This window comes from Abrus precatorius, unplaced genomic scaffold (genome assembly GCF_003935025.1).
Source record: "Abrus precatorius isolate BTA unplaced genomic scaffold, Abrus_2018 Scaffold4, whole genome shotgun sequence".
Classification (NCBI taxonomy): Eukaryota; Viridiplantae; Streptophyta; class Magnoliopsida; order Fabales; family Fabaceae; genus Abrus; species Abrus precatorius.
Window position 1 is genome coordinate 12,947,735 of NW_020874384.1, and position 72,089 is coordinate 13,019,823.

The window sequence follows — 72,089 nt, forward strand, 5'->3', positions numbered from 1 at the left end:
TCTCATTTTCTGTCATATCTTCTTCACTATCATCGTCATATATTTTAGGCTATTCAACATAAAAAAGAAAAAGAAGATTAGAAAAGATAAAATAATATTTAATTTCTAATTGTTAGCACAAAATTAAATAAAAAAATATTAATACAACTTCTAAATTAATAAGATATTTGATGTGGAGTCAAATACCCGGCTCTAGTCTAACTACCTCTTCACCACCACCTTATCCAAATATGTTGTGAAGAGAACATCTGTCAAACTTACCATTGACCCCAGTCATAAACTTTGTCGGTCACAAACCATCTATCCATCCTAGATAAGACACCGCCCATGCTCATCTTGGATTCAGTTGCAACCCTTTGTGTCAATCATGGCACTAACACTCTTTCATTACTTGATAACTATGACATTCTTGACACATTGTCAACTTTATTGGACGCATCATGTATCATATAGGTGCTAAGCGTATTTCTATACCTAAATGATTGTAGTTCTAAGTGTAGATGACAACAAATCCACCTCAAGTAATGACACTCATGTATGGTATCTTACTATCTCATACCCTAACTTAGAATAAAATTTTATTGATTTTGACATCAGAGTGTTTTTTACACCGTCCTTCAAAGAACACAAAAGTACCTGTATAAATCATACTCAACCTTCAACTTCTAGTATTAGGAGCTCAAGCCATTACTGATAATTAGGTGCTTACAAATATCAATTATTTAGTGAGTAATAACAATATATGTGAATTTGACCAACCTGATTAAGATTACATGAAATGTATGAATAAAAAAAATAATAAATAGAGTTTGAAGGCTAATAAAGAAATATTTTCTTTGTATAAAATGGTTGAGGAAGAATGAAAGCTTGCACAAATTAACTAATTTGGACTAAGCAATTTGAACTATAAACAAAACATGGTTACAAAGAATGAAAATTTAAGGCAAAGATAAAAAGAAAAAATTAAACATAAATAAATGATATCAATGCTCCTAAAACTTTTAGAAAACCCTATTTATTTACCTATCGAAACATATTTCAAACAATGAAATATTATAAATAACCTAATTTTAAAATTTCAAATGAAATTAAAAATAAAAGTACATGCATAAACTTATATTTTACAAAAGAAGGAAAGAGTCACCTTGTGGTCAATGATTTCAGGTATTCGAGGTGCAAAAGGCGGCATTGGTTGACGACGACGAAAATACGTAAGACTGAAAATTATTTAAATTAAGTTAAGACAAGGAAAGATAAAGTATTAGTAAAAAAAAAAACACATACAAAGAAGTACCGAAAAAGGTTTGCGTCTCTCTCTCGATAAGCGGCCATTGCTAACCTTAACAAAAGGGGAAAGAAAGAGTAAAGGTGAAATTTGGGTTGTGGTCCAAGGAATATCTTTACTTTGGGTATAGATATAAAATGGTTTATATTAAATTGTTTTTAAGACAACATTAATTGCCAAAAGAAAATATAGTAAATATATTTTAAAAAATTTGTATTTCCATTTAATAATAAATTTATTGCAAATTTTGTAAGCCATATTTTATAAAAATTTATCATTTTATTGTTGCATTAATTATGTTTTTGTTCCCAATAAAAGTAACACTCTTTGAAATGAGTCCTTAAAAAAAATTGTTAAAATTTATTCCCAACATTTTCAAAATGTTTGGAATTAGTCTCTACAATCAACTAGGGATGAGAATGGACTAGGCCGAACTAGGCCTAAGGCTAAATGGGCTTGACCTACTATACAAAACTAGAGCCTGAGTTTAGGTCTATAACCTGACATAGGCTAAATTTTTAGTCTTGACCTGTAATTTTTAGAAGTCTAGCTTGGCCCAATAACCTATTTAACATTAAGGCATTCAAATAACACTACATTTAAATTTAATCGGCGAGTAAGCCAATGAGCAAGTAGCCAACGGCCAAGCAAGGTAAAAGGCCTATTACTAGTAAAATGGAAAACATATGTTAAGTAATTATATTTAAATACTATATTTAGCAAAAATAAAATAAAATACATAAATAGCTTCACAGATATCATATCTTAACGTAACCATATTCAATAACTCCACAAAATTTCATATCTTAAATAATAAAAAAATTAACATATCTACATTATATAATCTCAAATACTAAGCTAATAATTAGGATGTTTATTACAAAAAGAAAATCAAAAGTGAGACTAAAACGTAGAATCCAACAAACAATTGTTAAAGGCAATTTTTGTTTTCGGTTTATGCAGTCATGACTTTAAAGAATTATATTAGGGTTAAGAAGTTGAGAATTATTTGAATTTAAAAAATTAGAATAAAAATTAGGAAAAAATGAATTTTAATAATGGATTGAGATATTTTACTAATCAGACAAACTTTAATTGATAATTTTTTTATTGTAAGTTTTAATTAATACTCTAAGAGCATAATTATAATTATTATATTAATAAAGTATAAATATTATATTATGTTATACATTACATATTATATATATATATATATATATATATATATATATATTCTGAACAATTATATTTATATTAAATTGTTACAAATAAATAAAATTTATAAAATAATATAATTATTTAATTAGGTCGGCCCAATAAATCTTAAAGGTTTTTTTTTTAATGTTTAAGCTTGACTTCTTTATTTAAATATCTCTTTTCAAAAGTTTAAGCATCACATTTTTAATAAACAAGCTGAGTCAAGTTAGGCCTTAAATAGGCTATACCATAAACCCGAGATACACCTGATCTATTCCCATCCCTACCATCAATTATCTTTAAGTTAAGTGACGAGTTAGATAATGGAAGTCTAACTGATTATTGTCACACTAGAATTATTTTTAATATTTTTATTTAAATATTAATATTTGTAAAAAAAATTCTTAATTCTCTCTCTTCCAACTTTCCTTTGTTGTTTGCATTAGACTTCATCAATCTCTCTCATAGATGAAGCTCTCTCTTTCGGCCCAAATTCCTTCAGTTGATTTTCTTAGTCTTGGATATTCCATCATGGAATTGAATATTATTTTTTTTATGAACGAATTGGGAACATAATGATCTAACAAGCTCACAAAATCATTCAATCTTCGAAACATAAGCATTTTGTTTCTGTCCTATATTCCACTAGACATGCTTTACTAATCCTTTATATTGCATAATAAATTATTTTGACAAGATAGTTCAAATAATGTGAACCCCTAAATCAAGAAAAATAAATTAGTATTTTGTCAGTGTACTACTTTTATCCTTTTATAAACACCCTTTACCAATTTTCTCTTACAAAGTTCCAATCTTTCAATCCATTTTTAATTTAGGATTTGTTTCTGGGTTAGGTTTCCCTTATTTATTTCAAATCATGTGTCAATTACTATTGACCAAGTGCTCTTGCTCTTCTGGGTACTCTGTATGAGCAAACACTAAAATAATTTCTTCTTACAATCCCTTTATAATATTTCTCATTCATTCCGTTCCTATTAGTAAGTTAGGGTGATCCATGAGGAAGGAGGGAGCGAAAAAAAATTTTTGAACCTTTTTTTTTTTTTTTGGTAAAAATAAATTTTAAAATAATAAAATATTAAAAATAATGATAATGTGATAACGATGAGCTGAATTTTCATTATCCAACTTATGATTTAACAAAGTTTAATTAACAAGAAGGATTATTTTTTTTATCATATTAAAAATGTCAAGGATTAAATTTTAATAATTTTTTTAACGATTAGTTTCAAAAAGAAACTACTTTTATAGAGACCAAAAATATAGATAAGGCTTTATTATTTACCTGTACAATTATTGACAAGTTAATATATGTTTCAAACACAAAATATTCCATGAATATAATAAATGTAAAGTAATAATTTTTTTTTAACAAAATTTATAACAATTTCTTTGATATATTTAAGCAAACGAGATATTCACAACTGCTTTATATATTAATCTCAAAGTTGTGTTTTTTATAATGTTATTAACAAAATAATATTAAATAAAAAGCTCGAATACCATAATTAAATCTCATATCTCATAAATTTATTATTGATTAAAAATCTCATACTTTTTAGGTGATAGTAAAAATAAAATTAAGTTAAGTAGATACTTCAAAACTTATGCTTAAGCCCAAATTAAGCATAACATAAGCTCATTTATTAAATAAGATATTTCAGGATTTTCTAAAAATATATCTAAAAAGAATGACTAAAACTTAGATGTTCTAAAAATTTTGTAAACTTGAATTTCATACCTATTTAAGTTAATAACAACAATACAATCAAATTTTTATTCACAACGTGAGTTTAGATTCACAAATCAAGTAACGATACATGGAATATTTAGTAGACAAAATATCAACTTATAAATTATTCTAATGGTTTTACTTATACTTTTTCGTGGTATCTTCCTTAATCTGATGCAATTACACTATGCTTCATCTACGTATACTTTATGTATTGATTTTCCATATGTTTCTCTATGTTTTCGATATTTTGAGGTGATATGAATCATTTTGTGAATTTGAAATGCTACACAAAGCAAGAAGAAAAGAAAAAAAAAACCAAGAGAATGAGAGAAAGAAATAAAAAAGTATTTTTAAACTTAGATAATTAAGAGAAGGAAGAGTGTGAATATGTGATGAATTCATATTTTGTAAATATTTTATTTATCTTTTCCATAGATTTTTAATAGAAAAATGAAGTTAGAGATTGTAAGTACCATAGAAAATTTTAATTATGCCAATTATTATAGCTTTCTTGTTTTTGGTTCAATTTACATTAATTTTGTAATTATCTTTTGCAATTTTAGTCACTAAAATAATCGTGTAGGAATTTTTGGACAAAATTTGTGAAAATTAAGCTCTTGAGAACAAAATGTGGTGAAAATAACTACTACTAGTACTCAAAGTAGTCACTACAACAAGCTATTTTCTAGAGTCAATTGATAGTAACTACTTCCAGTAGTGAGAGTGGTCACTACAGAGCCATATATGAGAGACGTAGTTGCACGTGTTCACTATCACTAATGATAATGAACACTATAGAGAGCATTTCTTGCAAGGAGGTTGCGCGTGTTTACTTTCGTTGCTCATAGTAAACATGCACATGCATTTCATCCTAGGAATACCACAGAGAGGAGAAGTTGCAATGAGCTGCGTCTAAACACTATCAACAGCCAAAGTGATCACTCCAAGAAGCGTTATTTTTACTATAAATAGGATTTTCACTTTTAGGATAGAGATCTTTTTGCCATTTTTTATACTTTTTATTTTAGATACATTTGAAGAAGCTTAGGTCAGACCTTGGGTGGCTACCAAGGGTTCCAAATTAGGGTTAATTCTTACTTCATCTTACTCTTTCTTTCATATCTACTTTAATTTCCTTGAGTTTATTGGATTTTATCTCTTGTAATGATGAACCCCATTCTTATAGAGGGCTAAATTTTGTTATTAATCCCTAGTAAAGTTCATAGAGATTCTTGAAATCCTGGGTTTAATGCCAATATGAATTCCTTTTTATGAATTCCATCTTCCTTAATCTCTTGAAAACTGGGTTAAAGATAAATGAAAGTTGTTGCTTAATCAATCTTAATTTCATTTTTAATAAGGGTTCAAATTTCAGTTTGCTTAATTTTGAGTTTGGTCTAAGTTTGCTTAATTCTAAGAACTAGGGATTGGAACTCATGTAATTTACTTAATCTTACATGAGAAATTAGGGTTGATTGACGCTTGTTCTAATTAACCTAACTTCAGAAAATGATAATGTATTGATTCTTAAAAAGATTCATAATGTAATCGATATGGATGAACTAAGGGTGAATATATTTTGTTAATTGAATTTTCCAACTTAATTTCTTGCTTGAATGCCTTTAAATAAGAAAACAACAAACCCCCTTGTTTATTTTCTGAACTTAGTGCTCATAACATGTTTGATGTATAATCTCATACCCAATGTTTATAAGAGGATGACCTAGGTTACTTAGCCTAGCACTACATTAACTCTATTTAAACTTTGATAGGGGTAGCGACAAATCTCTCCATTAATATGTTAGTAAGTCTTAGATACATAAGAAGATTAATTACAAGTGACTTTGTTACACATTAAATAGAGAAAGCTAACTAAGTTTAGTTTTTTTTAATCTAACAATTCCTTAAGGTCTTATTATGATAATTAAAATAACTATGACTAAAAGATATCAAGGGGAATTTGAGCTTAAAATTCTTAAAGTGAATTATTTTATAGATATTTAAAAGAAATATCAACAATAAAAAACTTATTTAACATAACTTGTATGATGTGGTAATAATTATGAATGATGATTATTGTAACCTAAAATGCTATAGGGATTAGATTATGATGGATTGATGTCTTTGAGGTCCTTGTATTGTAAGTTGGTGCTTGTGATACCTTTTGATAGAGTAAGACCCAATTGCTCATTGCACCACCATTTATTACAGCCAAACATTAGTGTTGTTTAAAGATGGGCCTTTAGCAAAAGGTTATTCAAAATCTAATTAATCTCAATAGCTTTTAAATAAAAATTGTAAAATAAGATAAGAAAGATTAGTAATTTTAGAGAAATTAGAGTTTCAAAGACAACTAACAGGTCCTTCTCTTTGGTTATGATATCTGTATCATCTTCTACTAAATATTCAATAAACTTCTTCTTTGCTATCAATTGGTGCTTTCATTGAATCCTCTCACTCATCAATGGCGGAAGGCACAAGTCAACTCGTTTAGAAGAATCTATTAGCAATTTAGACAGCATAATGCATAATTTAGATAAGAAAATTCAAAAAATAATATATAGTTGAGAAACCAAATTCACCAATATCAATGCAACTTTACAACACATCCAAGTATTACATAAAAAATATGTACTTCAAGATGAAGATAATGAATCACATGGCAATGGAAACAGGGATAAAGAAAATCGGGACAATCAAGAAATAAATTGAATATTGACAGATGTATGAATGTGTCAAAATTCGACGAGTCTACTGCAGAAGATTAGATCTTTAAACTTGATGAACTCTTCTCGGTGTACAAGATCCCTTCAAATTAGAAAATTTCATTGGCCTCAATGGCTATGATCGGAGCAACTTACACATGATACAAATGGATGAAGAAAAACAAACTGATTTTAGACTAGAAAGCATTCCCATAAGCTATGGTATTGCACTTTGGCTCAAACATTTATGACAATTAACGCGTAGCCTTGAAAGAACTGCGCCAAACAGAATCCGTGGCCTAAACCAACAGGAATCTAAAGTCATATCTGTTAAGGTAATTGGTTTGTTCGAATCTTGGTTAACAAGTTTCTCTATCGTCGGGCACTAAGATTACCTTAAAATGGAGCTTCTATTAGCATGAGGTACATACCATTGAATTTGGCAAAATTGCATGAACAGAAACACACAATTAAATGCTTTATACCAAAAACCAAAAAAAAAAACCCCATATATTCACCCAACGAACTGTTCCTGTGGTTCCAACCTCATCTCTACAATAAACCACCACATTATCATCCAACTCCAATACCCAAAACTTACACTCAACCCATACACAAAATTCAAGAAACAACTACAAAAAAATGATACGTGTAGAATTAAAGGAAAAAGGAGATAAAGATTTGTATTATTATTGTGACAAGCGTTAGACTCTGCTCATTGATTCAAGTCCCAATGTTCGCTTTCATAGCAAATGATAATTGGAACAAATACCAATAATTGATCAAGGGATTCATGATATTGTTACATGGGATCTTCCAAAAATTTTAGTACATGATTTTGAAGGACATCCACGCCCTTCAACCTTGCAAATGCAAGCTACAATTTAAAAAAAAATTGAGTGTATTGGTTGATAGCAGAAGTACACATAATTTCATCAAACTAGGTGTTATGTCAGTTCTACAAATTGAACCAGCAACAGTATCGAAGTTTCATGTTTAGGTTAGGAGCAGAGCCCATTTGAATTGGCACCAAATATGTAAGGGAGTCCCAATAACCATTCATGGTACTCAATGTGCAATGGGTGCAAAAGCTTGTCCTAATCACAACGGACTTCCAGGCATTGACAATAAATTTTGCACTTAACGCTTGTCTCGTATCCTTGCAATATGTTAACAGTAATCAACTACACAAATTAGTTTCTATGGAAAATGTTTTTTGTTGTTTTTAATTGCAGGTTTTAGAAAATTTTGACACATAAAATGTGAAGACACTTGAAGCAGTAACGTCAGTGCTAAGCCACTTTGTCAATCTGTTCATAGATCCAAAAGAGTTGCATCCAAAATGTACAATTGATCACTCTATCGATTTGTTGCCAAGATCATTGCTAGTTAATATCAAGCCATATTAGTGCCCTTATTACCAAAAAAAAAAGAAATTGGAAGACATGTTATGTACTGGAATAATTTGCCCAAGTCAAAGTTTGTTTTTGTCCCTAGTCTTACTTGTAAAAAAGAAAGATAGGTCATAGAGATTCTGTACAGATTTTTGAGCACTGAATACACTGACTATTGAAGATAAGTTTATGATGCCAATAATGGATAAGTTGCTAGACGAATTACATGGTAGTTGTATGTCACATAGCTAAGAGAACACTAACTAGCAAGTGTACTATGTAGTTATAGCAAGTAATAAAATTTGGAATTCAGTTTGAGTCCTAAGTATCATCCTCAGAGATTAGTTCTATCAATTACCACTTCACAAATCAATAACTGGTTGAGCCAAACAAATATTGGAGATGTTTTGAGTCATATGAGAACAAAAGCAATAAAGAGTAGAAATAAGAAAATAATAGCAAAATAAAGTGACGAATTTAGAAAAGAAATGATGTGTGAATGGAGTTAGGATTGGTCTCACCTCTTTATCAATTGCAAAATTGAAGTAGATCTGAACTCTAAGTTCCTTAATTGATTGATCATCAATTTCACTTATTTAATCAAATGACAATCCCTTGCCTCAATGATCCTAATATTCAATTAACTACCCTAATTCTTTAGGAGTAAATCAATCAAACATTGCATTAAGTATGAGAAATTAAGAGATTACAAGATCATAAATTCTTATCCCTAAGATATCCATAACCTTGACATTCAATTCAGATATGAGAAATTAACTCAACTTCCATTGATGAAAATCCTTTAAGTTCAATTTAATTGAATAGTTAATTCAAGAATTGCATTAAGGAAAGAATTAAACGTCTAATACAATCAAGATCTTAAAATCCAGATCCACAATCAATTTACAATATCAAAATCGGATCCATCAATCCATAAGAAAAAGAAATCAGAACATGTTCCTAAAAAAAAGAAAAGAGAAAGAGTAAAAGAAGAGAAGTTACAAAATTTCTTCATAAATTCAATCCCCAGCCTGATTCTTCCAAGTCTAGAGCTTGGAAATCGCCCACAATCTCCCTCTCTAACTCTCCTAAGGTGTGGAAATGAAAAAATGAGAAAAGATACAAGTTTCTGGGCTAATCTCTTATTTATATAATTTCTCGCCTTTCTGGCGTGATCACTATTTGTCATAAAAGTAGCAACGCAGATGTTTATGGTCTACGCATGTTCACTTTCGTGAACAATAGGAGTCATGCGTAATTTGAACGATCACTTTTGTAAGGAAAAGTAATCATGCGCAGCTTGAACGATTACTTTTGTCAGCAATAGTGATCACGCGCATCTTGCTTTGCTAGAGACTTCTCTGGAACGATCACTTTTGTTCACAAAAGTGATCATGCGCACTTTGCTATGCAAGGGAACTCCCTGGAACACTCACTCTTGTAAATAAAAGTGACTACACGTGCTTTGCTTTACTGGGGAACTCTCTAGACCGATCACTTTTATGAACAAAAGTGATAAATCACAGGTCTTTCTTCAATATTAAGCTTTTGGAACAATCACTTTTGTGAACAAAAGTGATAACACCCAACTCTTGCTTCACCAGACCTTGTTCCTTGATTCTAATTTTTGCTACTTTCTTCTATTTTCTCTCTTGATCCTCCAACCTTATGATCTCAGCTCAGAGTTTCCTGCAAAACAAATGAAATTACATCAAAATTCTATCAAATTCACACAATTTGAATTATTAAAGACAACAATTTACTTTATTGAATATTTATATATATTTTTGTGCAGTTTTCGCTTTCTAAATTACTTTTTCTATCAAAAATAACCTAGAAAACTACATAAAAACCTAGTAAAATCTGCATTTATCATTGTATATTCTCAAAAATTGATCTCCATTCCAGGTTCCATCAAATCAGGATGTCAAAATTGACATTCCAAAGATTGAATTAAAAACTCATAACTGTCAATATAAGTACACTGTGATGCCCTAAAGACTTTCAAATGCACCTGCGACATTCCAAGCAATAATAAATGAGTGCATGCACTTGTTTCTTTATAAGTTTCTGGTAATTTTTTTTAACAATATTTTGATATACAGCTCAAATATCTAGCAGCACATCAGTCATTTAGAAGCCGTATTAAACATACTATAAGAGCATAAATTACTCATATGACAAAAGAAGTGTTTATTCGCACAATCTCATACGAAGTATCTCAGGCACATGGTCTCCGAAAAATAAGTTCAGGCAGATCTATCTAAAATATAAAAATTGTTGCAATAGCCTACTCCAAAGACAGTTACTGAACTTCATGACTTTTTAGGATTGATGGGATATTACCGAAGGTTCATTAAGTATTATGCTTAAGTTGTTACCCCTTTGATAGCACTATTACGAGCAAATGCCTTTATGTGGAATGATCAAGCACAAGCAACATTCGAGAAGCTGAAGAAGTGTATGACAAAAACGCCTGTACTCACACTACTTAATTTCAACCAAGACTTTGTTATCGAGATAGATGCTTCAAACAATGACATTGGTGCATTACTTTCACAGGAAGGTCACTCGATAACATTCTTTAACAAAGAATTAAACCGTAAAATGGCAGGAACCTTTGTCTATGTGAGAGAGTTGTATGCAATAACACAGGAAGTATCTAAATGGTGACATTACCTCCTCAGGCATCGATTCAAAATCAAAACAGATCACCAGAGCCTCAAAGACCTTATGAACTAGGTAATTCAAACCCCTGAACAACATCATTACCTATGCAAGTTATTAGGCTTTGACTACTATATTGTATACAAACCAGGTAAACAAAACAAAGCTGTAGATGTTATTTCCTGCTTACCTGTAACAGCCACAGAAGTTAACTCTTTTCACACAGTTAGCTACTCAATTCTTCCTATGTTACATGAGGCTACTACAAAGGATGACTCCCTTTAAGGCCTGATCAGTCTACTTCAAAACTAGCAACGCACAAATTTAATATTACAAAATAATGTAGTCCTGTATTAGAATAGACTTATGGTTGCCAATGATAACAACATCTAAAAAATACTTATCCAAGAATGTCACAACACGCTAGTAGGCTGACATGTAGGGGTTTAAAGAACTTACACCAGGCTACAAGAAAATTTTGAATGGATCTTCATGCACAAGGATGTGAAAGACTTCATTTGCAATACCAAATTTGTCAACAAATAAAAATTTTGATAAAGAAAAAGGATGGCTTACTGCAACTATTGCCTTGCCCACATAACATTTTGGAAGACATTTTTATGGACTTTATAACATCACTACTAAGGTCCTCAAGGCACACAATAATATTAGTTGTAGTTGATCATTTTTTTAAGATGACATATTTTGGAGCCTTACAATTAGGATATACAGTAGTTATAGCGATTGACATTTTCACATATATCATTGTCAAGTTGCATGACTTCCCACATTCCATAGTATCTGATATAGACCTTTATTTGTCAATCACATTTGGCGTCATCTAATGCGTTTGTAAGGAACAAAGCTAAAGTTCTTGACCTTTTACCACACTCAAATGGACGAATAATCAAAAGTTTTGAATAGATGCCTCAAATAGTACCTCCATGCCTTTTTACTTGACCAACCCACCTTGTGGTTTTGATTTCTCCCTTGGGCAAAATACTATTACAATACATCCTTTCATTCATCAATAAAGATGACATCGTATCAGATCATTTATGGAAGACCACCAACATCATGGCCAATACCATTTAGAACTGAGCACCATTCAAGCTGTTATGAAGAACTAGTTATTCAAGAAGGTTTGCATCTTAATCTCTGAAATAATCTACAAGCTGTAGCAAATAGGATGAGAAATCAAATAGACAAATTCATAAAAGATATCAGTTTCAAAATTAAAGAGTTTGTGCGGTTAAAAACTCAATATCACAAATAAACTTCAATTGGTCACAAAGAGTATCATAAGCTTAGGAGAAAGTTTCAAGGCCCTTACTAGATCACGAAGAAGATTGGATCAGTAGCATGTCACCTCAAATTGCCACCAAATTCGCGCATACATGATGTATTCCACATTTTATTCTTGTGCCCTTTTTGTAAAGATCAAACTCCCAATACACCTCAGTGGAAACTACAAGCAGTGCCGCCCCATGAAGCCATACCTCCATCATTAGCAATTCTAGCCAAGCGCAATTCAGAGAGCAACAATGAAACCCTTATTAAAGTCCTCATGGAGTGGACAAGAGCACCACGCAAATACGCATTGTTTGGAGGGCAAGTGTACCCATCGAGAAGTAATAAAGGGTTCTTAAATTAAGTTCCTGAAATATTATCCCACAAGGATTGTTTTCAATTACTAAAAATTTCCTAATTCAATTGTTTAATCTTCAAAGATATGGGAATAATAAAAAGAAAAATTTATAAAATTCATTCTAAAATTAAGAGCAAGGAATACAATGCACGTCTTGGTTAAACTTATTAGAGAGGAACCTAGGGCATATGGGTTTTCTCATTCAATCCTTTGTGTTATTCTTCTGTTTAACTCTAAATTCGATTTTTTTGTGATTACCAATCATTCATATGAATACTATTAATACCCAATGGTCATGCAATATTAATATTCTTTTCTTTAAATCAACATCTCCAATGGTCATGCAAGACATTAATTTAAGAGAGCTTAAGGAGCCTACGAACTTGTTAATTTAATAAAGATTAGGAGAGAAAGATTGGTTTGGTTCACCTAATTCTTTGTCTCATTTTACCCTATAGATCTATTAATTAACCGAGGTACAGTTGCATGACGATATAATTAATTAGGATTAAGAAAGAAGCGCAATAGGATAAAATCTAATCATAAAACAAAAATCAAATTTAGATTCAAACATCAAAATTCCATAAATTCATGAACAATAGTTCCCATAGCTCTATCTATGGACTTAGTTACTCATGCTAAAGAAAAGAACTAAAACAATCATAAATAAAGTCATAATCAAAAGAAATAACAAACTAGATTATGTGATGTGTTTCCGGTCTTCAAGTACGATCGCTTACAGTTCCAAGTCTCGCCAAGCATGTGCAAGAGAGACGAGATGAGAAGTGTATCCGAAAGCCAAAGATTAGATGTAAAAACGTTTCTTTACGATGCCTAAGATGTCCTTTTAATAAGGTTTGAAAACCCTAAAGACTCTTGATAATTGTTCTTCTCATAGATGAGCACGGACCCTATATTAACCTCAGGGACAAGGTTATTGTTGAAGGGATGAGTATTTGATAGAGCTGGACCCAATTGCTCACTGCACCACTCTCTATTACAGCCAATCATTAGTGTTGTTTAGCGATGAGTCTTTAGTGAAGGGTTATTCAAAATCTAATTAATCCTAATAGCTTATAAACAACAATTCTAAAACAAGAGAAGAAAGATTAGTAATTTTGGAAAAATTAGAGTTTCAAAGGCAAGTGACAGGTCATTGTCTTTGGTTACGATATCTGTATAATCTTCCACCGAATATTCAATAAACTTCTTCCTTGCCATCACCCTTTGTACTATATATTGAAATCAAATAAAGACAACTAAATAATAAAATTTGAACATGCATCATATACATTGACTTTCATCATCTTAGCTAGAGCTTGCATTTAATTTTCTAACAAATTGATACTTTCAACATGATAGATCAAAGTAGTATCCTTATTTTTATCCATGTAGTGGTTAGATGTTTGCCATTGGAAACTACTAGTTATCATCTCATATATTAGTCTATATGCCTTATTTGGCTCCTTTATGATGGTTCCTCCACAACCTACATCAACCATGGACTTATTAGAGAATGATATCCTATTGTAAAATAGTTATAGTTGTCATCAAACAGGAAAACCATGGTGTGGACACTTCCTTATAAGTTCTCTAAACCGCTCCTAGTCTTCTTATAGAGATTCAGACTCATATTGCTTGTAACTTGATATTTCTGCAATTAGCTTAGAAAAATAAGATGGGGGAATGTATTTTCCCATAAATTGGTGAGTCAGATCATCCTATGTCATGATGAAATTGGTTGGTAGGATCAAGAACTACGCATTCACCTTTTCTATGACAAATAAAAAAAAGGCAAAGTTTAATAATATATAAGGTGACCCTATCGTACTTTATAGTATTTGTAAGTTAAAGAAACTTCTTCTGATGGAGGTTAGGGTCTTCATTGTATGAATCTTTAAACTCTATAGAGTTCTAAATCATACTTATTAGAACTAGTTTCAACTCGAAGTTATTGACCTCCATATTAGAGGTCATAATACTTTTAGCAACCCTCAGTAGAGGGTGCAAGATAATCTTGTAGATAACTTTATCTCTCTGTCATTCTTTGTTCTCTAAACTCTTTTATTCATCTATGTGTAATCTTTCAATTTTGAGATCAAATATTAAATCTGCAAGAGACTTGGAACGAACAACCATATAATAAAAGAGATCAAATAAAAACCAATACAACAAAACACAAATTTAAAAGTTAAAATTAAATAATGAAAAAAATAAAATAAAATAAGTTGTTCAAATCAATTAAGTGCTATATTTTTTTAGTATTGCAAAAGAATCCCAGACAAAAATGTCAAAAACTTGTTAATGGGCAAGCATATCCGTCAAAATAGGGTTCTCAAATTAAGTTCTCAGAATATCGTCCTACAAAAATTATTTTCAATTATTAAGACTATTGTAATTTAATTGTTTGAATTTAAATAATGTGTAATGAAAATAAAGAGAAAATAATCAAAAGATAAAGAAAACAGCGCAACTTCTAACAAGAAATTATTTGGGAGGAACCTAAGACTTGCAGCTTCACCTTTATACTTCTTTTTGTTTATTTTTAGTTTAATTCAAACATTGATTTCCACAAGTCATCAAAAGGTGGCTAACCAAAAGTCTCTAGGTAAAAAAGTGTCTTATTCAAATTTGTGAGACTCTTTTAAGTAGAGTGTGAAATTTGAGAAAAGATAATGATTTGACCTCTAAAAAATATGCTTTATCTTTAATACGACCGTGCATGGTCATGAAGCACCCTTATATTGGCTGTAAAGTAAGGTCATGTTTCATGTTGAGTGTGTACCTACTTTCTATTAATTTAAATCAATCGCAACCAAAAAGCATCAATATCATATTGGTAACCTCTTTATGATAAATTATAACAAATAATAAGTATATCAGTGCAAAATCCTTATCGAGTAAAGGCCAAGCATATAAAAAATAAGTCATAAAAATACTCTAAAATATAGACTTATCAATGAGGTACACAGAGAGTGACTTGTGGCTACCGAGTGGGAAAAAAAACTAATCAAAAAATGGTTGGACCTAAGAAAGATGAAATAAATGACAAGGAACTTGTAGAGAAAAATAAAAAAGAAAGACAATTTTGAAGGAAAAAAATGTGATCTTTATATCATTGGTCGTGGAAAAGAGGGGACGAAAGGACAACAAGTAGTACACCCTTAGCAAGCCAAATTTCTAGACCCACATTTCAAAAGTGTGACAAGGTCACATGCAACATAAGGGCATTTGTACGTCTAATAGGTGCTGATCATAAGTAAAAAAGTCTTCAATAGAAGTACTTTTTGCAATTAATTATATGTATTTAATCCCTAATTCTCTTAATTGTTAGTAATTATAGCCATATACATATGTTAATAGTTGAACATGGATTTAATAAGAATTGATTTGAAAAATCTTATTTAGTAAGTGAATTGAAATGAAAAGAATAATATGGTAGGAAGTAAGGAATGCTAAAAACTATTAGGCAATCACAATTCCTCGCTTGAGCTAACTTCCTCTCGTTTGAGCAAGTAAGTCAATTAGAAGAAGAGATTTGTTGCTGTCAAATCTTGCTTGAGCGGGCCTCTCCTGCTTGAATGAGAGACTCACTACGAGCAGAAGACTTCTACCACCATGTGTCCCTTGAGTGAGGCATGGCTCACTTGAGTGAGAATGTTGACAGAGGATAGATTAACTGCTTCCATATCCCTGCTTGAGCGAGGAGTGCCTCACTTGAGCGAGGACCTTTCTTCTAAATGAAGTTTTCTCCTTATCTGAGCGAGAATTGGCGCCCAAGTGAGAATCCACTTGCCTTGAAGCATATTTAAAGCGACCTAAAACAAAAGCAAAGGATGCTTCAAAGATTTTTTGAGGAAAAACCACAAATAAGTCAAAGGAGAAAATTAGAGACACTGAGATCATTTATAATTCACCTTGTATTGATCATAGAACTAGCTGAAATCTTATAATGATTGTCATGAACAACTAATCTTCTTCTTAGAATTAAATGTAATCATCAACCTGTGATGTATTCTGACCGATTTACCTACATATATATATATATATATATTTGATATTTAATGTTACAAATCTTGGTTTTATTATTCTACTCTTAATGCTTGAATCTATCTAATCAATATATTCTTGATGTTAAAATTTGAGTTATAACTAGAAAGTATTTCTCTGTATTTGAGGAATTAATACAAATGAAAATTATGTGTAGCAACAACATTTGTGAATTGGATTGTTATATATCAATGAACCAGCAGAATACAACAGAGGGAGATTGATGAAGTTCAATCCTAGCCTATTAATTCTAAATTAAATCTTATTTAGCAATTTTCATTTCTACTTCTTTTTCCTAACTACAAGATTTTCTGAAGAAAACTTACGTCAAAACCAACCTTACTGTAAATTACTTAAAAAGCTAAATACTTGAGAGAATTTAATTTTGCTATCCTTATGAATACAATATTCACTCACCACTTTATTATAAGCTGGTTCTGGTATTTACACAAGAAATTCAACAATATCCATGCAAAAATGCCTAACCCCAACTCACTAAGTCAATTCAGTAACAGTATAACACTTGATGGAGGTCAAGCCATGAAACTAGAACTTGGCCAGTAAAATCATTTCAAATTTTTAGAGACATAATTGGTAAACACTATAGTTCCAAGATCGACAACAAGAAATGAAAAGGAGCTTATGGTGGAAGTGGTGGGGGATACATCCCCCAATGCTTAAATCTCAACCCTCACAGCTCACCTTGTGATGTTATAATTTAAAGAACTTTTAATCCTTTCCTAAACTATTAGAGGAGTTGGTAACATGAAGGGACAAATACATGTCAAGGATCTTATTAGTAGATACCAGCCTATAATGCTTTTTCCTTGTGAGACATTGAATTCACTAAAACGTCTCAATTTTGGAGGGAAGTAGGTTATTTACCAGTCTTAGTAGTTGAAGCCCAATGAAACTTAGGTAGTTTATGGGTTCTTGCTCAAGAAAATAATTAGTTCATCTTTATGGTGATTCATATTGACCCTTATTTTATCACCATTAAAATAAGGGTAATAGATAAAGAATAAAACTATACTTGTATTTATGTTGCTCTGTGGCCACCAGAAGAGAAAAGACGTGGATAATCTTAAAGGGTGTTCATATCAATTTTTCTACTCCATGGATGTTGATTGGAAACTTCAATGAGGTGTAATTCTTTTCTAAGCAAAAAATTGAGATTTATTCATACTATAAGGATCTAGCATTCAATATTAGGCTTAATAACTATGACTTAACCAATATTTCTTCATCGGTTATGTATTCACTTGGCATAGGAATCATAATGATCAATGCACTCTTTTGAAGAAAGTAGACCGAGATGTGATAAATCTACCTTAGTTAAAAAGTTTTCTAGAAGCCTTTGTGGAAACACTTACTCTTCTCCACTTTGATCATAGTCCCCTTTTGTTAAGGATTGGAGATCTTCCACTTCTACGTGAGCCTCAGCCTTTTCACTTCCAAGCAGCTTGGATAGTTCACAAAGACTGATTCATTTGTTTTTATGACATGGAAGGAAGGTAAGAGGAATCCCTTCTTATCATTTTAGAAGGTCAGAGATGATTATATCATTTTCAACAATGAGACATTTGGTAATATTATTCACAAGAAGAGAAACATTAAAGCCAAAATTAAGGGAATTCAAAGTCAATTAAAGATGATTGACTCAACTTATCTCACTCCTCTCGAAAAGGTTACAATATGAGTATAAAAAAGTTCTTTTTTAGGAGGAACTCTATGGTACCAAAAGTTTAGAAAGAATTAGATAAACCTTGAGGACTATGACACCTCATTTTTTTCATGCCCAAACTATGATTGCAAGGAAAAGGAATAAAATTTATAGTCTCACTTTTTCTAATGGCATATGGTGTTTTGATGATTTTATTTTATAGGAAAAAGCTCATAAGTTCTTCGTAAATCTTTTTTGTAGTCAGTCTCATGCCACATATGCAATATTTCATTTAATTAATATCCCAACAATCTCATGTGATGACACTTTCAAAAGAAGAGGTCTCACTAGCTTTCCATGTTATGCACCCTTATAAGATTCCTAGGCCTGATGGGTTTCAAGCAATCTTCTACAAATAATATTGGCATGACGTGGATAGGGATATAAATAAACTAGTTAGTGATACTTTTAAAAAAGACACTTTTGATAGCAAGTTTTTAGAGACTCTTATCTCTCTCATCCCAAGAGTAGATCATCCTAGCAATTTCAAGGTATTCCTACCTATTAGCCTTTGCAATGTTCTTTACAAAATTGTTAAAAATGTGCTTGTTAATAGGTTTAGACCTATTCTTAATGACTTCATTAGGCCTCTCAAAAGTAGTTTTCTCTCAGGCTGTGGTACTACGGATAATGCAATTATTTTACAAGAAATCATTATATGATGCACAAATCAAAGAATAGAAAGGAGAATATTGCCTTTAAATTAGACCAAGAAAAGACTTATGATTACATTGATTGGGGATTCTTAAGGTGTACCTTTTTAAACTTTGGGTTTCCATAAGCAGTTTATGGAATGAGAATAAGCTTCATTCATTTCTCCAAATCATAGCCTCTGCCAAGGTGATCCAATTTCTTCATATCTTTTCCTTTTATGTATGGAGATGTTGGCTTTTCCTATAGAAAATTATGTGAGGAATAATTAGCGGCAACCAATTAAGGTTAGCAAAAATGACCCATCTATATCCCATTTGCTTTTTGTTGATGATGTGCTTTTATTTGTCAAAACCAAAAGCTCTCAAATCAAAATCATAAAGAAAATTCTCGATTGGTTACTGTTGTGTTTGGTCTAAAGGTTAACTTAATAAAATCTTAGGCTTATGTTTTAGTTGGTATCAATGGTCAGAAACAAGCCAAGTTTATCTCTATCTCAGGTATTCATTTTACTTCCTCTCTTAATAAGTATCTTGGCTTTCTAATTATCTCAAGTAAAGTAAACAAAAAAAAGAAAGACACTTTGACTTCATTGTGGAGAAAATTCAACATAGACTTGCTAATTGAAAGTCTATTTTCCTTAGTAAAGTGGGGTGTTTAACACTAGCTAAGTCCGTAGCGATCCTAACATGTTATCTACAACTATATTGGTTGCCTTAATCTATTTGTCACTCAATTGATAAGTTTGTGTGATTTCTTTTTTAAAAATAATGATGAAAAGATAATTAACCTAATCAACTAAGACACAATTACTCGTAGAACTCAAGATGGTGGACTTGGTCTGAGAATAAATAAGGAAGCTAATGTGGCTTTATTGGGTAAAATAGTTTGAGATATGATGAACAAAAAAGACAGACACTAGGTCCAATTGTTTGTAGAAAAATATGTGAAGAAAGATATTTTGTTAGATCATAATTAAGATGAAGGGTCTCACTCTTGGCAAGCAATAAAAAAGGCTAAAAATATTATAAGGGATATGTTCACTTTTTGACTTGGTAATGAGCAAATTTCCTTGTTGTATCATGACTCGTCAGGATTAGGCAAATTATGTTATCACACTCTCTATGTCAACATTCAAGATATAAAGCTACATGTTAAGGATGTTAAGATCCAATAGGGTGAAAATTTTTCTCCAATTGTCACTTTGATACCAATATCAATTACTTCAACCATTCATCAATCTAACTCGTCAATTAATATTCATGTTGAGGACAAGTTTAATTGGTCAAGCAGTTTGTAGGGAAGTTATACAACTATATATGGTTTTCAACTGGCTCATTCGTAATAGAACTTTGTTCTAGTACATTAGTTGGAGGTGGATTTTGTGTCTTCCTTGTGCAAAAAAGATTAAATTCTTAGTTTAAACTATTTGTTATGATACCCTTCCCACAAATTACGTAAGGCGTTATAAGAACTTGACTTTTTCACCAATTTGCTCAAGATATCACACTTACAATGAGGACATTCTCCATTGTGTCAAAGACTGTCTGACAGCTAAGAAAATCTGGGATCATACAAGTCTATAAAAAGAAGAATTTGTAACTTTCTTTGATGTCAACAACTGGACTATGACTCAACATAAAAGTAATTCTCCCTTATTTTTAGCTACACTATGGTGGATATGAAGGGTAGGAATGTTAATTGCATTGTTAGAAAAAAAAATCTCAATTAATAAAATTATGTTTGATATTATGAACCTTACTGATTAGCTTCATTTATGTGAATAAGTGCAACAATTTCAGGCCCGCTTGGAGTGCTAGGTTCATTAGGAGATTGATCAAAATTTTAAATTTATCCTTAATGCTGATGGAAGTTCTTAGAGAGCCTAGAAAGAGCTAGTTTCAATGCTCTTGTTAGGAATAAATAGAAATTGACTTAGAAAAGCTTCTAGGTTTTGGCATTTCTAACAATACCCATGTTGAACTTATAGCTTGAGTTGAAAATGGTTTGAATTCTAAATATCAAACATATCTTATGTTACTCTGACACGATGTAAGTCATAAATCTTGTCATAAAATTGTTTTACATTTTCACAAGTAAGTTAATCTCATTTGAGATATAAATAAGTGACTAATAAAAGACTTAACCAAATCACCATTAAGCACACCTTACATAAAAGTTACACATGCAAAAAAAAATTTAACTAAACTGAAAATTTTTTTATATTATAATTTTAAATATTAGATCTTACTTTCTACAAACTTAAAATTACTTCTTTAATCTTATTGCATATTCGAGATAATAATTTTTTCCCCTTTCCTATGCTACATATACTAGATATACTAGGAGTGAACATTCAAGAATCAAACCATCAAGACCGAAGTTACAATTGAATTCAAACCAGATAAAGATGGATTCAATTATATTATTATTAGATTTTTTTATATTATACAAGTATTATTAAATATTTTGTAAAAAAAAAACTTCAAAATATACTTAATAATTATTTTGAAATTTTATAAATTTTGAAAAATATAAATATTGTAATTATTCAGAATACATATTTTATCACATTAAATAAACTTATAAAAAAATTAAAATTAAAATCAATATTAAATTAAAAATACACAAAATTAAAAAAGTACTTAACATCATGAGAAAATAATAAATCTTTAAAATTCTCTTGAGAATACTTCTAAAAATATTCTAGTTAAAAAATCAGTACTCACAAAACTATACATTGAGATTTTATTATTATTAAGTACGACAAATAGTCTGTAGCTAAAATCGTAATGCAGAATGTGATCTTTTGTACATTCAAAATTGTGTAAAGTCCGTTTATTCGTTAAGCAAACTAGTCCAAAGTATGTTGTTATAAATGGTTGCATTTTTGTATTGAAATTAATGAAATAATACTTCTCTTTTAAGACTTGATGATCCAACCAGCAATAAATGGCTATATCTATCTATATAGTACTATAATATTTATCTGTCTATCTATATATGTTGAAAAATTAATGCTGATTTTTATATTTATTATGTACTAAAGCTTTTATATTCCCTAGTTAATAAAAATATATTTTTTATTTTTATTTATAGACAAATAAAAACATATTAATATAAAAAAATTAAAATAAATATAAAAAACATAAACATAATATCAACTTTTAATATTAAAATTAAATATTATAAATTATAATATCATTTATGTAAAGTACAAAAAAATATAATGATAAAAAAGATTGAAATATAAGTTTAGGATAGAAAAATAAAATAATGATAAAATGGTGTTATTTAAAATAATACTCTATTGAGCTAACAGTTAAGTTATGTAATGTTATCTTGATCATTATACGCATTGAATTTTAAAAGAAAAAGTATTTGAGTTGTTAGGTTAAAAGGCCTAACAATAATCAATAAATGATTGTTCCACTAACATTTCATTTAAATGCTTATTTTAAATGATAACGATAGTATCAATACCAATTTTTGAAAGAAATACTTTTTAAGATGTTTTTTCAAACGAAAATTCTTTTAAAAGCTAATTTTGTTTGTAATGTTAAGTGAACTTTTTTTAAATTAAATATTTTTAATTCAATATCAATTTAAATTATGAATTTTTACAATTTAGTATTTATTTAATTTTATTTATTTATAATTAATAATGAACAACTAAAATATTTATTTTTAAAAATTTATGAAATTATTATATATAATTTTTTAGTAATAATTCTTGAATAAAGTTTTTTTTAAAATTTTATAATACAATAGCTCTTTGAAAAATTACTTTTTTTTTTCATTCTAAATATTTTTTTATATGCTAAGCATGTATATGTACAATATTGTATATAATCATATTATAAATTAACATAAGATGTTAAATTAAAATCTAAGTCAGTATATAATATAATCATATTATATGTTTTGTACAATAAAAAATTATTAGTAAAAGGACGATTGATAAAAATTCATGAATATAGGTGTTAGAAACTTTTTCTTGATCTCATATTTAGTTAAAAGTATATTTTAATTTAAAAAAAAGTAAGAAAATAAAATAAAACTGATTTAAACTTGTTTTTATCACCGATTTTATTGATTTTCACCGATTTTAAGTGAGTTCAATATGTTTTTGGACAATTTTTATCAATTTTGAGTAATTATTTTTCTAGATTAAACACCTTGATTAAAAAAATACTCAGCATGTTTCAAATAAATTGTTTTTGGGCAAACGGCACAGAGTAAAGGCCTTTTTCTTCTGTGACGAACGCTTCAGGGGAATGGCAGTAACAATCCAAGATAATTGCAATAGATTCGGTTGAAGCAGATGATTATAATTTAAAATTGGAAAGTGTTCATTTCCTTGTCATTTGCTTTCTAGTTTGATTGCCATTCAAACCAACAAAGGAATGATGCTTTTATATATACATTACCTACTCGTTTGACAGTTTATATTGTTGTATTAAAAAAAATTAATATATGCAAAAATGACCAAACCTGACAAGTGTTATGAGTATAATAGAATGAGTACATATTCCTAGAGGACTGAAAATATTCTCCACTACCTTGGTAAAATTGTAGAGACTGTTACATCATTAATGGAAAGATTCTTGGAACTTTTTGAAGTAGATGCTTCCTTTGGGGTCATTCTTCCCACTGAAAATGCAGGGTGATTGGGTTTTGGAAGGGCCATTGTGTCACTTGCAAGCATTACAACAACAGTGGACATGGTTGGTCTATCTGCTGCATCTTGTTGAACACACAACAAACCAATGTGCATGCACTTCACAACTTCACTAGCTATGCAGGATTTTTCCAGCACTGAATCCATCAATTCCAAACAATTTCCTGCACACCATATGTTCCAAGCCTGCAAGTAATTGTGATTTGTTAATGTTGTTAAGCTCTAGTTAATACTGTTGAATAATGTTTTGATCAGACATTAGTGGAAAAACTCACATATAAAAGAAGACTTTGACCATGTTCTGATAGATAGAATCCACTATTTTTTTTTCCACTGATGATTTCTAGAACAAGAACTCCAAAACTGAAAACATCAGTTTTCACTGAAAATAATCCTTCCATTGCATACTCTGGAGCCATGTATCCACTAATAGAAATCAATAGAATTATGTTATTTCTCTTGCATTAAATAATATATAACAGAAAGTTTCATTCTACGGCTAATTAAGTACTTAAAACTACATTCACAAATCTCAGGAGTGTCTATTCCTACTCCAAAATATCTATTGTCACTTCTTATTTAAGATTTTTTTATTAAAATATTATTATCATTAATTTAATCAACTAATAGAAAAAAAAAAAATTTATAAAAGAGTTGTTTAAAGAGGAGCAACAACAGACATTTTGGAATGGCAATAGACTCACTACAAATCCTATTGCTTAAAGAAATATTTGGTGTAAGTAGAACTCACTAAGTGCCCATTATTCGTTTTGTGTTTGCTTGGTTCTGGTCCCTTTCAAATGCCCTTGCCAACCCAAAATCTGATATTTTGGGATTCATCTCGTGATCTAATAGAACATTGCTAGCTTTGAGATCTCTATGAATTACTTTGAGTCGAGAGTCCTCATGAAGGTATAAAATACCTCTTGCTATTCCATGGATAATGTTTAATCTTAGTTTCCAATCAAGTTGCTTTTTCTTTTCATAATCTGGAATCATACAGACAGAGAAGAGATCTCAACAAATAAAACAGCATCAAAAATAAAAAAAAATAAAAAAAGCTTAAGGAAACAAGCTAATATCAGATTGTAAATATTGACCATAGTATGAAAGGATGAAAAAACAGAAGAATTGTTTATTCAGTCACTTTTCTAGATGTAGCGTTTTTCCCTTAAAGATTTCATATGATTATATTGATTACTAAGATAACTTGAATTCAGTTTCACACTATGAATAGGTAAAGAAACGCACCATAACTTCTCAAGTATAATGATCATGAGCCATCATTGCTTCTATTCTTAAAAATAATAGATTAATTTAGAACCCACAAAATGTTAAAGAAAAAATTGCAGTAAAATGGCTATTCAGAGAAGCTATCTGAAAAGGAAGCATACCAAATAGATGAGAGTCGAGGCTTGCATTGGACAAATACTCATATACAAGTATCTTTTCATGTTCCTCCAAGCAGCATGCCAAAAGTCTTACAAGGTTGCGATGTTGTAATTTAGCTATGAACATTACTTCATTCTTGAACTCCTCTGAGCCCTGACCAGAAGCTTTTGATAGCCTTTTGACTGCAATTTGTCTTCCATCTGGTAGAGTTCCCTGGACAAAAGATTTCAATAAATGAAAGAACTTGGAAATTTGATATAATAATAAAGAACATATCTCCAAAATTTCATGAATATTATACCTTGTAAACAGGACCAAATCCACCTTCTCCTAATTTACATGCTTCTGAATAGTTATTAGTACTCTGTAGAATTGTGGTCAATGGGATTATTGGCAGGTCTGCATTAAGTGTTTCCTCAGTTTGAACATCGTGATATGAAGATAGAGGAATGGTATCAGGTATCAGCTCATCTACAAAGGAAATTTACTGAGTTCATATTTGAACAAAATGGCCAAATTTGAGTATGTGAAAATAAGCTATCATACAAATCGTAGCATGTGTTATTGTAGAAATTACCTTTTCTAACTTTTTTTCTGTACCAGAAGCAGTAGAAGCTGAAACATAGTAGAGCTACAAACCCCAGAACACTTAAGCCAATGATCAATTTTCTTGACGTGTTACTACCTTCTTCGGCTGTAACAGTACAAAAGATGAACAATTATTATTATTATTATTATTATTTTTATGAAATAATCATATTCATATTATGTAATTAAATAAACAGATATATGTACTCCCAAGGGAAATCCTACGCCACAAGAAAGTGATTACTACTACTATTATTATTATTATTATAAAAGAAAAGTAATTATGCCACATGTTTGCAGATTAGGCATAGAAACTATGCTTGATTGTGAGTGAACAAATTTTTAAAAAGTGATAAATTTACGTGGCTAGTATTTTGATTTTTTTTTTCTTTTTAAAAATGTCATTAGCATGTCTCTTTCTATAAATGTTTCTTTTAATACCATACAAATATTTTGACTTTCTAATTCCTTGTGCAAGACACCAACGTGTTTTTGGAGATTGTAAATTTAACAAGATTTAAGATTTTAGTATATCTAGCAAGTTCAATATATATAGAGTCAAATTTTTTAATAGTAAGCGTTAAATATAGACGTTTAAATTATTTAATAATTTTTTTAATGAAACATGAAATTGACCAAATTATTAGTTAGTTTTATTAAATAGATCAATTTTATATAAAAATAAAATTAATAAGTATTTCATTACATTAGTTTATTTTAACAGATATTATATTTTTAAAATATAAGTAAATATTAAATTTTAGATATTATATTTATAAATGTCTAAATTGTATAAAATTTAATATAAATAATTATGAAAATAATATAAAATTATTTAATAATTAAATTTGTCAATATTAAATTTTATAAAAATATTAAAAATAATAATATTGGTTTTTCATTTCTCTTTGTGATCTAAACAAGATAGTTTTTTTCTATTAAAACTTCTCTCCTCTCCTATCTTAAAATCTCTTCACTCTCAAAGAGTGCAGAACAGAATCACCTTACATGGCATTTAACATTGATAATTGATTTCAATACAATCGCTTTAGAAACAAGATGAATATTCTACAACACCACTTTACATATAAATGGGAAAGGAAGAAGATGATGTAGAAAATTCATAGAGAGAAAAATATGCAATGATGACAACGGGAAGAAGGAGGAAGCAAACAAGAAAAAACCCTATTTTGAAAGTATGATATTTTAGACTCAATTAAAAGCGTCAAGTATCACATAAGACAACTTCATTAAATTAGGAAACAATGAATAAAAAAATATTGACATAAAAATAACTTAAAAACCTTAAATTAAGTAAAAATTATTCGAGTAACAAAATAAAATTTGATTAAAAATTGGTAATTTTATCTTTCCTTTTTTAAGAAATTATTTTACAATGATAAAAATGTAGACTTTTTAAAAGAAAAATTCTACTGTAATATAAAAATCACAGCAGTAATATATTAGTTAATACGTATAAAATATTTATTAATTATCATTTTTGCATATTTTACTCTTACATATTATGCATAAATACTTATTATTTTTATAACCTCATACACTTCACATGCCTTTTGCAAACGAGTCTTTTTTACTATATTATTTTCTAACATGTAAGATCTAATTTAATATACAAACATTTAGTTCAGGGTCCGAATATTACTAAAAAATAATACGCTAGTGGGCTCTTTTATATATTTTTTTAAATTATAGAAATATAAGTTTTTTTTTGGGAAAATTACAGAAATATATTTTTTTTTTCAAAAATCATCCATAATAACTGTTATGAATGATAACTTTAAACTGTTTTTTTGTACTTTTTAAATTTCATTATTATTTTACAAGTTATTATTAGTGATTTTTAATTTTTTAACTTTTTTAATATTCTTTAAATACAGAAATTTGTAAGACTTTATCACCTTTTTTATTTTTATCTTTAAATTTTTTGTATTTATACCAAAAATCTTTATTGACAATTTTTAAATTTTAAATTTTTACAATCTTTTAAAAAGTAATATATTTTAGTATATATATATATAATAAACCTAAAAGGATCAGCCAGGACCTCATAAGACTAAAGCAAATTAAAATTGAGTCTTAATTTTCAAAACCTACTTATTAATTCCATGCAATAGCCTGTTTACACCAACCCATTAGACTTTCTTGACATTTAGTCAAATGCCCAATCAAGATATTTTCCCTTACACACTTGTTTTTCCTTCTTCATGAACACAAGCATAAGCGCTGACAGAAAGCAACAAATCTAGTGCAAACGGTTTATTCTTTTGCTGCATATAATTTTCTTTTCTATATAATAAAAATAATAATATTTAAATAAAATAAAAGGTGATGACAGAGATTCCTTAATACTAGAAACAAAGAAAGCAAAAAAACCAACAATTAAGAATAATGTTACCTTGATTTGGCAAAGGAGGAGGGGATCCTGTATCATTAGTACCCTGGTAGAACTCATATTCATCAAACTTCATCCCACAACTAGGACCAACGACACCCCAACCCACCTTTGTCCCGCAACATTGTGGATAAATGTCTAAGCAGAACTGCAAACACTCTCTGCAATAAGCACTTGTGAGGTCTCTGGAACACTGCACCATACCATACCTTTTCTCATTGTCACCACCCCAATCAAACTCACCCGCTGTCCAAGTCTGGTTGGTCTCTATAGTTTTTGTAATCAAGCTCTCCATGGCATCCTTGGCTCTTGTAGTTTCTGTTGGGTCCTTAATGTCTTTGCTCCCAGTAGTGTTCCACGTTGGGGTTAAAGTAAGTTTACCAAAGAAACTTTGGTTAGAAAAACGGATGATGCATAAGTCATACCATATAATAGCGGTTACAGTGTTGTTGGCACACCGCTGATTAATTTCTTTAGCAGCAGAGTTGAGACAGAATTGACAGAAATACCCGACGATGTCACTCCTACAGCTGTAGAACCCATAAACAGTATCATCACTAGAACTGTTGTTGCTGCCTATGACTGTTTGGTTATATCCCTTGCTTATGCCTGAATCAGAAGCCACCCATGAGAGGGCTTTTCTAACATTGTCTTGGTATGAAGTGTTATTGGTGGTGTTGTAGCAAAAACTGTACTCATAAATTGGGGATTGTGCACTTGCTGTGGAGAAAAGGAGCAAGAAGCCAAGGATGCTGAGAGGGGTCATGGTGATAATGGGTATAAGGGACTTTAGCTATGTTTTAATTATCAGAGTTGCATTTTGAGGTTCAATCATAGAATTGGTGAAGTCGACTACAGTGACGATATTGGGATTTATAAGTCAATTGTAGATGAGATGAGTTGATTATTTTATCGAAGGACTTGTCTATAAGTTTGAATTGGCGGCACATGTTTGAACCAGCGAAGCAATGGGGTTTGACTATTCTGCGGAACATTCTTGTTCTCCCATTTTTCTCATTCCAGTGTTAGGATTCGACACTCTTTGATTTTTGCTGCCCAAAATTATGTATTGGATGCTACAAAACACAATTTCATGTTTTATTCTTTTTTTAAAAATGATACTTGATGAGAGAAATATTAGAAATATTCTATTTAACAATAATATGGCTTATTCTTTTAAAAAAAATGCTATTTTCTGATTTGATTTTTTTTTATCTAGTTTTTCTTACATTATTTTTTATTTTTATTTAATCTCTTTATTCTTAATTTAGTAATTTTTTCATTATTTATTTATATAACATATGAATTTATTCATATAATTTAATTAAAACATGTCATGAAAAAGATATATTGTTAATAACATCATATCTTTTATATTTTTAAATAAAATTTTAGGTTATAAAATTAAGACTTTTAAAATTGAAATTTGAAATAAAAAATTAAAATAAATGAAAGTACAAATGTTTGTTATTTACATCAATTTTATATTATATAAAATGAGTTAAGTTGATTGTTATATAGGTAGATATTATTTTATGTAAGACTTAGTAAAGCGTGTGGATACCACACATTTTATTATTTTGGATCTAACTCAGGAAGTGCATTTTAAAATATAAATTTCATTTATATATAGTCATTGATTAAAAATCTAATGATTGAGATTGTGATAAAAACTAAATACAAGTAGACCAACTTCTATATATAGTCTGAGTATTAATTTTTGAATAAAAGTGTTTTTATAAATATTTTTAAATATACATATTTTTAACAGTATTTTCAAATAAAAATATTTTTAGAAGTAATTTTTTTATCATGCTAAATAGGTTTTTCCCCCTACATTATGTATTTGTTTTTAATTTAATAATATCTCAATTTTTAATTTTTCATAATTTCATTTTTATTTATTTAATATGATAAAATATTTATTGTTGATAATTATAATATTTATTTATAATTACAATCATTTTTAATCAAAGGTTATTAGTTCACTTTATCCTCTAAAGTACATCTCCTTGGTTTTAAAAGAGGGAAATCCTATTATTTTGGTGGGACCTGTATAAATTCACTCACTAATAAAAAAAATAGGTTCCAAGCATTCTTCATTTGATAAATTAAGGAATAACTGTTGTTGTCTTATTTTTCTCTGTTATATCATCAAACTCACATTTAACTTTGTTTTCTTCTCTTTTTCCTTGTTATTCTCCTTGATGTAAGCATTGTTGTTCGAAATATTTAGAAAAACAACATTGCTAAGAAAAATAATTTTGCTAACATTTAAAAATTGATTTAAAACAAATAATAATGCAGAATTAAAATATAGACAGTAAAATTTTAAAAAACTGTTAGAGGTTCTAAAATTAAAATTTTGTGGAAGTTTATGGAAAAATATTTTTAAATCTAAATATATATTAGAAAATTTATTTATTAAAATTTTAGTATTTTAGACACATGTACATGTTTATTTTGATATTAATATTAATCATGTTTGATGTGTCTATACTAATTATTTGTAAAAGGCTTAAAACAAAAGCGTTGATTAAATGATGTATAAACTTTGACAAGAGTAGGTTGGGGCTTGATCGGTCAACTTCAATGGCTTTCGAGTTTGACTTTTCCACCTCAAAGACAACCCATTGTTTGAAAAATTTTGGGTTTGTTGTGTCTTATTAGACTTCGGCCAAGTCGGGTGATAAGGATATATATTTATTTCTATTCTTTTTTTTTTTAATTTAAGTAGAAAAATACATGTGAAATATATTTTGGAAGGAAAAGAATAAATTTAACAAATAAAAAATATTTTCAGAATACAGGTAGTTAAGATTGAGAACCAAGAAAATATATTTTAATTAATTAAAAAGTTCAACGCAATGAAATTTGATATTTGAAATTTTAACATATAAAGAAATTTGAGTACAGTTTATAATTTTGAGAAATTTTCAAAATATAGAAATAGGCTTAAAATAATGGTGAAGTTCCATTAACATAAAGAGAAAGAAACTATTCCAGAAAATATTCTCACTTTAAAAAATGAAAGCTCAAATTTATATAATAAAGAGATTGATGATTCTTCCTCAATAGTTATTAGTTGATTTTATATTTGTAACCTTACCACATTGAAGCTATCCTTGAAATTTTAAATGACAATAACACAAATGAGAAAATCAAATACTTAAAAAAAAATTGTATATAGATTTTGTTTAACTATTGTTTATTATGTAAAGTCTAAATTTATGATTAAGCGTTAAATTATTTTTAATATAAATATGTTATGTGTTTGAAGGAACTATATATTCTTCTTGAGATAGATAGGTAAGATGACATAAAAGATAACATGAAAATTCTAAAATTAAAAAAAAAAATTATGAATTTTATTAATCTGAACTCTTAGGACTAAGTTTAAGTATTTACAAACAGAAAATTTTAATAAAAAAAGTATACTCTTATTGTATTGAAGTTATAAAAATATAATAAATAATTCTCTTTTTAATAAATTTTTACTATTATTAGCTATTTATCTTCAACTCTAAAAATTGATATTAACAAAATTTAAAAATTATTACTAGATAAAGATAACAACGAAATATTAGAATATAAAAATTTCTATGATTCATAGAATTTCTCACAACTATTCTACAAATTCAATACATCCACATTTTTAAAATAAATATCCAAACTCTTCACAATACTCTAAAATAAAAATAAAGTTGCGCACATACTGTAAGATAAACGGTGTAACGCTCACTCTTACGCTGTTACTAATTTAATATTAAAATTGATGTATTTTTTAAATAATTTATGTCAAATTTTGATAAAATTAAACATCTATGATATTATTATCAAAAGATTAGACTTGGTTTTTATAAATTTCATAAATATATATTACATTAATTTTTATGTGTATGAATAAAATATCAAATAATTTTAAATCAATTTTAAATTTTGCATATATAATCTATGTAATTGAAACTTTAAATCTAACATATGTTTTAGGATTAAATTATTTTCTATGTTAAATCATTAAACAATACAAGAGTAAGTGTAACTTATATGATTAAGACTTTTAATCAATTTTATAATTAAAGTATCTAACAAAAATTATTAAACTGTGTAATATATATATATATATATATATATATATATATATATATATGTGTGTATATTTTGATAATTGTAATATTTTTATTATATTTATTTTAAAAATAATTATAATTATAATTATTATAATCCTATATGTAACATATATCTAATTTTAATTTTAAAGATTGTATTTTAAATAAATAACCTTAATTTTCTTCAAAAAATGTATCATCTTTATAATTAAAGATGTATTTTCAATCTTAAGACATCTTCATGCAGATAAAATTATATTTTATTATTATTTTACTTTATTTTTTAATATAAAGATATTTATCAAATATTAAAATAATAAATAAATTTATTAAAAAAAGTCATAAACATGCTAATAAATCAAGTTTAAACTTAAAAAAATAAAATTAAATACTTCCTTTTACAGACTCAATTATTTAGGTGAGCTTGACTTGCTCTACTTGCATGTACTACAGCACAATACAAGAATAATTTAGCTAGACAGTTGGATTCAATAACAACTGTAACTTCATGACATTAATTAGATATGCTAATTGTGTCCTATAAATAAATGAGTTTCACACTTGTATCTATCTATATCTTATTCAATATAATGGCCACTTTTCGTTCTCTGCTATTTACCTCATTCTCTAATTTTCTCTCCCTGACTCAACCTTTCATCGTGTGCTTGTGTTACAAGAATATAATTTGTTTAGAAATGCTCTGTGAAAGGACATCTCTGAAATACGAGAGCAAGGACCCATTGCAAAATTTTTCATATTATGCAAATTTTGTAAAACGTATAAAAGGCTAAAACATAAATGATAAATTATATTGGTTTATTAAATTTCATGAAGAAAATCATATTGTCACGAACTACACTTAGAAGAAGGGATGGAAAATTCTTCTTTTATATATAATTACATGAAGAGTGGACTTGTGAAGATGTTTGTGTTGACTTCAACAAATTTTGAATAACTAGTCTTTCATTTATCTATAATATCACGGGTAAAGAAGAAAAGTTTGTTGCCTGACCATCACAAGATAATTCACTTAGATATATAATCAGAGTTTTTTTAACAAATATTAAAATTTTATTAAAAATTATAGTATTTAATGATATTAATAAATTAAATTATTTACGTATGTGTGTCAGAAGATATGTTAGAAAAATCAATGTAGTATATATTTGAGTTAATGTCTGAGAACTTTAGCAAGTCCATAGCCATGGAGGGAACAACACAACTGAAAGTTAGATCTATATATTCCTTTGCTTTGTTACTATTATTGAGTTTGAAACTACTTGTTACAAAGGCACAATCACTAAACTACGTGGGAGATGATTGCCACAACACCACCGAAGAAGCTCTCAGCAGTGCATACCAAAGCAACCTTAACAACATTCTCGTATGGCTATCCTCTGATGCAGCCACAAGCAAAGGTTATAACCACAACAGCATAGGGAACAACACCAGTGGTGGTGATGATGCTGTGTATGGCCTCTATGATTGCCGTGGTGATGTGGTTGGATACTTTTGTCAATTCTGTGTCTCTACTGCCAGAAGAGAAGTTCTTCAGCGCTGCCCCAATAGAGTATCTGCTATCATATGGTATGATTTCTGCATTCTAAGGTATTCTAATGAAAACTTTTTTGGGAATGTTACAACATACCCATCATGGCATGAAGTTGGATCAAGAAACACTTCTAGTGCAGTAGAGATTCAGAAAGGTGAGGATTTTATGAGAAGTTTGATAAGAAAAGCTACTAAGGAGACCAACCAATTGTTCTATATGGATGGCTTCAATTTGAGTTCCACTGAGCGAAGGTATGGCTTGGTGCAATGTAGTAGAGATCTCACAAATGAGGGGTGCAGGCAGTGTTTAGAGGCCATGTTAGCACAAGTTCCCAAATGTTGTGAACAAAAGGTGGGGTGGCAGGTTTTGGCTGCAAGTTGTCTCATAAAGTATGATGATTATATTTTTTACCTTTTTCACAATCAATCTTCACTTCCTGTGCCTAATAAGCAAACAGGTGAGTGGTGACAAAAATTACTCTGTGCCCTCTTGAAATAATAATAATCATAATAACTTTCTTCTGGCATAGAAATATAATAATTCCCTTAGAGTTCATATTTATCTATGTTCATCGAATCTGTATATAATTAAATTGTAAAATAAAATTTCAAAAAAAATAAGTATTTCTCTTTAATGTTGTTACAGCCAAACAAGGGCGTATCAATAAGTCAAGAATCTTAATCATTTGCTTAAGTGTGCTGGGGTCAGTAGCTCTACTTTGTTTCAGTGTATTCTGCTTCTGGTGCAGGAATAGAGCTAGAAAAGGTAATTCCTTGCAACTACACAGGCTAGAGTATGTTTGATAGCTTATTTCACATTCTTAAATATGTTCATTTAGTTCAAATATGAACTCAGAAGCTTCTTCTCTTTGTAGATGTGCAGATCCCTCTTCCCATTCCTCTGTCTTCATATCACAATGTTCAAACTGAGGAAACACTGAATCCAGAGCTGCCAACAATCCCATTAATCACAATTCTACAAAGTACTGATAACTTTTCAGAAGCATCAAAGTTAGGGGAAGGTGGATTTGGCCCCGTTTACAAGGTTTAAAGATTTGGAATTATGCATATCGGTTCATTATTACCATCATCTTTCTAAGTGCTTTTATTTATTGCAATCTTTTATTCAGGGAATTCTACCAGATGGAAGACAAATTGCTGTCAAAAGGCTCTCAAAAGCTTCTGGTCAAGGCTCGGAGGAGTTCAAAAATGAAGTAATGTTTATAGCTAAATTGCAACATCGAAACCTTGTAAGACTTTTGGCATGCTGCTTGGAGGAAAATGAAAAGATTCTTGTATATGAGTATATGCCGAATGCAAGTCTCAATTTTCACCTGTTTGGTATGTTTATTTTTTAGATAGCTTCATTGAAGAACAGTGCTCGTGTTAGCTTTTTGGGTTTTGATACAGTTTTTTTTTAACATTTTGAGTTCTAAATTAGTCTTGCATTGGAGACAAGTCAAATGGAGCTGCTGTTACTTGTCATAGAGACAAGTAGTTGGGAGTATGGTTGAAATTTATTGCTTATATTTTGTTAGGTGGAAACCCCAGTTTTGTCGTATGAATATGTGGACATTCATCTCTCTTATTTTAAAGAGTAAGAGCAACAGTTCATGTGCATAATGCCCATGAAAGTTAATTATGGCACGTGTTTCGTTCCTGTCCATAAGGTGAAACTAAATTAAAGTTATCCTATGTAATAAATAATCATTTTATAAGATACCCTTAAGGGAAAAAGGAATAGTTCTAATAATGTTTTACTTGCAAAGACCAAAATTTACTATTTGGTATTTGCTAATTTCCTTTAGTTTACTTGACATAATGTTTTTCTGTTAAGATTTCTTTTGCCTTTATGTTGTCAGATGATGAAAAGAAAAAGCAACTAGATTGGAATCTAAGGTTAAGCATTATCAATGGAATAGCAAGAGGTATTTTATACCTTCATGAGGACTCCCGACTCAAAGTTATCCATAGAGATCTCAAAGCTAGCAACATTCTACTAGATGATGAGATGAATCCGAAAATATCAGATTTTGGATTGGCAAGGGCATTCGAAAAAGGCCAGAACCAAGCAAATACAAAACGAATAATGGGCACTTAGTGAGTTCAACATACCACACATCTCTTTAAACAATAGGATTCAGATGTAGTTTTAAGCACGTAGTTGAAAAATGAAATTCCTTGTTATATATACTTTGATGTCTGAAAAATAATAAAATCTCTATTGATTTTCATCAGTGGGTACATGGCTCCAGAGTATGCTATGGAAGGATTATTTTCAGTGAAATCTGATGTTTTCAGCTTTGGAGTTCTTGTTCTAGAAATCATTTGTGGTAAAAAGAATAGTGGATTTTATCTGTCAGAATGCGGTCAAAGTCTTCTTTTATATGTAAGCTTTCACCTTTGCCTGATCAACAAAGTATTCAAAAGTGTTAATTAGAGCTAATTAACATTAGCAAATCAAAATTACTTATAGGCTTGGAGAACATGGTGTGAAGGAAATTGTTTGGAATTGTTGGATCCAGTTCTGAAAAACTCTGGCATAGACAGTGAAGTTGTGAAGTGCATACACATTGGTCTGTTGTGTGTTCAAGAAGATGCAGCAGATAGACCAACCATGTCCACTGTTATTGTAATGCTTGCAAGTGAGACAATGTCCCTTCCAAAACCCAACCGGCCAGCATTTTCTGTTGGAAGAATGACCTTCGAGGAAGCATCTACTTCAAAAAGTTCCAAGAATCTTTCCATTAATGATGTAACAGTCTCTAACATTTTACCAAGGTAGTGGAAACTTGGACACAAACCACAGTATTTTGGCAAAATTAGTGTTTTCTCAAATATCGCAGTTGGCGACTTTTGATAAAAAAATTTAAGTACTTTTTAAATATTTAATTATTATTTTAAAAATTGTTATCAGTAACTTTTAATATTTTTGAAAAAAATTTAATTTCATATTTTTATTATATTTGTAAAAAACAAATACTATATTTCAGTATATATATATTTTTAAATATCTTATATAAAATAATAATCTCCAAATGAGCCTTCACCACTTCTTCATGTATTTAAAAGTTTATTTGTTCTCATTAAGTGCATTAAAAGTCAACCAATGCGATAATACGGAAATATCCTACAAAGTTATTGCACTTTTAGTTACTTTTTTTTTTTTTTTTTACAATATGTTAGACTCTTGCACTAAAAATTATATATAAATAATCTTTGTCATTAAAAAAAATGATATGTCTAGTTTACAATAATAATTCATCTTGATATATTTCAACATCAACTTGTAATTAAGATGTTAGATAAAGAATAAAAATATATAAATTATTTATAATGACATAATAAACCTTAATTTTTATTAATACTCTAATTTCTATATTGCAATGTTAAAACTTTTATTTGGTCGCCAAGCATCTATACATACAATGTTAAAACTTTCCTATAAATAACAAATTTAGCATACTATTACATCACCACACTGTTAAGTTGCTGATCAATATCCTAACCAACCAAACACGAAGGTTCTACCACAATTTAGATTAAAAATTACAAGTATCACATGACTCAATTTTAGATACAAGTATTTTAATTCTTATTTAAAAATGTATTGAAATATTCATATTAGTTAAGAAGTAAGCACAATGCATGTTGAATTAATGTAGAATGACTAGAGTTTGTGAACGACACACTTGGGCTAAGAAAATGTTGTGACATTTCTTTATAGAAAGGTTGTCAAAGATGTTTAGTATACAGGTATTTTGGAAGACATAGACATATATTTTATTAGTATTCTATTTTAAAATAACAGAATTTCTTTTGTGAAAAAAAGGAGAAAAAAACAAAAATGTTAGTTTAATCAAGTGATGATGGAGGGGAAAAAATCCATAAATCTAAGGTCTTTTCCCATGTTAAAAGTTTTGTAGCAAATAATGTTATAGTAATTAATTAAAATCAGTTATCTTATTTATAATTTCATGGAGAAATGATTGTTTGATGTTGTATAAATAAATGAGAAGTGTTTTAGAAAAGTTAATGAACATAAATTTAATCACAATCAATTATATGACATGCTACCAAATTTACTATCTCACACTCATATTGAATTATCAATTTCTTAAAATAAAATTTATAATGAACCAATTAAAATTATTATTTTTATAATGATTAAGACACTCGCACAACATGAGATTAAATTTGGTTCTTAATAAAGTGTTATATGATGGACAATAATTTATTTTTTCTCACCTTATGTTATAACATTTTTAATTGGCATAATTAAAGGAACGTGACTTGCTACAAAATAATGGATTCAAATAACAAATCACACATTTAAGAACTAATGTTAATATTTTCTTTTTATAAAGACTAAAAAAAACTCCTTCTTTTAAGAATTAATTTGAACTTTTAATTCCAGTTTATTGAAGGTGTTAACATAAGAATCAATTCAAGTCCTCGCTAAGATTTGTGACATTTTTTTAACTACAAATATTTAGCAACCTCATTTCCTAAACCTCAATTTATCAATAATAAAACATTATAAAGAAAAAAAAAATAAGTAGGCCTAAAATTCCTTCTCACATATTATTTGACAATTTTTGCATGTTAATTGTTGTTAGTAGCGTCACTACTTCAGTCTTCATTTATATTTGTAACCTAAAGAATCATCAAAGATGCCTTAGCGGCACTATCTTTAAGGGGTCGTTTAGAAATGAGAGCTATGAAAAGGAAGGAAAAGGAAAATATAAATTTATATTTTAAATAAATATATTTAAAATTAATATTTTTTAAAAATAAAATATATAAATTAATATGTTCTTCCCTCCCCTTTTCTCTAAAAACATCCTCCCAAACATACTCTAAGAAAAATCAAGGCAAATCACATGTTCAAATGCGTTTGTGCCCGTGAAAGAGCTTCATATAACGCACAAGCAAGTAATGGAAATTTATTTGAGCATACGAAAACAACTTATGTTTTTAATAAGATTTGTATCTTATTTTATTAAACATGGTAAAATTTATCAAAATAAACTATTTTTAGTTTATTTTAACAATTATCAAATCAAATTTATGGCATAAGCTCTCCTATGACAAAAGTTCATTGATTAAGTACTTAATTAAACTGTTTACCGAAACGCACTCTTGGAGAAAATCAGACCACACAAATTAGAAGATGAATTTCACTGTAAAACCATAAACAATCATTAAGACAACCATTCCAATTTTGAAGTACTACAGAGAATAAGCCAAATTCCCTTTAGTCCCAAGACATAGATCTACAGAGGAGGAGAGGTAACAAACTGCCTAGGAACACTGAATATGTCCTTCCCAGTAAAAGGAGTGGTCCACTCTCTCAGTCCTCCAGATGAAGAACTTTCTCTAGCCATGCCAACACTTTGCAATCCATTCATGCATGAACTGACCCTCCTATTCCCATAACTGTTTCTCAACAATGATGAGATACCAAGCCAAAGTCCACCTGATACTGATGATGAAGGTGGATTCAAACTCCAATCTATACTGGTGTAGTCAAACTCCGGCATCAAGCCCCCAGTGTTCCAATCCACGACGTGTGAATCTGAGCTGAATGTTCTGGCCACATTCTGGTGACCAGAAAATAGTCCAAGGGATGGTGGAACTGTAAGTGTGGGTGAAGAAGCACTCATGCTCCACGAACCGCAATGCTGAGAAGGAATTGGAGGTGAAGGTGATGATGATGATGCACCCATTGGCTTACAGAAACCACCAATCCCAGCTGATGAGGAGTCTATTGGTCCAAAGAAATGAGAATATTCTCTATAAGGAGCTTGACAAAATTGTTCCAGTTGGTTTGGACTCATGCTTCCTATGGTTTGAGTTTGTAGTAACTTGCCATTTGATCTCATATTTTCAACAGGTGGAATACTTTTTACATACCAACCTGATGTCCCAGAAGGAAAGGAATTTATAGAAGGTAGAGAGTTTTGTTTGACATTTGTGAAGTGTGGATGTTGCATCATTGCTGGCTCCCTTCCTAGTCCTTGCTGAATCATTCTTCCTTCATTTGTAAGGAAGCTATGCCGGCCCTCCATTTTAGCAAGTGGAGACAGTGGTTGCATGGATGGTGCCATAGGTAACATGACAGGAGGGCTTGATCCTGGAACACCCCATCTTTTCTCAACCACTACATTTGGATTATTTGAGTGTAGAGAGTTTTCATTTCTGCTTTCAAGATCTGAGAACATAGAATCAGCACTGCCTAACTTGTAATAGTTGAAGTCATTTCCATTCCCTCTCTGCTGTATTGAAACCGATGCTGCTGATAATCCTTGTGATCTCATCAAACTATTATTTTGGGTAGGATCTTCTAACTCTGATTGAGTCACAGGAGATTCCTGCTTCTGAGATTTGAAGGTACTTTCTGCCTTCTGAAGATCACCTTCACAAGCAACAACTATTCTTTCAACCTCTTGCTTTGAACAACTGTACTTGGCCTCCAAGGCAGATATCAGATGAAGCTCATCACTAATGTCAATTTTCAAATTACCCTCACTTGCAAGATTGGTATTACCTTCGGTGTGTGATTCTTCTTCACTCAACAGCCAGGATACTGATTCCTCTAATTTGCCATCGTTTGACATTAAAGCCAACGTTGCTCGCTGAGAAGAAAATCCCATCGCCACTAACTGTTGTGCAAGTGCTTCTAGCTTTCTTGACATTAGATACCCACAGCAACGGTCATGCAACTCCTGAGCTCTCCTTTCCCTCTGCCTCTGGTGCTTCCTCTCATTCTTCAGGCGGATCTTCTCCCTTCGGTCGTTGTCACAACCAAGTATAACATCCAACCGCGTTGAAGAGTTTGTTACTTTCTCTTTAGACTCTTCTGATTCACCAGAGCAGCTTCCATTGTTAGAAAATGAATCACACTCAGACACCGTTCGTTGAGGACTACTAGAACGTTCGTCTGCATCATCTATTTTTGGGAAATGACTGTTGTCATGAACTCGAGTAGAAGAAGCAACCAATGATGTTTCTAGAGTTTGAAATGTTCCCAAGATAGGATTGTGTTCACTAGCAGGAATGCCACTCCCATGATTCTGACAAGTCTTCGGAGAAGTCTTCTGTTGCTCCTTAGCAGCCCTTGCAGAGGCCTTCTCCTGGGACTTAGATTTTGATTTCATTGATGGAGACATTCTATTGGTTGCTATGCTTATCCTGCATATATATAAACAAAAATAAATGAGAATCAGTCTTCATTGAAAATGTACCATAACAGTCAAACCTTACAATTATAACTGAATAATGTCAGGAAATTTTCCAAAAAATTCAACAGGAGAATGTAATAACCAGAATCAAAGCAACTAGTCAATTAACCTTGCATAGAATCAAAGAAAGCTCACTGATAAATGTCCTAGATAGCACTCTATTACAATGTTACCTTCGCATTCTGCAGCATCAATATAGTACATGTATCCAATTTGCTACAGTTCCTATCTCAAGCATGCATCCAAATATTTTACCACTATAAGTAATTCAAATCAATTATAGCCTTCATGTAATTCAAATCAATCAGTTGTGATGTCTAACATTGGTTGCACCAAGTTAACAGGCAAAAATTTCCCAGCTTAATTAGTTTAAATAGAATAGGAAAGGGATGAAATTGCATTGCATTTTGATTCCAAACTAGGCGCATATTTGGTTTAGCTTTTTTTGGAAAAATAATTGCTAATTTGCGCCAGCTTCCAAAGAGAGCTTTTGAAAATAAGTAATTATTTTTTCCAAAATTAATCAACCAAATATGCACTGAAATGAAATAATACCCTGTGCCTGGCCACCATGTACCGGCCTGAATGAACATCATATACCAGAACCTCTTCTGGAAAAACACCATTTTGAAAACGAAAGATCATTTTACTCTTGATAATTGATATATAATCAAATTAAACATGAATATAGATTTATTAAAAAAAAGCTGAAAAACCTTTGAGAACCAAAACCATGGGAATTGGACACCATGAGAAACATAAATTATACCGGATAACCAATAAAAACTAATCCATAGATAGACCACAACCAACAAGGAATCCACATAATTAAAATCAGAATCCATATCTATTCCTCAATTTTAAAAGAAGGAACCTCGCCAACAATAAATAAATAGGAAAATAAAAAACGTGATGTTAAGTGGATAATGGTAATCGACATCATGGTAACTGCATCCATTTCTATGACACCTTTTTCACCAGTTTGGATAAAATCATACAACATAAAATGAAGCCAAGCATTAATCAAATCCAATTAATTAGGAAAAAGCACAGAAATCTTGAATTCAAGCTTTTCAAACAACTTCAAACCTCTCCTGTTTCCACCCCACAAAAAACACAAACATCACTGCCTTAATTGGAAAACATTTCACAGAAGAAATGATTCCAAACCCACCAACCCATCACACAAAACGTCCAAAACCCGCACAGATTCAGATCATGAACTAAAATAAACAGAAAAATACAGAGGAAAAACAAAAACAAAATGATATGAAATAAAATCATATCAAAAATCAAATTCCCAGAAAACACAGAACAACCCACATCCATTGATAAATCAACAGAAGGAATGGATCAAAGAAACTGACCTATGAACCACACAACAGAGCCTCTGAAGATGATTGGCGTTTATGTGTTGGTTTATTTCTCCTTATTCTTTCTCCTCCTTTTTCTGTTTGTGATCTTGCTGTGTATTCTAATATAAAGTAGTTTCAACCTTTTTCTTCCAACATAGTTTCCATTTTTCTTTTGTCCACGTGGCACTTTCTCTGTGTCTCTGTCGCCAGGTTTGAGGAAAATAACATAATTAAGTACGATGTTTGGGATCCGAATATTTTTTTTTTCTTTTCCTTATAAAAAGAGAAATTAAAAAAAGAAAGTGTTTTCCCTGTCATTAAAAAAGACAGGAACAAACATGTTTTCTATAATGTTTTGGATCCGATGAACATGACTTACGTTAAACGTCATCAAATACTTTTATTTTTATTATGTTCCGCTTTTCGATGACAACATTACCTTAACTGTATCTTTCATGTAAGGTTTTCAACGATAAGTTAATAATTTTATGTTGAAATTCATTATTAAATTAAAAATCGTTGTAAAAAAAGAAGAGTTCAATTTATATACTGCTATAAATCCTATGATTTTTATACCCTTTAATAATTTTACATAAAATATCATTTTTATTAAATTAACTGTCAAATAATAATCATAAATTATCTTGCATGTATTTTAAACAATAATAAAAATATACGAAAGTGGATCCTTTATAAATTTCAAAATATACATTTATTCTAATAAATATCGATAAGTTTTTTCGTAATTTTAAATTAAAATTTGATAAATATAATTTATATAATAGAAAATTTTGTAAATAATGCGTTTTATGATGATTTTATTTTGTAAAAATTTAATGAGCAAGAATAATTTTGACTCCTGCCAGTAGAAATCGGTCCACAAAAACATATATGTATACATATGAGTATTTGGCTTTGTTCGATTTTATTTTTTAATCAAATTTAAAATAATGAAATTAATTCAATCAACTTAAATTTATGTAATGTCGTGTTTATGAACTTGGATCACCAAATGCAAAAGTTTGGTCCCTAATATAAAAAGTGATAAAAAAAAAAGAACAAAATACAATAAAATAATAATAATAATAATAATATTTACAAGTAATTTTTTGAAATATCTAGACACACAATTTTCTATTTATGAGTATTGTAAAAAAAAAAAAAACTTATGAATTTTTAAATAATGACATTTTACCTAAAAGTCTATAAGCTTTTTTTTTCCATTTGCTATCAAATCATTTACCTTATTGTTGAGATGCTTCGGACCCTCTACAAAAAAAACTCCCTTATTTGTTTGAAAAACGAAGTGTAGGAACCAAAGTATATGTTAAAAATATAGGTGTTGATGCATGACTAGAGGATGGTTGCATATGACTTGTTTGTCCATAGTTCTAGTATCACTAGAGCAAGTTCCATAATGGAATCTTTTAACATGTTTCTCCTTCACAACAGAGAAAGGAACTTCCCTAGAAAACCATGTAAAGCATTGCACTATTCTCTAAATTTGAGATGCCCTCTATTAACTATAGTTGCTCAAACTCAAGTTAAGAATTCATGCACACTCTTTGGAAGAAATTTTGCCATAAATGATTTAGTAAATTTATCACATGTCATTAGAGGTGATCTTGTTGCTCTCCCACAAAATATTGTATTGTACCAGTCATAAAAAATACCCTCTAAGTATTACCATTGATTCATGCTTACCATGACCATTGTTACGAGCCTATCCATGACCTCTAGAAGCAGGGTCCTGAGTTCGAGCAGAAGGCTCATCAAGGATGGTAGCCATTTTAGTCTTGAGTGGTATCTTCACCTTAAAAGGATAGTAATTGTTATTAAAGACCACACAAGCACTGCAAAGGAAATTCATGTAATATATAAGCAATGACACTTTTTTTCTTTTCTACAAACATAAGACATCAACAAACTCTTGTTAACACATTATGTATGGGTACAACTCTTGTTAACACATTATGTATGGGTACACAATTTACTAACAAAGTTCTATTACCACTATTTCTATAGCTATTAGGACCTACAACCTAGATTTGATACTAACTTTATCATCACTCGAAAATAGGCCCATGCCAAGCTCACAAGATAAATTACCTAGAAATGTTACTTAACTTGGCAAGTCTAATTATAAACCAACACATAAGACAATAAATTTTTTCAATCAAGTAATGTGACAAATTTGCCAAAATTTTGGTAGAGTTTTTTCTGTATATTCTTATCCTAAAATATAATAACATATTAAGATTGATTTATAACTCAATTAAAATCAATCAAACTCTAACATATTATTATATCAAAACTAGAACATCTACTATCTATCCAAAATAAGAGTCTAACCTATAAACATATGTAGAATGTCTAAAATATAACAAAGATAAAAAGAAAAGTATCAAGACCACTAAAATAATGGAGACCTACCGATAGTGATTCTGTTAGGATGGACTGATGTTCCTAATAACTTACAATTTTGCTAATTGATGATCTATGAATATTAAATAAATAGGGGATGAGTCACACAAATTTAATGAGGGCATAATAACCACAATGAACAAGAAAAAGAAACAAATATGAAATATTGCATGAGTGCTTTGTAATAAAAAAATTTACTTAAAACATACTATTTTAAAAGAAATTCATTGTAACTGCTCTTTCAAAAGTTTAGTCATGGTCAAAAGTTTACAAATTTATACCATTAAGCAAAAACATCATTTTAATCACAAGTGTTGTAATAAAGTATGTATAAATAAAAGTTAAATTATAAGAGCTTTTTTAAAACACCATAAAAGTAAATGTCAATATAATATTATGAGAAACACTTATGAGATAACCATAGTCCAAGGCATTTCCACCTCATTAATAGCCCTCTCCTTCTAAGGATGGCATATCCCATATAGGTAGCTACATATAACAAGTAGCCCTCTCCTGACATGCATTATGTTGTAATTAATCACGACGAGTGGCATCTCTACCTTGTTGATAACTCTCTCTGTGCATTGGCAGTTTCATCTAACAAGTAACCCTTTCCTTCCAGAAGTGCACCTAAACCGTTATTTCTACTAATGGTTATGAGGTTCTAACATAGCTCCTCCCAAAAATATTTATTCAAATATCAATTAATTCGCTTCACAAGACTATGGAAGAACCATGAAAAAAGTTTAAGCCTACAATTTTTAATACCAACAATATTTAACAAAGATTCAAAATTAACTTCAATAATAAAATCCTTATATCTATACTTAGAGCTCTAAAATACAAATTTTCTAAAAATGAAAACTTGCTAAGACCCAATATTCTTATGTATTCGAGCTATGAACATACTTTAGGAACTCAAACAGATTTTTTTTTCTCTAATAGGTAACATCCATTTTTCCTAAAAGTATTGTCTCTAAAATTCACCCAAAACTATCGATGCGAAAGAAAAAGAATTAGAAAGTTCTACATTTTTTTAACTTTGTTAGTGGTCCCTCTTTTTTCCTCTCTCTCTCTCTAACCTTATGGAAACAATGTGCTTCATCATGATATAGTCATATTTTAATATTGTGAATTATTTGTGAGTAAATTATTTTTATTGTTATTATGTCTTTGTTAAGTTTGTGTCTTACTTTTTTTATTTATTCTTTTTTAATCATTTTGACAATTAAGTTATAGGTACTAATAAATTTCTTTATTGATAGATTCTCATTGTTACAATACTTTTTATATATATTTTTTATTACACTTTAGATATTCCCTAACTTTTTAGGGAGTATATATTGGAATTATAATAGATATGAGGTGAATCATGTCTCTTGATGAAGATGGATTCTAACAAGTTCTTTTCATGGTAAAAATGTAGAGAAATTTTTGTCGAAATTTTAGTGAATACAAAGTATTATTGGTTTACAAAACTTGTTTATTTTAGGAGAGTTTAATTTTAGATAGACTTGTTAAACTAGATAACATTGTCAGATAACTTAGCCTATGCACTAGTTGTCAACAAACATGGCCCACAGAAAATTATAGAAACTAGAATGAAAAAAAAGTAAACTAAGTTGAGAGAAAAATAAAATTGTATTAATCTGAATAAGTGAAAAAGGTTCTATTACAAGAGGAGATAGGAGAGTTATATAGCCCATGGAACCAACTAATTATTAACAATCTTAACTGATCTCTAACAGCCACTCTCACGAGCTAAAATTGCTAGCACTTCAAGCTTGGGATGAACAACACAAATGCATAAGAAACATAAAATGCCATAAATGCATTGGCAAAAAAAAAAAGAAAACAAAGGCTAGCACCACTAAGCCTATAATATGATCAAAGCTAGAAAACTAGACAGAAATGAGCTTCAACATTTAACCATCTAGCAAAAGCAACAAAAATCAATGCTTGATCAACCAAAGAAGAAGCCTTTGTCAATGTTAGGAGGAAGCTAAACCATGCTTAACCACTATAAGGCAGAAGTTAAAACCAAATGCTTAACCATCCAAAGAAAAAGTTATCATCATTAGCAGCAGCTTAACCAATAAGAGAGGAAACAGAGCCATGCTTAACCACCATAATAAAGGCAGAAGCTAAAAACATCATAACTTAACCACTAAAAAGAAGTGATACCTCAACACTTAACCATTTAGAAGAAGTCCAAAATTCAAGTCAGACAAGGCAAAAACAACAGCAAAATAACATGAGCAAACCATTGCATATGTCAATCTTCGTGAATATAAGAGAAATCTTCAAAAAAGAACTTGACCTAAATAGCTTGTGAGCCTCATTTCATGTCAAAAAAGCAGATCAAGAAATCACAAAAAAAGTCTTCAGCCTAAGCAAAATTGTTACAAAACTTAGGCCCAGATATGAAAAAGAGTTTATCGCTGGAAAGTAGTGATCTTTCTTGGACTGGGATCAATTTGTTCATTATAAATTATCTAAGAATATAAATTTGTGATGATGTGGTCAATGTGTTTAAATCTTAATGCTAAACGTTTTTAATTTTATCTCAAGAATTAGGAAACTAATTTCGTTTTAGAACCAAATAACCAAGAAATTGAAATTAGGTATTTTAGAAAATCTTACCATTAGATGAAACTGTATTTTGAGTTATACATATATTTTTATGCAAAGGGAAAAGGATAAGGGATTTCAAACTCATCCTACTTTTTAATTGTTTTTAGACTCAGTTTCAGTAATTAAGACATTTATATTCTCCAGCTATTTTGTTTATTGTTCCACGTTTTAGTCTTTTTTAGTTTCTGCTCATATATTAATTTCAATTCCAGCAACTTTTAATTCCGTTTTTACAATTCTGTACTTAATCAATTTTTGTTCTGTTGTACTCCATTTTTGGTGACCCAACTAATGTTATTCTTGTGAGTTGATACTTAGCATTAATCCTTATAAATGATAATCTAATTTGTTACTTCAACAATTTGATGCACTTGTCCAAAAGTTTATTAGCTCTTCATTCTACTACAAGATATCCCACAACATCAAATTTGGTAAAAAAATGAAATTGTCTATTTTCCAGACAATCATCATCGGGTACATATTTGGTCCAATTTAAGAAAACTGGAATGTTTTCATTTCCTTGTCATTGGGTCTTCTAGTTTGATTGCCATTCTAAGCAACAAAAGCAAGAGGTCTTTTCCATCACCTTGGTATAATGTTTGAGATTGTTACTTCATTGATGGAGTGATTCTTAGAACTTTTTGAAGTAGATGCTTCCTCTAAGGTCATTCTTCCAACAGAAAATGCTGGCTGGTTGGGTCTTGGAAGTGCCATTGTGTCACTTGCAAGCATTACAACAACAGTGGACATTGTTGGTCTATCTGCTGCATCTTCTTGAACACACAACAGACCTATGTGTATGCATTTTCTAACTTCACTGGCTATGCAAGAGTTTTCCAGAACTGGATCTATCAATTCCAAACAATGTCCTTCACACCATATTCTCCAAGCCTGCAAGTAATTTTGATTTGTGAATGTTGATTAGCTCTAGTTAACACTGTTGAATAATTTGTTGATCAAGTAAAGGTGAAAACTTACATATAAAAGAAGACTTTGACCGCATTCTGACAGATAGAATCCACTGTTCTTTTTACCACAAATGATTTCTAGAACAAGAACTCCAAAGCTGAAAACATCAGATTTCACTGAAAATAATCCTTCCATAGCATACTCTGGAGCCATGTATCCACTGATGAAAATTAATAGAGCTTTTGTTATTTCTCTTACATCAATCAAAGAATATATAACAACTAACAAGGTTCAATTTTCAACCAAGGGCTTAAAACTGCATATATGAATTCTATTGTTTAAAGAGATGTTTGGTATGAGTAGAACTCACAAAGTGCCCATTACTCGATTTGTATTTGCCTGGTTCTGTCCCTTTTCAAATGCCCTTGCCAATCCAAAATCTGATATTTTTGGATTCATCTCATCATCTAATAGAATGTTACCAGCTTTGAGATCTCTATGGATAACTCTGAGTCGAGAGTCCTCATGAAGGTATAAAAGACCTCTTGCTATTCCATTGATAATGCTTAATCTTAGATTCCAATCTAGCTGCTTTTTCTTTTCATTGTCTAACAACATAAAGACAAAAGAAATCACAACACAGAAAAGTGCATGTCAAGGTCAAGCAAACAACTCAAGGAAACTAGCAAATACCAAATGGTGAGTATTGACCTTCGCAAGCAAAACATTACCAGAAGAATTATTCTTTCACTCACTTTCTAGATGTAGCCGTTTTCCCTTAAGATTATCTTACTAAATGATTATTGACTTTATACAGTAACTTCAATTTTCTCATTATGAACACTAAATGAAAAATGTGCTACAATTACCTTTTGGGTGTTATGAAATTGATCTGATGCTTTTACTCTTATAAACAAGAGATGTGAAAATAATAAAATTTAGTAATTGTTTGATTTAGTGTTAATTTTTAATTTTTAAAAATTACATTTTAGAACAATTTTATAAAACTATTTTTAGGAAAAAATAAAAATAAAATTTGTTTAGTAATTCAGGGTATGTTTGATTACCTTTTTAAAAATAGTTTTCCATTTTTAAAAATATAATATAATATAAATTTGTATTGAAATTTATTTTTAAAAACAGAAAAATGTTTATAAAAAGGAAAACAGACACTCTCTTAGTTTTTAAAACTGTTTTTAGTTGAACTTTCATTAATTTTAAAAAGAAAAATAAAAACACCTTAGTAATTATTTTTTCAATTTTAAAAATTAACAATAAAAAATAATTTTTAAAAATAGTTTTAAAATTTACATTAACAAATAAGTTTTTTTTTTTTTATAAACAGAAAACTATATTTAAAAATAAAAAAACAAACAAACAAGTCTTAGTTACAGTGTTTTAAGTACTTTTTATGTTATTTATCTGTCAAAATTAAAATTTTGCCTTGATGACCTACACCAACTATAAATGTTGAGAGTTTATTGAGATAAAACTTCAATTTTAATTTTAAAAAAAGCACCAAAAATACCTAAAAAAATTAGGTCTAAGTTTTGTCTTTCTGCATGAAAATTATAAAACACAACTAATGTTCCCACCTAACAGGTAACATAAGAATAATTATAAATCTTTCTACTCTTTATGCGTAAAAATTCTCCTAATTACTGTTCCTCTTATTTTTTTTGTAAAAACTTTTTATAGGTTGTTGATCCTTATATAAAACCCTTTTATTATTTATTTTTATATATATTTGATCTTCATTATTTAAGATTTCTAACTTTTCAATAAGTAATATAAAACTGAAGTTTGACTTAAACTAGGGGTAAGCTTACAATACTGTAATTAACTTTTCAAAAATCAATACATTAACAATTTCTAACAACTTTTTTTAATATATACAATATAGTTTAAAGATTCTTATAAAAATAATTAAAATAAATAAAGGAAGGAAGTACTAAAAACTTTTATATTTTTAACCTAATAAATACATTTACTTTTTATTTAATACATATTTTATAAAATTGCAGGAAGATTGATAGGAAAACATTGAAGCTCTTAAATTAAACAATAAATTTCAACCATACTCCCAACTACTACAAAGCCCACAGCTGTACCATGTTGAAAAACTTGTATCAAAAACCAAAACGGTACCATGAACACTGTTCTTCAATGAAGCTATCTGAAAAATAAACATACCAAACAGGTGAAAGTTGAGACTTGCATTCGGCATATACTCATATACAAGAATCTTTTCATTTTCCTCCAAGCAGCATGCCAAAAGTCTTACAAGGTTTCGATGTTGCAATTTAGCTATGAACATCACTTCATTTTTTAACTCCTCCGAGCCTTGACAAGAAGCCTTTGAGAGCCTTTTGACAGCAATTTGTCTTCCATCTGGTAGAATTCCCTGAATAAAAAGATTGCAATAAATAAAAGCACTTAGAAAGATGATGATAATAATGAACCGATATGCATAATTCCAAATCCTTAAAACCTTGTAAACGGGGCCAAATCCACCTTCCCCTAACTTTGATGCTTCTGAAAAGTTATCAGTACTCTGTAGAATTGTGATTAATGGGATTGTTGGCAGCTCTGGATTCAGTGTTTCCTCAGTTTGAACATTATGGTTTGAAGATAGAGAAACGATATTGGGTATTGTCCCATCTACAAAGAAAATTTTGAGTTCATATTTGAACTAAAAGACCATATTTGAGCATGAGAAATAAACTATCATTAAAATTCTAGCATGTTCTATGCAGGAAATTACCTATTTTAACCCTATTCCTGCACCAGAAGCAGCAGACGCTGAAACTTAGTAGAGATACTGACCCCAGCACACCGAAGCCAATAATCAATTTTTTGGACCTACTATTACCCCCTTGTTTGGCTGTAACTGTATAGAATAAGAATAATTAATTTTTTAAATCTTTTTCTACAAATTAATCAGATTCAGATTCAATAAATAAACGAAGCAGTAATGTGTACTCCAAGGGAATTATTCCTGTGCCAGAAGAGAGTCATTATTATAAGAGAGCAAAAGGGTATTGATATGTCACCTGTTTGCTGATTAGGCACAATAATTGGAGATGTTTGATTGTGAAGAAGGTAGAACATATAATCATCATACTTTATGAGACAACTTGCAGCCGCAACAAACCACCCTATCTTTTGTTCACAACATTTAGGAACGTGTGCTAACATGGCCTCTAAACACTCTCTGCACTCTTCATTTGTAAGATCTCTGGAGCACTGCACCAAACCATACCTTCTCTCAGTTGAACTCAAATTGAAAGCATCCATATAGAACAACTTGTTGGTCTCCTTGGTAGCTTTTATAATCAAACTTCTCATAAAATCCTCACCTTTCTGAATCTCTTCTAAATTGGATATTTTTTTTGTTCCAACATCATGCCATGTTGGATATGTTGTAACATTCCCAAAGAAGCTCTCATTAGAGTACCTTAGAATGCAAAAATCATACCATATAATAGCAGATACTCTATTGGGGCAGCGCTGAAGAACATCTCTAGTAGCAGTAGAGACACAAAATTGACAAAAGTATCCAACCACATCACCACGGCAATCATAGAGGCCATACACGGCATCATCACCATTGCTGTTGCTTCCTATGCTGTGGTGATTATATCCTTTGCTTGTGGCTGCATCAGAGGATAGCCATGTGAGGATGTTATTTAGGTTGGTTTTGTATGCATGGCTGAGGGGCTTTTGGGTGGTGTAATGGCAATCGTCTCCCATGTAATTGGGTGATTGTGCCTTTGTAACAAGTGATTTGATGCTTAGCAATAGTAGGAAAGAAAAGAAATGTGATCTAACATTGAGTTGTGTTGTTGATTCCATGGAGTAAGGAACTGCTGAACATAACCGATAATTGAATTATAAACCTAGTGATAAATTTCTTGTGGTGACCACACATATTTATGTCTAATTTCCTTTGCTGAAGTATTTGACTATATGTTACATATCCAATGATAGAAAAGAATGAGTCTTGATAGATTTTTGAGTCAAAACAAGTATCTTTATTGGTCCACTCATGCAATTATATACATGTGAAGGAAAGTTTCTAAATTACTGTATATAAATGTAAGAAAATTTATCTAAAAAAGTAATTCTACTCAATGAAGTCTATGTTAATTCAGTTTGGATGAACTTGTAGATAAGTTTTTATAAGAAAAAAAGTAATATAAAAAATAAATAAAACTCTTCTTATAAATTAAAATTAATTTATATTTTTTTATTTTTAAGAAGATTCTATTGTTTTACTCCTCTAAAACTTAATAAGTTTATCAAAAAATATTATTTTTTATAAAATTTATTTACGAATTTTAAAAATATAATAAAGTACCATCTGCTACTTTTTAACTATAAATATTAAACAGAAAAGTGCAATTTCGAAGTTCAATATAACATGTTAGCTAACAGCGAGCAAACCTATTCAATTAAAGATTTTTCCCTTTCAATATTAATTTCATATAATTTTGCTTAATTAATAAGTAATGGCGCATGTTTTTATTTACTATGGTTATGCCTTATTGAACTGAGAAAGTGGAAAATGTCCTTTATTTATATTTTTTATTATTATTAAATATTTGTAAAAAAAAATAGTCCTTTTTTTTTACCATTTACTATGTCAAATTTGAATTAAGAAATAAAATGAAAATAATACAATATTTTGATAACAAATGTTAAATTATTATTATTTATTTATTTAAAAGTCACGTCTAAATTTAATTTGTGACTACTTTATTTATTATTTGAGCTTCTGTTGGCTGTGTTTGTGGACAAAGTCAAACAAACAAACTTGGGTGTGCACGTTAAATTTTAGTCAACTGAAAAAATCTGGTTGCTTGTTTTCCTTATACAAGAAAAATTTGTTATTTTAAGATTTTTAACTTCATTCTTATTTCTTTCAACACTCCAAAGTTGCTAATTTTTAGTGTAATATTAATAATAAGTTGTTATGTTCTAATATTAATTTCGAGACCATGTCTCTCTCCATTAATTTATTTGTGATGATAAAATACCTTAAATTCAGTATAATTAAAATTAGAAAATTTATGTTGTCCTCATATTATTATTTATTCAATTGTTAGGCAATAACATAATTTTTTATTTGAATATAATTGAAATAACATTATCATATAGTATCTTTATTCATCTCTGTCATATCATTTTTATAAGTGTATTTCTCTAATATTACTCAAATAATAAGGTTACGCTCATCCTCTTCATTCTTCACACATAATTTTAAATATCTTAAGTGTGACTTTACAGCACTATTGCAAGTTATGTATCTATTATTAATAAACATTATCACTCAGTCTCATAAGGATGAAAATGTAATGTATATAAGTAATTATATGGCTTTATTTAACCAACAAATGAGTATCCAAAATATTTTTTTTTTATTTAAGGCTTAAGGTCTATCTCTCTCAACATATTTAAAATTATTTTACTATGTGACTTTTTATTAAAAAAATTGTAACTTTTTATTAAAAAAATTGTAACTTTTTTTACTTCTAACATATCTATCCATTAAATATATTTTTAAAACACCACCGACAACTATAGATTCATCAGAAGAGATATTACATGTGAATTCATCAAGTGCATCTCAAAAGCACTGTTATAGATTCATAAAAAATATATTACTATTTTAGTTACTTACTTAATAACACTAAAATATTTGACATAAATATACTATTTTTTTTTTATCATAAATGGAACAATCAAGTACTCTACTACCACAATGAAGCGTCTCCTATATTAACTTTCTCAACCATTTTACTTTTTTTTCTTTATTATCCCAAATACAATAAATTTAGATTTTATAGTAGAATGTATTGTTCAAGTTTCTTTATAAATTTTTAAAAGATATTAAGCATGTTTGCTTCCAAATTTTAAAAGAGTTTTCTCTTTTTAAAAACTAAAAATACATGTAATTTTAGTTTTTAAAAAGAGAAAACTTTTAAAATTTGGAAACAAACATGCTCATTATCTCTATAAAATAAAAATATATATGCTAATGTAGTCTACTTTATTTTCCATTAAAACTCAATTTGTATTACAAAACTATTGATTATAGCTAAAAAAATATGAACTTAAATATACATCTTTAAGCATTTTGAAGATTAAAGATGATAGGATACATTTTTAATGTTTACCGCTTGAATTGAATATAACAACCTCAATAAAATATCTCTATTTGTCACATAAATGAAATTAAATTTTACTCAATTAGGAGCATTCCAAAAATTCTTAAACAACACACTATTTTTTAATCACCTTATAATTATATAAGTATTGAACAACTTTAAATATTCTATAATATATGATTTATATAAATTTATTTAAGTTTTTCAAATTTTAATGAAACTCATTACAAATACACACCATAATATTTAAAAATTTTAATTACTTAAACAACAATTGTAAGTGGACCAATAATTATAATGACATTCATATATATTATAATTTCTCTCACCTTAAAAAAATAAAAAATTTATTTATTAAAGCTCAAATAACTATATAAGTTAAATTACAATAATAATTATAATAATCTACATCTCTAATATACTTTTTAAAATTTTATCTATAATTTAATTATCAAGCAAACAAATAAGAATGTCTATAAAAGTTTAAATTTGTTTGACTACAACAATTTAATTGTAGCAATAACAATAATATAACCATAAATAAAAACTATGTCTTCTATTTTAAATAAAATCCATATTTGTATGTATCACACAACTCTACGTCTCATTTATAAGTATCACATAAATAAGAATTTATCTTTTCATACACACATAATATTTTTTTTATAAGCAAAATATATATTATTAGAGAGAGTTTACGGGGAACTCAAAATCCATATATACAGATAAAAAATATAATACTTACTCCGAAAGATAAAAAGCAAAAACATACTTATACAAAGCTTCAAATATCAATCAACTAACAAAATAGCTTCTCCCTTACTAACCAGTGATAGTCATTTTTAGAACCTCAGAATAATAGAATTTAGGAATTTCCTCTCATCCAAAACACCATTAGAAAACATAATTCTATTTTTATGTAACCACAAAGACCACATTGTACGTACCTAAACAATTAATAAACATATCCTTTCTCTTTTACTACAACCAACATCAATTCAAAAAAATAAATGAGTCAATAAATCTGAAGACAAAACCAGTGAGAATTTAAGTCAACGCGCATTAAAGTACCAGATTTGAGATGAAATTGAGCACATTAAAAACAAATGAGTTGAAACTTCCTCCAAACTATGACAAAAGTAACAAGTTATATAATTAATTTGAATAGCAAACTTTTACAAGGAAGTGCATTCAACAACAATTGCTAAGTAAATATCAAACACTTAAGAGGGAGTTTCCCTCTCCATAGCCTTTGTAAGGTGTCCGCTGTACACCGATCTACACCATTAGGACCACATACACACATAATAGTATATGATCCTATATTTGAATATACGAAATTTTAATTTATTACTCACATAAAATACAATTTTTCAAGCTAAAATTACTTTAATTTATTTCTATAAAATTTTATAGAAATATTCTACATATTTTAAGCTTTTAAACAAACTAAAGAAAATAAATTATTGTTTTTTTTATCTATTATTAATATCAATATATTCATTATTTCTCATAGGACTTTTTTAAAAGAAAAGGTTAAACAATTAAAAATATTATTTCTTTTTTGAAGTTGAAACTTTAAGAGTCTCTAAATCTATTGAAATCATTTTTTTGTATCAACTCACATAAATTGTAATAATAGTTTTATTGGTATGATTTTATCATTAACTTATATAATCATAATTAAACTATTGTTTTAACAAAAATTAAAGAGATAAATTTATTATTCATGGACTTTGTAATAAAATTCAATATATTTTTTTCATAATATGATAACAAAATTCATCATCCAAAATGGTAATCCCAACACAAATTTAATTGGAAAAAAATATCCTTGAAAACAATTGCGATAAACAATCTTGCTTATAGTATTTTAATAAAACATACAATTAAAATTTTATACTCCAACAACTATTAATTTCATTGGACAATGTTCTCATTAAAATTGATACAAAGGTGCTTATGTTTTGATGTTTTAACAAGTAAGAGGTCACATAGAAAAAAAAAATTCAAACGAATAATCATTCTAAAGAACACAATCCCAATTCAGATCCTCATACAAAACAAATATATCATAATAGACAATAAAAGAAAATTTGTGATATTTATCAAATTAACTTTCATCACTGTAACAGCTATGTTTATCTATATTTATAATATATAATTTTACTTTTAAATTATTGGAAATGAATAAACACATAGTTGTAGTGTAGGTAAAAAGTATTAACTTAGAGCCTATATAAAAAAAAAAACTATTAACTTAGAAGCATAACTTTTGTGTAATTTGATATTCAGTTTTGCTCTCCTAAATTAACACAACAACACACTTAACTTGGGCACTCAAAGTCAAACGTAAAGTCTCACAATCAATATCTTAAAGGGAATAGACAATAAAAAACTAAATGTGAGGAAATAATATAAAATAACATTAATGGATCATTAGAATATTTATCTCTCAACAGTAAATAATATAATAAGCGAGTTGATAAATTATTAATATTTTTCTCTCTAATAATTTTAAAAATCAATAGTAACTTAATTCATTTGTCATTGTACTAACAATTAGAAACTTTAAAATAATTCAAAGATCAAAGTACAAGTCTTATTATTCAAGAAGTTCCTAAATTAATCAAAAAAAATTATTAAATTTATACATATACTTAAAAGAATCATATCGTAAAATGTGATTGAAGATCTCATTAAACTTTTTTTTTTATAAATTATACTTTTATTCTATAAATTTAACTGAAGTTTTGATTTAGTCTTGTAACCTTGTTTTTATTTATTTATATTTAATTTAAGCTTTGGTTTACTCTTATAACCTTGTTTTTATTCATCTATATTTAATAAAGTTTTACTTTAATTCTTTCATTTTTCTCAATTTAATTTAGTATTTTAAAAATTTTCTAACTTTGTTTCATTATTTAATTTTTTATGGTTCAAATAATGGTATAGTATTTTGAAATAGGTAACGAGTTTATTTGAAGATGATTAACAAGAAAATTATAGATTTAGAGATTTGGTCAATAATATGAATTGAGAATGACTGTTAAATATTTATAGTAGAGAAAAATAATTTTTTTAAAATAATTTATAAACAATTAAAAAAATTTAAGTGGTGATTTAAAAGTGTTGGACAATAATTTAATATTAATATATATATATATATATATATATATATATATAAATGTAAAATAAAAAATTATTGTTTAAAATGTTATTATTTTAAAAACTTGTTAAATGAAAAAAAAAAGGAAGTTAAAGAATTGACCTCACAAAAATTTAAAAAAACTAAATTGAATGGAAAAAAATATAAAGAACTAAAGTAAAATTTAAATTAAATTGACAGGACTAAATTAAATTTAGCTAAAAGTTTTATAAGTTGCTTACAAACCCTAAATTGTAGAAATTTAGTTAAAATTTTTAATATAATTTAGGGACTGGCAAAGTAATTTAGTCAAGACGTCGGCGTTTTGACTTCTTCATCGGAAGCAATCACTTTCTTTTGCCAAGTTGCTGTGCAGCTATTGGGTGGTGACGTGATTTACGTGACCGACGTATCACTCTGACAAAGCTCCCACGGAGGCATATTCGTTGAATGAATCTGAGAAAGAAAGAGTGAGTGGCGTTTGGATCTGAAATGGGTACATTTGATTTCATCATTTTGATGATGGGTTCACTTTTTTTGTTTAAAGCTCTCGATTTTGCTTTCTGGGTCTCCTTCTTCTGCTCCTTTTGATCCCCCCATTTCAGTGTTTCCCAAATCTGTTACCATGAGAAAGAAGCTGGATACCCGTTTCCCTGCAGTGAGTCTTTTCAATTTCTCTTTCTAAAGTTTTGATCTTTTTCTAGCTTCCTGCTGTTTGGATCCTCGGAAAGCCGTGAAAGAAGGAAAATTTTGCTGATTTTGATTGAACATTTTATTTATTTATTGATATAATTTGCTATAATTTCTGGGATTTAGTTACCTGGCTGTGTGGTGCTAAATAATTGAAGTAGATGTGTGATGTTAATTTAGCTGCTTGGCTTAGTTTGGCTTCAATGTTTTTCACTTCTTCTTCTTCTTCTTTTTTTTTTTTTTTGCTTTTTGGTTCTGTGGTATGAAGTTATTTGATGGATGTATCAGTTGGGACTGCTGAAGCGAGTTGTGACGGGCTTATGCTTTTTGGGTTTTTGATAATTTTGATTCTCCTACTTTCTGTTGTTGACTTGGCAATGAACAAAGCAACCTAATATAAATTCACCAATTCAGTATACCATTGTTAGAATATATCTTCTCTGTAATCGACTTTGTAAGTTGACTCTTACAAATTCTGTAACTGTGTCTACTTCAATTTCTTAGTATTTTGAATCCGGATTAAGTTTTCTTTCATAATTTGTCAATTATCCTTCGAATTAAGGTGAGCTAACTTTTGTTGTCTTTAACTTAATGTGAGGTGAATTGACATCTGTGTTTAATATATAGTGATTTATAATGGAATTTTTAGTTAGGAACTGGTTTTGACATTATAAATTGGAGGAATATATGATGATACAACTGCGGCGGCATTGATCAATTTTTGATCATTTGTAGCCAAGCCCAAAGTGCTATTGTCGGGCACTTCTGTGCTAGACCAGGTGTGAAATATGAGTAAGAGGCAGAAGAGGTATTGGGCTTATAACAACCTTGCCTTACATGGCAACGGGGGTAGGAAGGAAAGGAAAACAATCAGAAGCAATGAAAAAGAGAAGGAAAGGTAAGGGAGAGGACATCCAGTGATTGAGCAAGTTTTGAGGCCTTTGGGCTGAGAGGTGCAAACACTCAAAGTGTGGCAGTGTTCTATCTTTTGATTTCTAGTTTTGTGAGCGATTCTTAATTCTGTAACTGGGATTTAGACCTATTTCTCTGTAATAAAATATGTTGCTTCTATCAGTTATCTAGATGTTTTAGCCATTATACTTTCCCAGCTTACATAAGTCATTTATAGTTAGTCATAATCTTTCAGTAACTGTATTAACGAGTTGAGAGACATAATAATGATATTTCCTTATTTCAAGAGGGTAAAAGTTTTGCGGAGACGGGGAGAGACACTGCTTCTATGAACCTTTAATCAAATTGTAATTATGCAATGTTCATAAATCATATATGTTCCTGTTGGGGATACATTAGTCTTCCTTTGTCTCTTCTCTTGTCTTCTAGCGTGACGTCCTTGTGGAATGTTCCAGATTCTTCTATGTTCTGATGTAGGGGAGGATACCTGAAAAGGCACTTCGATGATGAAGTCAGTATTCGGTATAGGGTAATAAATGCTATTTTATATTCAAAAGTCAACCCTTTACTTGTACCTCTTACTTTCCTTTTATAAGTAAGATATTGGGTTAATGGGCTTCATGACTTAGCCCTGTCTTTAGCCTTCTAATTATTTTAGGTAATTATTATTTTTCTTTAATGATTATATATTTTAGTTTTTAATTATCTTATTGATTTATTTTAACATGATTGGAGGGATGTCTGTTCTTAGGTTAGGCCGAAGAGGTATTCAGATTCTTCTTTTTATTGTAATGACCGAGTAGTGTCTTATCCAGTACAATATAAAAGAATACTGTTTGATGTGATGAAATCTTCAATTTTCAGGCTCGGATAAAGAAGATAATGCAAGCAGATGAGGATGTTGGAAAAATAGCTCTGGCTGTGCCTGTTTTAGTTTGTGAGTTGCTTTGACTTACTGTGTTGTTAACCTTAGGCCACTGCTTGTTTGCTTATGTATGTTGTTGCTCTTGAATGCATTACAGCTAAAGCTCTAGAACTATTTCTGCAAGATCTCTGTGACCGTACTTATGAAATAACTCTTCAAAGAGGAGCGAAGACCATGAATTCATTGCATTTGTAAGTCTGTTATGCTATGTATTACTTTTTTCTCCTATCTCCCATTTTAGTGATTTAGAACTAACTGTCTTCAACTTTGACTTCTTTTAATGTTTTTAGCTTTGGTTAATTGGTTTTAATTATCACTGTCCCTTTTAATTTATATCTCCAAGTTATAAATGGAATTTAGATGCAAAACAGAAAAGTGGTCTGTTTTTAAGTTTTCAAAAATGCTTACTACTGTAAATTAAGTATGAATGGCCAAACATGATTAGAAGTGTTTCCATTTAGGTGGTCATTTACTTGTTGGGGTATGCATCAAGATGTGGAGTAGATTGTTACTTTATTGCTACATCTCATTTATTCTGTCACTTCGACATAATTTTTGTCTCTTATAAACTTGTGTATTTTGTGTATCTTCATTGGTTAAATACATTGGCTTCTACAGTATTTATTGATCTTAGAATATATGTCCTTCATTTCCTTTATATTTTTATTTATTTCTAAAGCCTTTGGCATTTGTATGAACCCAGTACTAGCATGCTGCATGACAACATTTTTCTGGCTTCTAAGAGTCTCAATCACTTGTGCAAGTTGTTAAAATTCAGATCAAAACAGGCACAATTTAAGTGAAATTTAATGTACTTTTGTTTTCTGAAACTACATTTGTAGCTGTGATTTTATTTCTCTGTGCTGACAATTGCATAAAAATATTTTAATATTAATAGAACCAAACATTTTATTTTGTAAAAGATCTGTCAATGTTTTACCATTTTTTTTATTGGCCCTTTTTCTTGCAATTAACTATGTGTATAATATATTAGTATTTCACATGAGGAATCCAAAGAAAAGATAACCCGTTCATTGTAAAAATAATTTATTGACTCTTTCTTTTTACAAAGTTCAGTGTGTATTTCTAAGATTTTTCTTCCAAGACTGGGGTCATGCACAAAAAGCAATGACTGTGTTCATCACTTTCTGCATCTCCTACTTATTTGCACTCATTCTTTTTTGTTTCCTTTTTATTTCTTTTAAAGTCTCTCTTGAGTGCATTTGACTTTAAATTAACAGAAGGTTTCTATGGGTTGTTGAAGAAATCTTTTCCTTGAAGCTTTTGAAGAAAATTGTTTGTAAATATTTTCTTCCCACTTGTCACATTCAAGTATTTTATTTTTATATTTTTGTAAACTTGCCATTTGTTTAACTCTAAAGTCCAACAAAAGTTGTTCTAGTTCTACCATCTGAACAGTTTATCTGGTTGCATTGCAAATAGGATGATAGTTCACTTGTTGAGATTTCAAATTTATGTTGCTCTTGGCAATGATCAAATATACCTAGCTTGCATTCTTCTGGATCGAGTGCTAAATTTTAGGGGGAATTCACCTTGTTTATCCAGATTCCAGAACAATAAGGAATTGATGGCACTGGGGAACTGCCTTTGACAATCCCTAGCATTTCTTATTTTTGTTCTCTGACATCTCTTACTAAGCCAATTATTTTAAGTGTAGTATTCAGATCCTATTCGATTTTATATTATCTTGTTTTACATGTCTGCCTTCCGCATTAATTTTATTTTTAATGAGTGCTACAAACTCTGAAGTTAAGTCTAACAAGTGGTGAGGTGTAAACTGCAGAAAGCATTGTGTACAGAGCTACAGTGTCTTTGACTTTCTGAGGGATGTTGTCAGCAGGGTTCCTGACTATGGCCATGGCCATGGCCATGCTGAGGGTGGTGCTGATGATCGGCCCATTTCAAAAAGAAGGTTTGAACTTTGAAGTCCAATATTGTGTTTTTACCCTTCTGATATTCATATTGTTATTGATGTACTGAACATTAACAATGCTATATACTTTTCCAGGAAAGCTGTAGGTGATGATTGTAATGACAGTGATGAAGAGGCTAAGAGGAGCAAGATGGTAATTGCATTTTTCCTTGTATTTACACAAGCACTTAATAGCATGTAATCTTTATGTGTTAATGTTTGTAGTAACCTTCCCCTCACACCTTTCTGTTCACAATTCCCTCTGTTTTTGTTTCTTTAAGTATTATTGTTCAGCACCAATCATGCAACTTAAACTAACTCTATGCTACAAAAATCATATCAATAACGTAGATGCCCAGTTGTGTCTAACTTTTATGGAAAAAAGGAAATTCCTAGAGTAAAGTTGCTTGAATATGCATTTCTTCACAAGGTTGTAATATTATTTTCTTGACAGAAGTTTACAGTTTTTCACCATAAAAATAAAAACCCATCTGAACAACACTTCCACATGTGCATGTCTACCTCTATTTGGCACCCATAGGTTGTGAAGAAATTATATTTTTTATCTCGACTCAATAAGTGATGATTTTATCATTGTCATTTGTGGACCACAAGAAAATCCTGAAGTCTTGCATAATGTCCTATGTGAAGAATATCTATATAGCAGTCCCTTAATATACCATGTTTTGTTGTTTTCTTTTGTACTAGCATGAGTTGAACCACACTGGCAGTACTGGTAGGGGAAGAGGCCGAGGTAGAGGAAGAGGCCGTGGTCGAGGGTCTCGAAATGTCATAAGAGAGGCATGTCATCAGGATGCTGAAGCCGAGCCTTGCACTTCTGTTCAGCAAGGCAGCCAACTTAATACAAACACAAGTGTGGCAATACATAATGGTCCAGAGTTGAAGGAGAACGTTGCAGTTTCTGTTGTAAGCACCGAGCCACTCCGGAATATTGATCTGAATACCAATACGAACGAAAACGATGACAAAAAGGCTAGCACACCAGCTAATGCGCCATTGCCTGAACCTCCAACAGAGGGCAAACACGAAGAAATTCCAGGTTGGTCCCTTTCTGATGTGGACAAGGTGGCCATTGATTCAATGCAGCTTGCACAGATTGGTAGGCAACTAGAAGAGGACGAGGAAGATTATGATGAAGAGGAAGGGTAAATATTATATAGTCTTTGGGTGATTAGATTAGTGAAAAGCTCATGATAACTGTAGAATAAGTACATACTAGTGCTATGTTTATGAGTATCCACTAGCAGTCAAATTATGCCTCGTGTTGTTGGCTGAAAAAAAAATTCTGAATATCCCGTAATTTTAATCTGGTTTGTGTATGTTAGCAATAGCTTATGTTCTTGTGTAGCTGATGTATCTTTCTCTTAACCAGTAAGGTTAGCTTCGTGTACTTCTAGGCGTATAATGTAGATTACATTCTGGATGGAGTGAAATTTATGCATCCAAACCCAATTTAATATTATTGCAAGTAACTATGTTACTATTTGTAGAAGGCTTAGCTAATGTTTGTTACCCTTTTCAAAGATTGAAACTCAACACTATGTTTTGCATGTCCATAAGTAAGCATTAACATATCTCTCAAATCATCTGAAGAAAATTTACATGTATAAAACGTTGCATGTTGAATCAATCCCGTCTTGTGAAAGCAGAGTCGATTTTTGGATGCAAGTGCACTGGGAAAAGCAATTGTTAGTCTTTACTGCATGTTTGATTTAGTTTAGTATAAACAAATATTTGACTTATTATCTTTATTAATTCATAAAAAAATCAATAATGTCTTATTGCATAAAATTTTAAAGTGCAGAACTTTATCCTATCTTATTTTATTTTTTATATTTGTTAAATAATATCATATGATAATTTATCTTATTTTAATAGTTCAAATTTTTATTTTGAGGAAGGTGATGAATTAGAAAACATTAGAGTATGATAACTTTTTCTTCTTTTATTTTTTCACTCATACTTTGCTTTATACTTTTTTAAATATTTAATAAAAAAAATATTCAACACATTTTATAAAATATAATTTTAAACTTTATAAATTATTTTTTTATAAATTATAATTTCATACAAAACCAAATTTTGACTGTTCAAAAATTGAAAAAACATACTTTCTTATCAAAATTTTAATTATATTGTATAATTTTTAATTCATATATTTCTTGAAAAGTCAAAAGTTAAAAAAAATATTAATTTTGATAAAAGAGTAATTTTATTATTTAAATATATTTTTCTATGTTCTTTTCTTTTATTTATTACAAACATTAAACGGGATTACATAATGTTATATATTTTTCTATTCTCATGTATATCAAATATAAGATAAAATAAAATATTATCCTTTATTATCATATCATATCTTCATTCAACTCTCTTATTTTATCATTTTTCATCCAATTATGTTTCACCAAAGTCTAATATTTTTTTAGTATTTGAGATTTATAAATTAAAATGCTAATCCTTAAAATTATAAAACATCCATCGTTTTCGTAGTTAACGATGAAAATGAACAGATTATTGACGTTGAGTGAGAAATTTAACTTCTTATTAAACTTAAAAGGAACGTTTTACTTAGAATTCAATTTACCTGTGTAGCCAATGATGCCTTTGTTGAGCCACCAATGTTAGTTTTCCTCTACTATTGTCAACAACCATCATGCCATACCAATGGTACCATGGGTCTATCATCCCACCATGTCTAATGCTACGAATTAGCCATCAATGCATCACCCATCAATTGCCTATCTTCTTGTGTGTCCCTGTTGTCCTGTAATTGCAAACCAATCAAGCCTCGTTTAGCCAAAACTTAACCTACTATTGTGCACTCAATTGTGCCTTCATAGACCTACCATAACCCTGGACCATCATGCAACCTAAATAGAACCTTCCCCTCCCCCCTTTTTTTCATTGCATCACTATCATTGTACATCATCCCAAGTCTAAAGCACATTGTTCCAATTTGAATACAATGTGCTTGAGTGTGCACGTAAAATTATTCATATGTTGACATCCATTAATGAAGCATATGAGTTCTTCATTTTTTTTAGTTTAAAATTGTATCTTACTCACTAATGATAGAGGCCCCTATTTGGTTGTTGTATGTGACTATTGATTAGATATTGTTTGAAGAGAAAAGAAAAGAAAGAAAATATGTTAGGAAGAAAGTTTGGTTGGTGAAAACTACAAGAGGAGCTGGATGGAAATGTGAAAGAGAAAAAAGGACGGAAATCAGAAAAAGTGTTTCCTAGGAGGGGATCGGAGATGTCAAGAGGCAGAAGAATAAAAGAGGACAGTCCATGGACTAATGGATACGATGGATAATGTTGAGAAATAATGAAAAAGAAGAGGGATAAAGAGATGAATTTAGCATATCAAAATGAATAAAAAAAATACTAAATAAAATATCATTTTAAAGTTTATAAAAAATCTAATTTATAACTTAAAGTAGGATGTCAACAATTTTTTACTCATTTAACAATAACTAACAATGAAAATGATGAATGTCTTATTACTTTAAGTGCTAATATTTTAATTTATAAATCTCAAGAACTAAATTAAATGCCCCCAACAATCTAGAGCACAAAAGTGAGAGTTTACTCAATAATATAATTAAAAACAAAACTTGAGAACAAACTCTCTTAGTAATGCTATTCAAATGTCCCCACAACACAACATAAATACATTTAAACATGAGATAAATTGTAACATAACCTAAAAGAAATATACATTGCAACTAACAAATAGAAATAACCAAACAACCCACTATTAAAGAAGATATATTTGCATAAAGATTGAATTATCTTTCCTTGCTGTGCTTTGTACTACCCCCGCAGTAGAGAAACAACCCATTATAATTCCCTATTTCTTTACACACACTTCAATAGACAGAAATTTTTGAGTGCTCTTCCTACTGTTGCTCCACACATGATTCTAAGGTTCCTTGTCATCCTCTCCATTACTAATATCAGTATCGAATAGTTTGTAGAAACCCGTGATTTTGTTTTTCATTTTGCAGTTGATTCTTTATTAATTCAATGGCTTTTGCGTCCCCACTTTCAAAAGTCATTGTCTTCATTGGCCATGATTTTGACCGGAATTAATTCCTCTCTCTTTCTGCGTCTTTTCATTTTACTAAGGCCTCCCAACGGCAACTTTTTCTAAGGCATGCTTTTTCCTTTTATGTTGTCACAAGGCCCAACAACAATATTCCTTCTTTCCAATGTCCACACCAGCTTGTGCAGATCCATTACACTATTTTTCTTTCACAAACAATTAACTCACCCAATCTTTTAGACCCTCTAGTCATCTCATCTGCATCCAAACTTGTCCCATTCGCCTCTCCTACTGGTGAAGCCTTCTTGCTTTCGCATACCCTTCTCTTTTCAAGATGTTCTATATACAATTCTGACCATCTCCCATACCAGCTAAAGATACTGCAATTCATTAAATGCTGGTTTGGTGCCAAGGAAACTTAGCTTGTCACATAAAGATATTTTTCCAGGAGTAAAATCCAATTGAACATCAGAACAGCTCTGTACACCTCTTTCAAACTACTAAAACGAACAAAAGTATAGAAGTTTCCTTCTCACTTTTACTTTTTTAATTTTAATTTTTTAGTATAAAAGTATATGAACGACACTAGTAAACTTGAAAATGTAAGTATAAAGAAAGACACATCGTATTGTTGACAATATACTTAGTTCCAATGGGTTTAAAATCAAAAGGGCCGAAAAGGATTAGTCATATTAAATGTAAAAAAACAAGTCAAATTCCTTGGGAATATGTTAAAAATGAACGGTGAAATATCCACATATAGGTTATTGATGTGATACATTTACTGGTAGCTTCCTTAAATATGCCACTAAAGTTGGAAAATAAGAATTAGTTGCCAAGGTAGAGAAAGGGGTAAACAGCAACATACTTGAAAATTGAGATGTGAATAATTTAGGCAATACCTGATAAGTATTATATGTAACAGAGAGAAGAAAAAAAAAAGTTGCGTACATCCAACATAAATAAAATAAAAACTGTAAGTTTAGGAGCCACTCAGGCTAGATATTGCTACTGCGTCCAAGCCTAAGATCACAGTTCGGAATGATCTTGTTCCATCTGATTTACATGGAACCCCCCTTGGTTATTCTTATGTACCTCCACCTTGAATTTCTCTTCCTTGTTTCCCCTCTTGACCTTGAGGAGCATATTAAACTTAGCAAAATCATCGATGACCTGCACAGCAATTTTGTTTTAAACATCGATCAGCAATGATACACCAGTAACTACCCTCGGATGCAGATTTCTAATCTATGGTTTTTTAATCATTAAATTAGGGTATGTATCTTTGGGAGCAATAACATAACAGCAGGAATACATTGCAAGCGACTGCTCAATGGTATGTAACAGTGCTCTCATACTATACTAACGACAACTTGAGAAGGGATCTTACGCTCCCGCTCCCTTTTCAATAATATGATTAGGTTAAGTCTCATGTTAGCTCCACTAATAGAGTAGCTCAGGTTATTTAGAGCGGCCAGAATAAGATTTCACAAATAATAGTATGTTGAAACTTGAAAGGAGCGTCCAAAGAATGTTACTAGCATTCCTCTATTTAAATACCGAAACATAATTTTCCCCCTCCGTTTAGAATTCAAAATGCTTAAAATAGGTTTTAATGTAAACAAATAAAATTTTCTTCCTCGTGGCAGAGTAACAGAAGAAAGCCTCGTATATAAAATAATTGAATAAAAAACACACAAGACCATTAATATAAGAATGCATATATGACACTTAGGTAAAATAACGGTATGAAAAACAAGTTAGAGAAGCAGTTCAAATCTATTTTTCCGCACAAATTATTTTAGAACTACAAATTTATACATCAAATTGCAACCAACATTTCAACTCAGTTCAACCATGTGTCTTCCAAGTCAGTTAAGCAAACAAACTAGATCAAGTTCAAAGAATAAAGCACTAACCTCAGCCTTTGCATCAGCAACCTCATGAAGCTCATAGGGAACTAGTGAATTAGACCTCTGCTGGATGGTCTTGATAGCATGATTTGCTGCATCCTGAACTTGAGGGTCATGTGTTGGCACAGATTGCCATCCTGGTTTGTGTCCATCTGATATCAAAAACAGAAGCAACAGTAGTGTTAATAAACACTTGGGGTTCAAATGTTCTACAAGAGATACACAAGGGCGGAAACCATAAACAAGGCAAATGGCAGAGACTTATACACTAATTATGAGTTTATAACTATAATGATCTAAATTATCCTTTATAACTGAAACTATAATCCCACATACTGAAAGCAACACCAATGCCGTATATCTAGACAGAAAAATCAGACCTCCCTTCCTTAAACCCAATTTAGATTCAATCCAATGATATGATAGCTCTCCAACTTCCATTGATTGGTCCTCCACTCTCTTTACATAAACAAAACCAAGAACAGTAACTCTCTGTTCACTCAAAAGCATCATCTTATAATGACTCAAATCAAAAACACTTTGGCCTTTTGAGAGCCTTCTAATCACTCATACACAAAACATTTATTTCTTATCACCAATTATTAATATTATCACGATATTGATGAATCTTGCTTGATGTATGCAACTTGTGGACATTTCTTATGTCCCCCATAAGAGTAATACAGAAAACCAGATGAACAGTTGCCCTGTTAGTACAGCGTCAATTTTTGGAGAATATAGAAATAAAATAATAAATACCCCTATAAGAATGCTAGTCTTAGTCTTATAAAGATCACAAATGGTTGATTTAAAAATGACATACCCTTTTTGACACCAAGATCAGCATTGGTAAACAATGGTGCATCATCAGCAGGCTTGAACTCTTGGAGTTCTTTGAAGTTCATCCAGGGTTTCACCCACACCTTGGCTTCGTAGATCTTCTTCTCACCCGCATCAATAGCCTCAAGGGTAAGGTGATGCAGGGTACCAGCAACAACCTGTTCGCGCGCCCTCACCACCCTTGCAAACTCGAGAAGTGCATTCTTCAACACAAGTCAACATTTGTCATTCACATAAAAGATTTATTATTGTACTGAACACAAGACAGGATAAAGAAGAAAAATTACTGTGATCACAATAAAAAGAAAGTTCAGCAATTCAATTAATATATCAGCACCATAACTTAGAAAAATATTATAGTAATACGATGATCATAAACCCTAAATTTTAGAAAAATTCAAAATTATGTAATTTAATATTAAACATATGCATATATTTTAATATTATTTGATGAGGTATCAAACAACTTAGATTTTGTGAAACTTTGTAAATTTGATATGCATAAAAAGAATTTTCAACATGACAGTCGGTTTTTTTAAAAAGCTCGATGCTATGGAAAGTTATCAACCTACAGTCACTCAAGAAAATAAGTTGATTCATCCCCTTCTTAAATTGTTACTAACATTAAAGACAAAACTTAGGCACTATTTTTCACTTAAAATTTGATTTTAGTACAAATCAGCATTTAAAGTCATTTCTGTGCTTAAAATTCAACTCAATTAAAACTCTTATAAGGGAGTAGCTTTTTTTAACTTATCCTGCAAAATAGGTTAAATCTACAAAATTTTACAAATTTTAAAAATTATTTGATATTTCAAAACAACTTTATTTTCATATCAATGCATACAAACATCATTAGCTATAAGATTGCATAGCTATAAACATTTAATTTATCCACAACTAAAATTTTATTGGACGATTAAATTAATAAAATCGGTATCTATAAAAAAGTTATTTTACAAAGAAAGGAGTGACTTCTAAGCGGATCCCTTAATAATATATATCGTAAAATGGCTAAGAAGAAAAGAGAAATGTGAAGGAACCTGTTTCTTATTGTGTTCATCGACAGCGAATCGAGCGAGGGCTTCGATTTCGCCGCTGTTCTGAGATCCTTGGGAATCGTGGACGCCTCCGAGCGTGGCCATCGGCGCGTGATGATCGTAGTGCAAGCAGTCAGCGAGCGAAGATGGAAGAGTGAAGAAGAGTAAGAAGAAGAAGAAGAAGAAGCAAAGGGATGTAGTTATAATGGAAGAAGAGGTTTTTCTCATTCGGATTCTTTCTTACTTTGGAATATGAATGAAAGCTTTGTCATGAAGCAGAATTTATTAACCGCAGAGTGTTCCTTCATTTGGAAGACACGCTGCACCGCTTCTCTCTCCGTATTTACTTTTCTTAATCCTCTCCAAACTCTAGTAACACGTGTCCTGTGCATGTCTATTAGATGGACCAACTCTCTATCACATTCAAGAATAGCTGTTTATATATATAATTACATTTATTTTTATATTATTTGATATATTTTTTAAAATTTTAATGATAAAACTAATTATTAAATTAAAAATTTTAATCACATAAAATTATAAATATAAAATTTAAATTTATTATAATATATACTATTAAAATTTATAAAAATAAAAGTTATTTAAAAACAATCTTATAAATCTTTAATTTTAATAAATTCAATATAAATAATTTAGATAATATATAAATATAATTTACCTATTGAATTAACAAAAATAATTTTTTACATTACATTATTAATAATGAATGATAAATATAATTTATATTAGTGTAGTTTGATATATACATATATATATATATATATATATATATTAAAAATATTATATACAGTTTTTGAGAAAGAAACTAAAATTAAAAAAAATGAATTTTATAAAATTAATTAATTTTATATAAAACTTGTCAATGACAATTATTGATTTAAATTTTAAATTTTCATGTCTCTGTAGTTCATTCTAAACTATTATATTTTGCTATATAGTTTTTTGTATTTGAAATATACAATAAAAATTATTTATTAAAATTTATTTTATTTATTATAATTTTTTAAAACATTAAAAGTAATAATATTTTTAAAAAATTAAAATCAAAATACAAAAGATAAAAAACCATATAATTAAAATCTATAAAGTAATTAAATTTTAAAAAAATAAAAAAATCATCACAGCCAATTTGAATAATTAAAAATAAAAGCATTAATCTCATTTAGAATTAAAAGTTTTAAACCATTATGCAATCTTTGAAGTATAACACACACAAAAAAAAATGAAAGAATAACTTGCATGTATGAGTTATAAAGCATCTTTGTCTGAGACTTATTTGGAATAAAAAAAAAGTGAAATTACTTTCTTTTACATTTTATTGCATGTATATTTTATAATTAAATTTAATTAAAATTAATTAAAAAATTTATTTAAAAATACTATTTTATATTATTATTTTTTATTTATATATTTGTTAATTTTATTCTAAATTTTGAAAATTAAAGTTATTATTTAACTTTTTTAATTATTTTATATAAATTTTTATATTTTTTCATATATATGTATATTTATATTTATAAAAAATAATCTTAATTTTTGTCTATTTCTTTAAATTTAAAGTTTACCTATAACAGTCTAATCTTTTAAATTTATGATTATTAATATGTATTGATCATTGACGTAAGTTATTTTTTACATTATAATAAAATAATTAGTTTAAAATAATTTATATTTAAAATTATATAATTTTATTAAATCTTTAATATATTATTCATAACTATAGATTTAAATTAAAATAATTTTAAAAAATATTGTTTAAAATAATTTTAATATATAATTATTTATCAAAATATAAAATTTCATTTTTTAATTATTAAATTATATGTATATTGATTATACAATAAAATCCTTGGGCATTGGACATGCTAGTTTATTTTATAATTTGATGTAAAAAATAAGAGTTATCTAATCTAGATCTGTTGTTGAAATTGCATAAGAATAAGCCATAATAACTATGAATTTATTTCTTAATAATAATTATTAAATTAACCTTTATTTATAATTTATGTGCTACTTCTTGAACAATAATGCTTGAATTCAAAACTACTAA

The 72,089-nt window shown here is 29.5% G+C and overlaps 6 protein-coding genes and 1 non-coding gene across 8 annotated transcripts; 3 read left to right on the forward strand and 4 right to left on the reverse strand.

Annotated features, from left to right (window-relative positions):
• The first annotated feature begins 14,209 nt into the window (after positions 1 to 14,209).
• On the forward strand, positions 14,210 to 14,316 carry LOC113866464. Its single transcript, XR_003505104.1, has one exon. It is a non-coding gene; the product is annotated as a small nucleolar RNA R71 (small nucleolar RNA).
• A 9,065-nt stretch (positions 14,317 to 23,381) lies between these two features.
• On the reverse strand, positions 23,382 to 29,039 carry LOC113864339 (cysteine-rich receptor-like protein kinase 10). The gene is made up of 7 exons (XM_027497944.1): positions 28,151 to 29,039; positions 25,724 to 25,840; positions 25,448 to 25,617; positions 25,149 to 25,359; positions 24,506 to 24,743; positions 24,030 to 24,180; positions 23,382 to 23,940 (listed from the first exon to the last, which is right to left on the reverse strand). Exons 1-7 carry the CDS (start codon positions 28,911 to 28,913, stop codon positions 23,632 to 23,634), a joined length of 1,959 nt encoding a protein of 652 aa, XP_027353745.1. The 5' UTR covers positions 28,914 to 29,039; the 3' UTR covers positions 23,382 to 23,631.
• A 4,392-nt stretch (positions 29,040 to 33,431) lies between these two features.
• On the forward strand, positions 33,432 to 36,641 carry LOC113864338 (cysteine-rich receptor-like protein kinase 10). The gene is made up of 7 exons (XM_027497942.1): positions 33,432 to 34,265; positions 34,454 to 34,573; positions 34,683 to 34,852; positions 34,938 to 35,148; positions 35,670 to 35,907; positions 36,046 to 36,196; positions 36,284 to 36,641. The coding sequence occupies exons 1-7, from the start codon at positions 33,461 to 33,463 to the stop codon at positions 36,590 to 36,592; spliced, it is 2,004 nt and encodes a 667-aa protein (XP_027353743.1). The 5' UTR covers positions 33,432 to 33,460; the 3' UTR covers positions 36,593 to 36,641.
• A 2,257-nt stretch (positions 36,642 to 38,898) lies between these two features.
• LOC113864340 lies at positions 38,899 to 42,518 on the reverse strand. Its single transcript, XM_027497945.1, has 2 exons — positions 42,419 to 42,518; positions 38,899 to 41,001 (listed from the first exon to the last, which is right to left on the reverse strand). Exon 2 carries the CDS (start codon positions 40,977 to 40,979, stop codon positions 39,084 to 39,086), a length of 1,896 nt encoding a protein of 631 aa, XP_027353746.1. The 5' UTR covers positions 40,980 to 41,001; positions 42,419 to 42,518; the 3' UTR covers positions 38,899 to 39,083.
• Positions 42,519 to 48,046: 5,528 nt separating this feature from the next.
• LOC113866140 (cysteine-rich receptor-like protein kinase 10) lies at positions 48,047 to 52,228 on the reverse strand. Its single transcript, XM_027501030.1, has 7 exons — positions 51,427 to 52,228; positions 51,240 to 51,257; positions 50,865 to 51,034; positions 50,567 to 50,777; positions 48,744 to 48,981; positions 48,443 to 48,593; positions 48,047 to 48,355 (listed from the first exon to the last, which is right to left on the reverse strand). Exons 1-7 carry the CDS (start codon positions 52,226 to 52,228, stop codon positions 48,047 to 48,049), a joined length of 1,899 nt encoding a protein of 632 aa, XP_027356831.1.
• A 5,852-nt stretch (positions 52,229 to 58,080) lies between these two features.
• LOC113864341 (dr1-associated corepressor homolog) lies at positions 58,081 to 63,660 on the forward strand. 2 transcript variants are annotated; one of them, XM_027497946.1, is made up of 6 exons: positions 58,081 to 58,349; positions 60,158 to 60,230; positions 60,316 to 60,409; positions 62,023 to 62,151; positions 62,248 to 62,305; positions 62,860 to 63,660. In XM_027497946.1, exons 1-6 carry the CDS (start codon positions 58,317 to 58,319, stop codon positions 63,319 to 63,321), a joined length of 849 nt encoding a protein of 282 aa, XP_027353747.1. In that variant the 5' UTR covers positions 58,081 to 58,316; the 3' UTR covers positions 63,322 to 63,660. The 2 variants fall into 2 exon arrangements, with proteins under 2 accessions (XP_027353747.1, XP_027353748.1); XM_027497947.1 differs by having other exon boundaries at positions 58,108 to 58,161; positions 62,860 to 63,658.
• A 3,299-nt stretch (positions 63,661 to 66,959) lies between these two features.
• Positions 66,960 to 70,417, reverse strand: LOC113864966 (cysteine proteinase inhibitor 6). Its single transcript, XM_027499241.1, has 4 exons — positions 70,022 to 70,417; positions 68,962 to 69,181; positions 68,145 to 68,290; positions 66,960 to 67,398 (listed from the first exon to the last, which is right to left on the reverse strand). The coding sequence occupies exons 1-4, from the start codon at positions 70,244 to 70,246 to the stop codon at positions 67,255 to 67,257; spliced, it is 735 nt and encodes a 244-aa protein (XP_027355042.1). The 5' UTR covers positions 70,247 to 70,417; the 3' UTR covers positions 66,960 to 67,254.
• Positions 70,418 to 72,089: the final 1,672 nt, after the last annotated feature.

What these genes read in the sequence shown, in the direction of transcription:
- LOC113864339 (XM_027497944.1), bottom strand. Translation starts at nt 28,913, where the DNA reads ATGACCCCTCTCAGCATCCTTGGCTTCTTGCTCCTTTTCTCCACAGCA. An exon ending in GATTTGGTCCTGTTTACAAG is followed by an intron (nt 25,360 to 25,447) that starts GTATAATATTCA and finishes TCTTTTGTCCAG; the next exon opens with GGAACTCTACCAGATGGAAG. An exon ending in GTCAAAGTCTTCTTTTATAT is followed by an intron (nt 23,941 to 24,029) that starts GTGAGTTTTTCC and finishes AATTACTTGCAG; the next exon opens with GCTTGGAACATATGGTGTGC.
- LOC113864338 (XM_027497942.1), top strand. Translation starts at nt 33,461, where the DNA reads ATGGAGGGAACAACACAACTGAAAGTTAGATCTATATATTCCTTTGCT. An exon ending in TGTGCCTAATAAGCAAACAG is followed by an intron (nt 34,266 to 34,453) that starts GTGAGTGGTGAC and finishes ATGTTGTTACAG; the next exon opens with CCAAACAAGGGCGTATCAAT. An exon ending in TCTCAATTTTCACCTGTTTG is followed by an intron (nt 35,149 to 35,669) that starts GTATGTTTATTT and finishes TTATGTTGTCAG; the next exon opens with ATGATGAAAAGAAAAAGCAA.
- LOC113866140 (XM_027501030.1), bottom strand. Translation starts at nt 52,228, where the DNA reads ATGGAATCAACAACACAACTCAATGTTAGATCACATTTCTTTTCTTTC. An exon ending in GATTTGGCCCCGTTTACAAG is followed by an intron (nt 50,778 to 50,864) that starts GTTTTAAGGATT and finishes CTTTTTATTCAG; the next exon opens with GGAATTCTACCAGATGGAAG. An exon ending in AATCGAGTAATGGGCACTTT is followed by an intron (nt 48,594 to 48,743) that starts GTGAGTTCTACT and finishes AATTTTCATCAG; the next exon opens with TGGATACATGGCTCCAGAGT.
- LOC113864340 (XM_027497945.1), bottom strand. Translation starts at nt 40,979, where the DNA reads ATGTCTCCATCAATGAAATCAAAATCTAAGTCCCAGGAGAAGGCCTCT.
- LOC113864341 (XM_027497946.1), top strand. Translation starts at nt 58,317, where the DNA reads ATGAGAAAGAAGCTGGATACCCGTTTCCCTGCA. An exon ending in GGCTGTGCCTGTTTTAGTTT is followed by an intron (nt 60,231 to 60,315) that starts GTGAGTTGCTTT and finishes AATGCATTACAG; the next exon opens with CTAAAGCTCTAGAACTATTT. An exon ending in AGGCTAAGAGGAGCAAGATG is followed by an intron (nt 62,306 to 62,859) that starts GTAATTGCATTT and finishes CTTTTGTACTAG; the next exon opens with CATGAGTTGAACCACACTGG.
- LOC113864966 (XM_027499241.1), bottom strand. Translation starts at nt 70,246, where the DNA reads ATGAGAAAAACCTCTTCTTCCATTATAACTACATCCCTTTGCTTCTTC. An exon ending in TGATCTTGGTGTCAAAAAGG is followed by an intron (nt 68,291 to 68,961) that starts GTATGTCATTTT and finishes TTTTGATATCAG; the next exon opens with ATGGACACAAACCAGGATGG. An exon ending in TTGCTGATGCAAAGGCTGAG is followed by an intron (nt 67,399 to 68,144) that starts GTTAGTGCTTTA and finishes ATTGCTGTGCAG; the next exon opens with GTCATCGATGATTTTGCTAA.